The 58168-nt window shown below is 38.4% G+C and overlaps 1 protein-coding gene across 1 annotated transcript; it reads right to left on the bottom strand.

Moving 5' to 3' along the window:
• Positions 1-7257: 7257 nt before the first annotated feature.
• Positions 7258-51028, bottom strand: LOC118821739 (transmembrane protease serine 9-like). Its single transcript, XM_036590468.1, has 22 exons — positions 50957-51028; positions 50398-50418; positions 45546-45708; positions 43492-43760; positions 42201-42346; positions 41812-42103; positions 39169-39340; positions 38810-39063; positions 38603-38703; positions 37846-38140; positions 23039-23059; positions 21473-21635; positions 21101-21369; positions 19714-19859; positions 19325-19616; positions 16521-16692; positions 16162-16415; positions 15955-16055; positions 15293-15502; positions 9841-10062; positions 7889-8014; positions 7258-7653 (listed from the first exon to the last, which is right to left on the bottom strand). The coding sequence occupies exons 1-22, from the start codon at positions 51009-51011 to the stop codon at positions 7258-7260; spliced, it is 4140 nt and encodes a 1379-aa protein (XP_036446361.1). The 5' UTR covers positions 51012-51028.
• Between the last annotated feature and the right edge of the window lie 7140 nt (positions 51029-58168).

Genomic DNA, 58168 nt, shown 5'->3' with positions numbered 1-58168 from the left:
GTGGGATCAATGGCTATGAGAATTGAAGTTCGCAATCAATTCTGCATGGCAGGAGAGCACAGAATTTACCCCTGCAGAACTTGCTCTTGTAAGAAAGATCAAAGGACCTATGAAAAATCCTATCAAGCATGCTCCTGATCCCAAGCAGAGTGCTTATGACCAAATTCAGCACATGCAGAAAATGGTAAAGGACAATGTCCAACAGAGTCAGCTCAGGCAGGCCCCATATTACAATGCCAGTAACAGTGTGTAGTGTGTGTATTCATGTTCTGTTTGGTGTTTCTGGTGTTACTGATTTAACAGCTCGTGGGTAAAAAGTGTTATTGAATCTGGTGGTGTTGGGCCTTTTTGACAATGTGATGTGTCAAGTGACCAGGTGAGATCCTTGACTATGTGGACATTGAGGAACTTGAAGCTGGTCACCCTTTCCAGCTTCAAGAGCTTTACTTCCTCCTTATATGGTCCCTCAAACTGTTGTTGTTGTTGTTGTTGTTGTTGTTGTTGTTGTTGTTGTTGTTGTTGTTGTTGTTGACAAACCTGACGATGGTGTCTGAACTGTGTTTTGCAATGCAGTCAGGTGTACATTGTGTATAGCCTGGCTGAAAGGATGCAGTCTTGAGGGCATCCTGAGCTAAGTGTGAGGGAAGGGGGAGGTGTGGTCAACCCAGGGGTGTAGCAGCCATTTTAAAAGTGATGAGGACACAGTTGTCAGTTAGGTTGTAAATAGTATTTACTTTTATACCAGACCGCAGTCTAATTATTATTACCTTTGTCTTGCAATGGCACATCTAGAAAATTTTTACAAGGGCTTTGGCAGGCTGGCGTAGTAATATGGCACTTGAAGGGGAAGGAGAGGAAGAGAGGGCCTTTGCTACATGAGTATATGCCAGCAGCCCTATGTCTATGATAAATTTAATTCACAGGCCAATATCTTTTTACATGGTACAGACCTATTTAGCAGGATTTATGAACAAACTTATATACAATAATCAAGATGCTTATCTTTCTGTTTGAAAAATAATAACATTGTACAACATCAATTTCACTGCACTAAGTTTATAATGCAGTCATTCCGAAGTGTCTACTGTAATAAGACAGAAGTAGGCAACATTACATGTTTAACCAAAACAGTTTTATAGGCTGACCAAAAGCTGCAAATAGGTTGCAAATTGCAGTTAAAAGACTCATTAATTAAACTGCACAAACCTTATTCTCTGCTGTTATTGTTTGCTATCCATTGTCGACAAAAACTATGGGTTCCCCTTTTGAGTCTTTGTTCCTCTCAAGGTTTCTTCCTTTTGCTCTTACACTGTGAAAAATGGCTCGTGATATCTACCTAAAAAAATACTTCATTGGTAACAAGTAAATTAACTAGTTTTATTCAATCTAAATGAATACTTTGAATAAATGATTCTTTCAATCAGAGTCATTTTGTTAGTTGAATAAAACTAGTTAATTTGCTTTTTACCACATTAAGTAATTTTTAGGTAGTGTTTTTCCTTGCCACTGTCGCAATTGGCTTACTCATGGGGGCTTGGACCTGGATTTTTTTGTAAAGGCGATTTAATAGCTTGTGTGCACATTTGTGGACTACTTCTAAACTATATTCAAATATGTTATGGGTCTTAATCCAGTAAACCAGAGGTCCCTGAACTTTTTGGCTTGAGGACGCCAATGATGACAAACTGATACAGATACAAAACCTGCATAAAAGATCACTAAACTGAGTTTAGGAAATATTTCAGCTGTTTTTGTTTCACATATTTTGATCAGAGGAGGTGGGAATGTTTAGTAGGTGTATTGTAGAACTGACAGTGGCATGTAGTGCATTAGCATATTTATAATTATCGCATTATAAGCAGTAATGCTGACAAAGTTACTATTGTTAAAGGTGAGGGAGCTTCAGCTTGAGCTGCAAGCATTTAAAACAAGCAAATAAATTGCAGCTGTCACCATGACAACTCGGCTCTGATTTGTTAGTCTGCCTATTAATGCATCCACCAATCACAAATCAACTAAGCTTTGATTACACAGCATCAGTAAATCAGCTCCAGACTTCATATGAAAGGCAGTGTTAGCATATGTATATGTTCTCAAATCCTGACCTGCAATTTTACATCTGTAAAAACTAGACACTCTGTGAAAGGCCTTAAACTCACCACACATTTCACACTCATGCAAACACACTGCTACACATTCCCTATCATGTGGTACAAACGTGAAAAAATCACTCACTAAACACAGTTTAAGAATCACAGCGGTGAATATTAGTTTGTTGTTGTTTTTTTCACATGAAACGTATGAACACAGAAAGCCTTCTGTTTCTGTCTGCACTTACTCTCCTCCAGCAGCAGCTCTGCACTCTCTGTATGTTCACAGCAATTGGGTTGGCGGCTCATGCACACAGAGGAATGTCTGATGGGCTCAATGGGTAAATGAATAATATAGATTTATTTTTTATTTATTTATTTATTTATTTACAAAATTCTTGTCCTTGTCAATCGGTTCAAAGTAATCAGTACATGTAAAATGCTATCCATCTTAAAAGGGTGTTTTTCACCCAGTGATTTGTGCCGGGGTCATATCCCTTGCGTCCCCTCATGTCTCCTACGCCCTGTGGTCTGCAGGTGAGAAAGTCCATAATCCAGTTGCATAATGTGGGACTTTATTCCAAGAGTGTTTATTTTGGAGACCGGTCTGGACGGGATGATGGTATTAAAGGCAGAGCTGAAGTCAAACAGCATTCTGATATAGTTGCTTGTTCCGTCCAGGTGGGTGAGTGCAGTGTGCATCGCCAGAGAGACCACATCATCAGTAGATCCGTTTGCATGGTAGGATAAAATGGTGCTGATGGACCACACTGATCTTATGTGCTTGTGCTTTTATATAATGCTTGTACATCGTGGGAAGATTAGCAAGTTTCACATCAGCACAGAAACTCTTCTAACGAGAAAGAAAGAGGGTGGGGGGTGTGGGGTCTCAAGTAATGAGGACAGCATGTGGGGTTTGGAGTGTATATAAGGTTGGAATGTTGTACAACTGATTCATTCTGAGAGACAATGTTGAGTGTGGTGCTAATAACCGGCTTCCTAGCCAAAGGTAAGTCCATTAGCCATCTATATATATATATATATATATATATGTATGTGTGTGTGTGTGTGTGTGTGTGTGTGTGTGTGTGTGTGTGTGTGTGTGTGTGTGCTTTTCATGTGCTTCTGCTCATTTGCTTACAAAATGAAACAGAATTCTGTCATGGGTTTTATTTGAACAGAACTCACTCAATCAGTTCACCTACCGAGAAGGAAAACAGCTTAGAGTATTGTTAAGATTTAGTTAAATGGCATTTAATATTAATAATGATTTTTCATTAATTTGTTCCTTTGTCAAGTAGGAACCATAAAATGTAACTGTAGCCTGTATGTTACTACAGGTTAACTCTGTAATGCTGGGGTTATTTTATCCTATTAGCATCTAAGCTGTCTTTCTCCATAGAAAAATAGTGTTTTCCTAAATCACCACTATTGTACCCTGTGTTTGTCAGTCACAAGATTATTTTTATCTGATGAACTAACCCAACCACAAAGGAAGATAAAACACAAAAAAGAGAAAAGGAGAGTGCAAGGAACAAGTGTGTGTTTGAGATCCACTGACTAAAAGTTGACTGTTATGACTGTTAATCTATAGTTTTTCAAGCTTTAAATTGCTCAGGACTATATATTTATTATAGTTTATTGATTATGGTTATTGTTCATGCACATATCTGTATACACTGTCTATGTATCTGTTTGTGCTTTTGTCTACTGTCTTTGTTGTATTGTGTTTTATCTATTTTTTTTTAATCACTCCACAGAGTAGTCCATAAATAACAGTCCCAGTCGCCAGCTCTTCAACCTGCTGAAGTGAAAATGCCACTAAACAACCAGTTGAACCAGGATTCTAGATGTAGTGTCCCTACTAGTCTGGGTTCAGTCAAGTATTTGCAGCCATCACAGCACTCTCACCTCATTGATTTGATAGCGCTTGCCTATCTTGTCAGTTGTGTCTTTGCCAGCCACCCAGTTATAGCATTGTGGGACACAGGTGCGCAGGCCAGCATTGAGTGACACCAGGCGACAGCCACATCTTCCGCACACCATTGAACAGCCCAATGCAGATTTAATGAGAGGAGTGACACTCACTGGTCTCACTGCTAACAACACAGAAATTCCGTTTAAAGGCTGGATTGAAGTGAGTTTTAAGTTAGCTGGTGAACCCACATCAAGCTCAGAGCTAAAGGTGCCAATCTCCAATGACCCGACCATTGCTCAAGACCCAATTATAGGTTACAGTGTCATAGAAGAAGTAATCAGGGGGGCTGAGAGGAAACATGAAAGGAAGAGAGGAAAGATTACACACACTGTAAGCACAGCTTTCTCTATAACAGTCAAGCCTGGCCAAACGGAGGTAAAACTGTGTAACACAGACTTGAATATCAATGCGGGCATGGTTAGAACAGGAAGAAAGAGGGTGCTCTTACCAGCCAAACAAGTTAGCACAGTCTACATCCTTGGCCACTTAGGCTGTCAGTACCGGGGTTGTTTTCTTCTGATGAACTCAACCCAGTTCAGGAGGGTCTTGTCTTTAATGAAGTGCTGGTGAGGGTCCCAGACAGAAGGGTCACATATGTGCCTATTCCAGTAGTGAACACCCCAAAGCAAAATGTTTTCCTCGAACCACACACGAATGTGGGCTACTTGCAGGCCGTGAAAAGCAGCTATACGCCAGAGAGAGAAATAGGAGGCACTTTTTGCATTTCAAAGTTTTTGCTAATTAATTTTGACAGGTCGTAGCCCTGCCCCTTTGACTTTTATACTTTATAAAAGTATACTTTTGTACTCTTTGGTAGCAGTGGAAGCACTAAAACCAGAGAAGAGGAAGAAAAGTGAGAGGAAACCATGGACCACTGTAGTCGTGTCGTCATTTTGTAGTCGGCGCCATGCTCTTATGCCCATATTAGGAACTCCGGGTCTAAGCTTCATTTCTCTATGGGCAGAATGAATAGGGTTTTCAGAAAAATCGCCTCTATTGCACCCTGTGTTAAACAAACACGTTCAGAACCCGATACGTTTTGTCCTGTGAACATTCTTCTCTCGAATACCACTGGATCCTCTGAATCACGAGGTCGTTAAAGAGTTGAAATATGAATATTGCTATATGTAAGCTAAAGCTACTGTGCATTGAATTCACATCATTAGACTGGTAGCCTCCTTAAGCAGGTTATCACACGCTGATAAACTGATCTCGGCTATTGGAATATCCTCATAATTATTTTAATGCTGGTAACATTTTTCTGAGGACATTTTCTCAGTACACTCGCCAGCTTTTTATTCGACTTTTTCCGTTCCACCTTAAGTGGTGCAGCAGTCATGTTCTGAAATGCTGCGCCATTTAAGGTTGATCGGGGAATTACGAACAAGCAGCTGGTGAAAAAGAAGCTGACTTCAGCTTCATGGAGGGTTGAAAGGCATGATATGAGGAGGTTTCTTTATTTCCGCTTAACAGCTGAGTAACATTAACTTATTTTTGCTGTTTCACAGAACCGACAGGTCAGCATTTTGTCTCATTTGCTAATGTTTGTGACAGCTAGTCACAGCTGCTGTACCATTTAAGGTGGAGTGGGAACATTCAAACAAGAAGCTGCGAAAAAAGAAGCTAAATTCAGCCTTGTAGTTTTAATACGGGTGGTATTTTTGACAAGGAATTTTAGCCCATCAAAATATTCCACCCAGAGGTTTTATTTACGGGTAAATAAGCGCGACAGTAGAACATTTTGATAAGGCAGCACAGCTCATCAGAGCACAGCCACAGCCTGCCCTAGTTTCATGTAGCTCAGTGACATCAAATTGATGTGCAAATAGAATGATGCACGACTACAGTGGTCTATAACAAGACAAACTCAGCAGGGATGCCAGGAACTGTTATTTGGATAAATTATCATCTGTTAACAGCTTTGATCCAGACCACCTGACCGCAAAAAGTCAAAAAACCTGCACTGTCTACAGTGAAAACAGTTTGTTACCCCAGCAGCTGTGCAATGTAAAATAAGCTGAATGAGAGAACACATTATAGAGTGCCTGATAGGAAACATCACGGTGACACAGAGATGAATTAGTGTGGCTTCAGCACAACCCAAAGTTTCGTCAGGTTGGGGCATCGCCAGACAGGTTAGTCAATGCTATCCCAAGTGGCTCCTAGGGTGTTGATAGGCCATTGCTGTAGTATCCCAGGTGGTTGCTAAGGTGTTGCTGAGTAGTTGTTATGGAATCCCAAGTGGTTGCTAGGGTGCTGCTAAACCACTGCTGAGGTATTGGAGGTGGTTGCTAATGTATTACTAACCCGCTGTTATTTTATCCAAAGTGGCTGCTAAAGTTTTGCTAGGCCATTGCTACAGTATACCAGATGCTTGCTAAGGTGTTGGTAGACCATTGCTATGTTATCACAGGTGGTGTGACCTGTAAAAAAGGGTAGAATAAAAATTACAATAAGATAAAGATCAGTAAGCTGACTTTGTCAGGCCAATGTAACTAATTAACAGAGAGAAGATAGTAAGACCTGCTTGCCAATGTGTCTTCTTGCCTTAAAGGGCTTAGAGTGAGTTTTTATTTTCTTTTTTAAATTCTGTTTACTCTGAGAAGCAGCTAGTCATAAATCATGAACATGTGCAAGCTGTGATGCTATTACACCACAATGTTTCACTAAGAAACCTGGGAACTTCGTTTGTGATTCTGTAATATTTAAGCAGTAGAACTGGAAAGGGAGTGATTTGATCACATAGACTGACTTATCAAATATCGTATAATCAAATATCGTATAATCAAACTGTTAAGTCTATCAAATAAAATAAAAAAATACAATGATTTCAAATTTTTTTTTTTTGGAAAACGTTTGGAGGAATTACTTACCATGTATCTATTTGTCTAATAAAAATCAGTCTAATAGAAAAGGTTGTTGCTTTATTTTACGAATAGTGTATTCTTGCAAAATGTAACGCTGAACAAGCACAGAAAGATGCTCGCGGATCTTAAAAACAGTTGTTTTAATGAGAGAACCAAGTCAAGGCAAATCCAAAAACAGTATCCAAAAACAGGCAAAAGTCAAAAACCAGAAAATGCAAAAAACACAGGCAACCAGAGCAATAAGGGCAAATCCAAAAGAGAAACAATCGAGAAACAGGCAATGGGTTCAGTACACAGGTCATGGAATAGAAGGTGTGTTGAATTAGTATTCAGGTGACTGAGAACGAGGCAGAGGTCTGTGATTGGTGGAAGGGATGATGTCATGAGGATTGGGATTCTGGGAAATGGAGTTCTGGAGTGTGTTAGGCAGGGGAGGAGGACCCGGACCCGCACCCCCCCCAAAGAGTCCGAGAGCGGGGTGCGATGGATGACACTGATGGAACTCTAACACCAGGGCCGGATCCAACACATCCTCCGCCGGCACCCAACTCCTCTCTTCCAGTCCGAACCCCTCCCAGTCCACAAGGTACTGCAGGCCCCCTCTACGCCGAGAGTCCAGGAGCCGCCGGACAACGGAGACGGGTGCACCCTCCATGACCACAGGAGGCGGGGAACTGGCGTCGGGTGTGACTTCATCCAACGGACCAGAGACTACGGGCTTAAACAAAGATACATGGAAGGAGTTACATACTCAGTACTGAACAGGTAAGTCTAACTTGTAAGTAACACCGTTTATTTTATCTAGGATCTTGAATGGACCAATGTACTTGGGTAGAAGTTTTTTTTTACTTCCCTCAGAAATCTCTGGTCGACAGCCATACTCAGTCCCCTATGGAGTAGGAAGGGGTGTCACCACGTCCCCGATCAGCTTGGCGTTTCTGTCTCCGGAGTACCACTTCGATCTGCTGATGAGTCTCCTCCCATACCCGTTCACTGCGAGACATCCAGGAATCAACGGCAGGAACTTTGGAGGGAGTGGCTGTCCATGGCATAAGAGGGGGCTGATAACCGTACTTACACTGGAACGGAGTGAGATTAGTAGTGGAGCTAGTGAGAAAATTCTGAGCTATTTCTGCCCATGGTAAGTATCTGTGCCAGTCGTGTTGGTTGTTATGACAAAGTCTTAAAAATTTGCCTAGTTCCTGGTTTGCTCTCTCACATTGACCATTAGATTGGGGGTGGTAACCAGATGTCAGATTAACTGATTCCTAATCTTTCCATGAACGCTCTCCAAACTTCTGATGTGAACTGAGTACCTCTATCAGACACGATATCCTCTGGGATGCCAAACAGACGAAATACATGATTAAACAGACATTCAGCAGTTTCTAGAGCATCTGGGAGGTGAGAGAGGGGAATGAAGCATACACCTTTGGAAAATCGGTCAACCACAGTCAAAACAGTGTAACCTTCTGATATAGGCAAGTCAGTAAGTCAGTGACAAAATCTACGACGATATGAGACCAGGGGCGAGAAGGGATGGGTAATGGCATTGGTTTGCCAACAGGTAACGTGCGGGGGGTTTTACATTGGGAGCAGGTCGAACATGATGCTACAAACCCATGGATATCAGCGACCATGCTCTCCCACCAATATTTCGACGACAGCAACTGGTGAGTGCGGGTTTCTCCCGGGTGGCCCGAGGTAAGGGAAGAATGGGCCCAGGTAATGAGAGAGTTGCGAAATGCACTGGGTACGAATTTCTTGTCCCTGGGACATGAGGAGGGCGGCGTATTGCGATTATTATGTTAGTCGATTTCTGAATCTATTTTCCAACGAATAGGCGCGAGTAATAGTTCGGGTTCTAGGACTGTTTCTGGTGCACCAGACTCTATACTCTCACTGTCAAAGACTTGAAATAATGCATCAGCTTTTGTATTACGTGAACCTGGACGGTAAGTGATGGTAAACTGAAATCTCGAGAAGAACAGAGACCAATGAGCTTGTCGTGAGTTTAGTCGTTTTACAGAACGCAGATATTCAAGGTTTTTATGGTCAGTCAAAACCAGAAATGGATGTTGAGCACCTTCCAGCCAGTGCCGCCATTCTTCAAAGGCTAATTTCATAGCCAGCAATTCACGGTCTCCTATACCGTAATTCTGTTCTACTGGTGACAATTTGTGGGGAAAGAAAGCAACGGGATACAGTTTAGCAGGTTCACCATAGTGCTGAGACAGAACAGCCCCAACCCCCACATTAGAAGCATCAACTTCAACAATGAAAAGTTTAGATGGGTCAGGGTGCTTTAGCAGGGGAGCTGAGGTGAACGTGTCCTTAAGGCACTGAAAAGCAATCTCAGCTTGGTTATTCCACATCTTTTAGCCCCCCCTTCAACAAAGCAGTGAGAAGAGCTGCAACTGTGCTGTAGTCACGAATGAACCTGCGGTAAAAGTTAGCAAACCCAAGAAATCGTTGCAGCTCCTTCACAGTAGTAGGCACAGGCCAGTTAACCATTGCAGACACTTTATCATCCATGAAAACACCAACACTTATGACAGCCTAGAAAAGAGGTCGCAGACAAATGAAATTCGCATTTCTCCCCTTTCACATACAATTGGTTATCCAACAAACGGGACAGGACCTGATGAACCTGTTTAACATGGGTAGGAAGGTCAGGTGAGCAAATCAAAATGTCATCAATATAGGCGATTACAAATCTCCCCAACATATCTCGGAGCATATCATTAATTAATGACTGGAAAACTGAGGGAGCGTTTCGGAGCCCGAAAGGCATAACAAGGTACTCATAGTGCCCCCTAGTGGTGAGAAACGTAGACTTCCATTCGTCACCTTCTTTAATCCTAATCAAATTGTAGGCACTACGCAAGTCAAGTTTAGTGAACACCTTGGCCCCACGCAAATGCTCCAGAGCCACTGGCACTAAAGGAAGGAGGTAAGGATAAGCTTTGGTGATGTTGTTCAACCCCCTATAGTCTATGCATGGACGAAGTCCTCCATCTTTCTTCTGCACAAAGAAGAACGCTGCCGCTGCCAGAGATGTAGATGGACGAATTAATCCTTGATCCAAGGCCTCCTGCACGTACTCCTCCATGGCGACCTCCTCTGCCTGAGTGAGAGGATAAACACGAGACTTGGGAGGTAATTGGTTGTCTAGCAGTTCAATGGAACAGTCAAAATCTCTATGAGGGGGTAATTTAGTAGCATTAACTTTGTCAAAAGATCTCAGCCAGATCAGCATATTCAGGGGGAATATTAAACTGTGCATGCACAGCTGGACTCTCCACTGACATGGTTTTCAAAACAATACAGGGACCATGACAGGATCTCCTTATGGGACCAGGAGATTTTAGGATCATGTGTCTTCAGCCAGGGGAGACCTAAAATTACAGCATAGTTAGTGGTGTCAAGAAAAAAAATATCCTCAGCATGAAGAGCACTAATGTTTATTTTTACTGGACACGTCTTATGAATCATTCTCCCTAATCAAATGGGTCCTCCATCCATGGCTGACAGTCGCAAAGGTGTGGGCAGCGGTTCTCTCAATCCCCAACTGGTACATCAGATTAGCCTGGATGAAGTTGCCTTGGGCTCCTGAGTCGATTAGGTCTGAATCAGAAAGGATTTACTAATCATAGTATGTTGATGACCACTCACCACATTATTTCCACACGCTTTCCTGGGAGTGGCACTCCTCGTTGGGTAGATGGGAATTGTCCACCTGCGTGGGCTCAGCGACAGGGACATCAGGTTTCACTGGTTTGAGTCAAGAAAAGGTCCGCTGAGTAGTCTGGAGCATAGCGATGCAGTGTAGTTTTGGTTTGAAACTGTGCTTCAACTGATCCAGGCGAATAGTGAGGGTAATGAGATCATTCAAAGACAGTCCGTCATCCTTACAAGCAAGTTCAGACAGAATCAGCGTGTAGGCCATTACGAAAAGTCACTGCGAGTGCGGGTTCATTCCAACCACTTCCGGCTGCTAATGTCTGGAATTCCAGGGAGTAATCTACTACAGAACGTGTACCCTGGCGGATTTGTGATATTCACCTTGGGAGCATCCATCATTGGGGTGATCAAAAACAGCCCTAAAGCTCTGCAAAATTGGTCATATGTGCTCTGCTCTAGAGAAGGCCAAACAGCAGTGGCCCAGTCTAAAGCTTTACCTGTGAGTCTAGAAATCAAAAAGCAATATGTCGGTTGTCAGAACTAGCAGGGGAATTTGAAAAATACAATGAGCACTGTAACAAAAAGCCTTTACATAAATTGGGACTTCCATCATACTTATCAGGTTTGCTCACTGGAAAATGATCATCAGAACTGGGAGCTGGTGCAGGTGCTGTGCAGTTGACTACAGGAGTCGAAGAGATGGAGGGTTTAGGCACTAACTGACTTAACTGGGAGGAAAGAGATTTAATATCAGAGGAGATCTGCAGAAGCTGATTATGTTGTTCTAATTGCTGATGAGTGAGCTTACCCACAGTCCCGGACATCGACTCAAACAGCTGATTACGTTGTGCCAACAACTGGCCTTGATTGTTGATGGTGCTGTGGAGTTCTCTGTAATGCTGAACAAGCACAGAAAGACGCTCGCGGATCTTAAAAGCAACAGTTGGTTTAATGAGAGAACCAAGTCAGGGCAAATCCAAAAACAGTATCCAAAAACAGGCAAAAGTCAAAAACCAGAAAATACAAAGACACAGGCAAACAGAGCAGAAAGGGCAAATCCAAAAACAGGCAAAAGTCAAAAACCAGAAAATGCAAAAACACAGGCAACCAGAGCAATAAGGGCAAATCCAAAAGAGAAACAATCAAGAAACAGGCAATGAGTTCAGTACACAGATCATGGAAATGGAAGATAAACGCTCAGTAACCAGTAGCATGGCAATACCTCACAAATAGGAGAACAAACAAGGAACCTTTTAAGGTCTAAGGCAAACGGGTACAGGTGTGTTGAATCAGTATTCAGGTGACTGAGAACGAGGCAGATGTCTGTGATTGGTGGAAGGGATGATGTCATGAGGATTGGGATTCTGGGAAATGGAGTTCTGGAGCATGTTAGGCAAGGGAGGAGGACCTGGAAGCGTGACACAAAAACATATGGGGCAAAATTATTTGCACCCCTACAGAATATTTAAATGAAACCTTTAAAAGAAACTTGCATCATTGAAGAAAAAAAATCTTGCTTTTTACTGTCCCTTTTCTCCAGGAACTCATTTGAAGTCTATGACTATTTCCTGTTTTCCTGAAGTTACACATATGTAAAATCCCCTTGTCATCCATCAACATGAGTAAAACCAAAAGTGCTTTCAACTCAAATAAGAAGAAGGTTGAGGGGCTGCACAGATTATGACTTTTTTAACTATTAATGGTAACTTACTTAATTAACTAACTACTAAGTGCAATCAAGCCAATAACAAAAAAGTTTGAAAAAGCATGAAGAAGCATTTTCTACAAGCGAGCCACTAGAGGTTGTGCCTGAACTTTTTTAAATGTCATTTGAGGTATAAATGGAATGGAGTGATGGGGTCAGATGAGACAAAAATGAAAGGTTGTAGAAATGTTCTGCATAGAGGAGTAGTCCAAGAAGTCCTCAAGAAGTGTTCTTCCAACCTTGTTAGAGAAATCGTTGACAGAAAGCATTTCAGTCCTGTTATTTTTGTCTTTGTTTGTTCCAAAACAGTGTAAAAACTAGAAATATGCAGCATTTGTTTAAACACAAATTTCACTAATTGCTTATGTGTTTTATTTAATATACTGATTTTAGTTCATTTTCATGAAGGGTGTCAATAATTCTGGAGTTGACTCTTTTTGCATGTTTTTTTTCCCTCTAACCTGTATACTTCTAGCTGTCTAAGTACAGCCAAGGTCAGAAGCCTCCTAGTATTTGCACGAGAACAACTCCACTGCCACCTTCAGTACACTTAGAACGGAATGGAAAAGCAACTGAAATAATGAGCACTTACATTTTAATCAGGAAGCTGCTATTTTTTGCATTTATTTTGCCATCTGCTTTTCGATTGGTCACACCTGTGACTATTAAGATTTATTGTTTTATTTTAGACTAAAAGTACAACAAAAAGAGACCAACTGTGTGTGGTCCTTACAGTGATAGTTCCACTGCAGTTCTAGGAATCACTTCGCACTTCAGTAGTTTTTTGTATTTCAAGTCATGTTGTAGAAAGATAATTGTTTATTTTACATTACATTTTCATTTTTTCATTGAAGTAGTTTAACTTAGACTGTTTAGACTGTTCTACCTACCTCTGGTAGTGGAATACAGAAAATGACAACAATACAGCAAACTGTTCTCAAAACAGTTCTTTTATATTTGGGCCACTTTCCATAGCAATATGTGCTCTGTGAAATATCACTGCATAAATGTCAGTGTAGTTAAAAGTATACAGTTTCATTCAATATACATTCCTATGCAAACATATGAACACCCCCAGTCAAATTTCATGTATTATTGATTTTTTTCTCTACAGAGAACACACTTAAAAATGACCCTTTTCTACAAACTTTAAAGCAGTTTAACATATTGGGGGAAAAAAATAAAACACAATATAAAATGTGCCATAAAACCACATTTTATGTTTTATTTTTTTATCAATATGTTAAATTCAGCAAATAAATAGTAATTGTGCATTACAATGTGCAGAAGTGTGTGTTCCGTGGAGGATGTGTTCACTTATTTTCACTTAGAATATCAGCAACATGTCTTCAAGAGCACATCCTATCTTTACTCAAATGCAGTGTTGTATTCCTGAAAACAAAGTAAAAATGTTTTAATTTCAAAATCACTTTAAAATGTATTACCACCATTTTATAAATAAATGCCTCTGGACACACAGTTCCAGAAAGCCCTTTAAGTGGTATAGAACATTTTTGTGGGTTTGAGGTTCTTTAAATTTGTAAAGGTTTTTACAATTCACATATTATTTACAAAAGTGGTTCTTTAAAGAACCATCAATTTGAAAATTCTTTAGGGAACCAAAAATGCTTTGCTCCAAACAACCTGTTTTGACATCTTTATTTTTAAGAGTGCAATTTTTGTTTAGTTTCACCATATGAAACATTAGATAGTGGAGTGAGTAATGAAACCTGAATAATCTGCTTGGCATTAAAAGCAGACTTCAAGAACAAAATATGGGTCTTCACTTTTCTTTTGATAAGCTCATTTAAACTTTACCACCATTAAACCTAATTACCATCTGCAGAAAGCCTGATGAATGTCACTTCCACCATTTAACTAACATGTATACATCTTTAATGAAGGGCTCATGAAGGATTATGATAACTAGCTAATGATATGAGTTACACTGGAGAGCATGGACTGTAGAAGAGACTGGATTTCACACTCATCTACAATGGTGTGCTTCAAACTAGTGAAATTGCTTCAAGTGCCAATTTAGAGCCTCCTTAATTTATTTATTTTCCAGTCAAAACCGGACATTTAGTACAAGTTGTACATTTTTTAGGAGATACTTCTGATGAGATTAGTTATAAGTTAATCCACATGCACAAGGAAGGGGGAACACAAAGGAAAATAATTGAAAAAACAGGAGTTATTTAAAGGCTACAAAGAAAATGGGACTCTTAACAAACATGCAAAACCAGACAGGCCACCAAATTTGTTACCATCAGATAAACAGTACTTAAAGCGTTCATCTTTGAGAGGGAGGGGAAAATGAAGCTCCACTCTTACTTCAGATCTGAAAAAATCCACAGGTGTTTCTGTCCATCCTTCCACTGTGACAACACAATGAGTCTGAAAGGATGTGTAGCTGTCAAGAAGCTGTTGTGCAAATCAAACACAGAAGCTGCTGATGTTCTCAGAACAATGCAGTCCAGACAATATCATCACTGAAAGTGTTTGGGATTACTTGGATCATGAGGGACAAAAATGGCAACTAACTTCTAAGACTGAACTTCGGAGGTGTGGAAAAATATCCCTGCAGGTTTCTTTGAAAAACTGAAAGTAGGTCTTCCAAAAAGAATGGAAGCTGCAATAAAAGCAAAAGGAGGACACAATAAACTCTGAAAAAAAAAAAAAATTATATATATATATAATATTGTTAAATAAGTTTTCTGCTTTTTAAAATTGACACTGAAGATAAACGTTTTTTAAAGTCTATTTTGACTAGAAATTAAATAAATTACGGGTGGTTTCTGACTTCTGCACAGTACTGCACTCGTCCCTTGGGTTAGGGTTGATAGTTTATTTTTCTGAGTACTTTAGTGAGCTAACACGATCATTCTTAACTGAACATTTGAATGAGAGCAGAAAGCAGGAGCAGAAGGAGAGACATGACAGAGAAGAATGTAGATGACTCAGTTGCACTGGAGCTGACTGGACTGACGGTGGTAGATGTGGTGTTGGCTTTGGAAGGGAAGGTGCCCACTACCGTCAGCAGGAATTCTGAGAAGCCTGATGTTTTAGTGAAGACCTGAACATCTGAGGCACGAGACAGCTTGGTAGCCAGAGTCAAAACTGCAGGCTGGACCCATGACTGGTCAACCTTACACATCAGAGGACCTCCTATATTAGTCTGAGAGTGAGAGAGAAAGATTATGAGTCAGTATTTCAGAGACAGAGTTTCTTAACTCTGTTATCACATGAACTAGGACACTGTTGTGACTCTGTGTTGAGCTGCTAGTGAGAAGTTAGGGGTAAAAGAGGAGGGGTGAGAACCACCTGCTGTTTAAACTATTCACACCTCTCCACAAAGATGAGCGTGCTGAGATGAAATGCTCTGAAAATAACACTGCAGCTTTCTTCAGTTCTTAAAACTATCATGTACTGTAAATAAATAGGATTTAAACACAATAAAAAACATCTTTTTTTATATTTTGCCTTGCTTGCAAAGACAAAAAATCAATTTGGGTTTTCTTTGAACATTATTAAAGAAAAAAGTGCATAGTTCAACTGAGGATCTCATCCAAAACAGGTGGACTTTTTATACCATTTTATGCCTACTGTAAAAATAGATTAATTAGAGACCTGTTCTAAAGGCATGACTCCTGTGCAGATGCTACTGTTAGATGAGGATGTGCTCCCACAGTCCAGTATAGTAGTGTTGAACTGCTGAAGAGTTTGCTCAACTATAGCACAAAGAGAACAAACATGAGAGAGAAAATTGATGACATCCATTGGAATGATTTGAAAAGAGACATATTTCATATAGTGTTTCACACACAAATAACGTACCTCCTCCTCCTGAACCCCAGCCAGACGCCCAGCACTGAGTGTTGATAGGGAAACTGTTGCTCCCCAGGTCCACACATATGGGCTGAATATAGTCCGTAAGTGTTGGCTTGCGAGACAATTGCAGTACTGCTACGTTGTTCGCTGTACCAGTGCTCAGTGAGATTTTAATCACGTTGACAGAAACCTCGTTGGCGTTGGAGCCGTTCTGTTTGAGGCGGCCCAGAATTACAGTCCAGTCAGAAGCATTGGTGGAGCTGTGAGATACAGAACATCAAGTCTGACAACTAGCACTAATGTGTGTTGATTTGGTTTTGACCTAACTGACTCAATTTGTATATATCATGTTGCTGTGGCTTTACCTAGAGAAGCAATCAGCGGAGCTCAAGACAAACTGCTCAGCTACCAGTGTTCCTCCACAGGCATAAGTACCACTACGTTGCAGGCTGGCCATCCATGGCCACACACCTGCAGATGCCAAGGAGTTGCCCCCTCCTGTAACAGCATTTAGCTTGGCACTGCCACACACCACAGCTGGAGCAAGAGAGGAAATGAACAAAAAATTCTCAGCATTGAGACTAGTCTTGGGCTTTGTTCACACAGAAAAGCAAATCGGGTTTGATTACTGTATCTGACTTTTTTGACCAAATCTTTAAACCTCAGGATACAACTGACCAAATCTGATGTGTATGGTCAGACTGTAGTTGCATTTGCTCACATATCCACATTGGTTGAGACAGGCTTTAATACAAAGTAGGAAATGTTACCTAAACTACTTTTAAAAGCTTCTGTTCTCCATGTTTAAGCTATAATATGTGAACATGCACCACTGACTTTCATGTCACACGTTCTGACATTATGAACCACCCCTGAATGAAACACATGAAATCAGACCTGACCCGTCAAACTGAGTCACATATCTGGAAATCAGATTTGAATCCGATTCAAAACCACCTACAAATGTGGCTTGAATCTGATAGGAAAAAGTCAGATTTAGTGTGGCTTTTTTGCCATTTGGTCTGCAGAAATTTTTGCCTGGATATGCTGAAAAATCTGATTTGAGCTGTCTGTCTAAACAAGGCCTTGTGATCTTGTAAAGAATCTTTAGTGACAACCAGGGGAAATTATGGGAATGTAAACGTATTAAGGTGGAAACAAATGGAGTGTCAAGTTTCTAAACCAGTCCAACATCTCATTAAGGTGGTGCCTAAAACTGTCCAACTGACAACAGGCCTGTCGTTAGCCCATGGATGTAAAGTTAGCATGGCTGAAAAATCCCCCACTCCAATTAAACACACAGCCGTGTGATGAGTGTGAAGAGAACACATTACCTGTGGTAAAAATAAACAATATTTTTTGCACAGGAAGAACAGTTAGCTAATGATAGTGTTTTGCTAGCTCGCTGAGTTTGCTTGTGTTACTGATTGTACACTGGCTGTTAAAAGAGCATTGACTAGAAGAACTTGGGGTGGTTTTTAGAGTTTGTCTCCAGATGTGTCATTAAGAGATCACGCCTGGCCTCAAGAGTCTTGAACTTTACCCTTTGCCTGCCAATGAAGTTCTAGAAGGCTTCTCCGGGCACACTAGAGAGAAAATATGGATAATCTTACGTGAAGCAGTAGTTGTGGTGACAGTGGTGGTTGTAGTGGTAGGAGTTGTTGTAGTGGTATATGTGGTCATGGGGACAGCTGTGGTTGTAGTGGTAGAAGTTGTTGTAGTGATATATGTGGTCATGGGGACAGCTGTGGTTGGAGTGGTAGAAGTTGCTGTAGTGGTAGTTGTGGTCGTGGGGACAGCTGTGGTTGTAGTGGTAGAAGTTGCTGTAGTGGTAGTTGTGGTCGTGGGGACAGCTGTGGTTGTAGTGGTAGAAGTTGCTGTAGTGGTATTTGTGGTCATGGGGACAGCTGTGGTTGGAGTGGTAGAAGGGATGGTTGTAGTGACGGTTGGAGTGGTAGAAGGGATGGTTGTAGTGACAGTTGGGGTTCCAGAGTCACTGCTAGAAGACATGACTGTAGTTGATAAAGAGGCTGGATAAGCAGATGATGATGGATGTACACCGATAAAACATGGAAGGAGATATTGAAAGACATGCAGAACAAATGAGTGAAGGAAGTATGCATAGCAACAAAGAATATCAACAAATAAAAGAGCAAAAGACAAAGATATAGTTTGGGATTTGTTTAAATATTGTGCACTAGCTTAAACAGTCTATCACCAGCGTTAGGGGTAACATGGTCATTGTCATTACACCAGCTGTGGGTAATATGAGCTAGTCTGACTAAATAATAAGTAGTGTGACTTGGTTCGGAAGCTCGAATGAGTAGAATGAATAGCGGATGCTGAGCGGATTGTTCGGCTGAGACCAACATTATTAAGTTACTGGTTTTGCCATGTTATATATGCAGTAAGCTTGTTAACTTTAATTAGACAAAACAAGCAAATCAACCTCAAAACCGCCAGAGAAAACTGATGGCTTCAGCGTTGCACTGAGTGCCGTAGTATCCGGACAAATGTCTTTCCTTTTGCTATTATCAATGTATAGAAAGTCTGAATCAAGGGCTATTGCAAATATCTAGGTAGTTATATCAGTGATTGCGTCCTCCTGAAATGGCAGCATTACATTTTGGGATGCAGTATATCAACAGCTCTGGCTGTGTACTGGAATAAGTGTCCAGATTAATACGTCAGCCAGGTATGTTTGGCGTACTGAGGAAATACATGTTGGTCAAATACTGCATATCGCTTTCTACTTTTGGGCATAATCAGTATACGAGTAATATGTAGTAGAATATTTAGAACACAGCTCTTGTGTTTCAGTAGCGACATGAAAATGTGGGACAGCTTTGCTTTTTTAAATAAGGTTTTTTAATTAAAAAATTAAACTCATTATGATGTCAAACAAATCAAAAATAAATCAAAAAGATTAAAGAAAATGAGAAAAAAATGTAAGTACTATTTTCACAAGTTGAAATGTAGGGGTTAGGGTTTGGGACAGCCACCTCCCTGTAGAAAGTACTCTATAAATCATGATTTTGTATACTGTCACTCTCCAAAAAAAGGATTTCCATTTTTTGCGATTTTCAGTTTTCATGATCAATGGACCAACAGAGATGGTCCATATGAGTTTTAGTATTAAGTTATGTAACATAAATGCAAGCAATCTTACATGAAGCAGTAGTTGTGGGGACAGTGGTGGTTGTAGTGGTTGTGGTGGTTGTAGCAACAGCAGGCAGGCCGTCACAGGACACACTCAGGTCTCCATCAGTGCCTGTAGAAGTGAATGTGACAAAGCCTGGCTGGTTGCTGGTGATTTGCTGGTTGATCCAGCCTTGGTACTGAGACACTCTAGTATACACTCCAGGGTAATTTGGCAGAGCACAGCCTTCACCAAAGCTCACAATGCCTGCCTGGACCCACACACCACTCTGTTTGCTGACCAGTGGACCTCCAGAGTCTCCCTGTGCAGAACCAGATAGATATCTATGTGTATACAATAAGCATCTTTAAATGGAATAAGAGAGGATGCCAGCATTGGAGAGATTAGGAAGAGATTACCTGACAGGAGTCTTTGCCCCCTGCCAGCAATCCAGCACACATCATGTTGTCAGTGATAGTTCCAACTCCATATAAGCAGTTACATTTCCTGTTTCCAACAACTGGGACTTGTACTTCCTGCAGGGTCATTGGAGAGGCGAGACTTACTGAGGAAACACACATTGAACGTCATTTCAACTGTGTCATTTTACAATGTCATGAAATTTCATTGAGGTGTGAAAATGTGCTGTAATTGCAAATATTATAAAATCTACAAACCTTGGAGTAAAATTGTGTGTGAAATACCTAATTAAATTTGTGGTGTAATGATCACATCTCATTAAAGTAATTATATCATGCTCTTTGTTAAAGGGATGCCAGCTCTGCTCCTACAAATCCACCCTCTTAGAGAGATCAATTCTAATATAAATCTAATCTTCCTGAACCAGAAAGTCTTCAGAAAGGCCTTTATGTTTCTTTATGTTTCTAGTCTGTGGCCATACACACTAAATTAATTAGGTTTCCACCAAACTGTAAATGATGGATCAGCAAAGTGTGGCCAAGTTCCAGTCTATGTGTACTGTAAAAATCATAAGCAGATTTTATTAGCATCAAAAATGCAAAACGCCCTTCCCTTTCTCATGCATACAGTTGTATGCAAAAAAAACCCTCATAAAATGACGTGTTTTATTGATTTTCTTAATGAAGCGACACTTGAACATGGCATTTTTCTGCATATTATAGTAAACTCAATATGTTAAACAGCATTAAAATGTGTATACTCTGTAGATGATGTGTCAACAAAACATGCCAAGCGCTCAAATTTTTGCATACAACAATATGCATTTGAGCGACAGCCATGAAAACCATTGGAGGGCCTTGCAAAAAAGGTGGTTGGAGATATTACATGTGACTGATTGCATATTCTGCTCGATTTACTACAGTTCGAACAACTTGCGGCGGATGGTTTTTGCATCAATTAAAAAGATCAGAGACTATTTAACAATGGCAGCAGACATAGTGATAGATGGAGCTATGGAGCTACAGGGCTACGTACAGTTTGTGTGATAAGCTGCAGCTTTAGTAAATCAAACACTAATTTCAAGCACACTGGGGGCACCTATTAAGGTTGCATCAAAGCAAATTTTGCACTGCACTTGCGCTCGTACATACATCTGGCCCTTAGAACAGTGTAGGATTGCATATTAGCTGACCAGCAAATAACCTAACTTTAAAGTATTCTTTTAGTAAACTACCATAAGGGATTTATTTTGGGCACTTACACTATTTATGACAGTGTATGTTGTGAATCCACCATATGAGGTACATAGGATGTAGCCTCAATCGGATTCAGTTTGATAAAGTATATAAAGCTTAGCTCCCTCACAAATCTGTCCTCATTTCTCACCTCCACTGGAGGTGTCTCCCCAGCCAGTGACCCAGGTCAGAGTGCCATTGAAGAACGTGCTTCCGGCTGTAGCCAGGCAGACAGGCTTAATATAATTAGTGAAGGCGACACTAGAGCTCAGCTGCAGCAGGGCGATGTCGTTGTCATGCGTCTCTAGGTCATAGTTGTCATGTACGATGAGTTGCAGAACAGATCTGGACACTGAATTTGGGTTACTTGAGGACAGTGACTGCATACCCAGATACACGGTGACTTGTGAAGCAACATAACTGAAAAAAGATAAAAAGAGAGAAAGCCATTCTTATCACCATCTGATAAATGTTCTCGTCACAGTATTACAAGTGACTCCAGAATTTTTATTCAGTGTGAAACCTTGCAAAGCAGTGGGCCGCTGTTAGAACCCAGTCAGAGTTGATCAGGGATCCACCGCAGAAATGAAAACCATTATCCTGCAGACTAACTTGCCAAGGCCAAGAACCTGGAGAAGCATCCTGTCCTCCCACTATCCTGGTATTTAGAGGAGCTGCACCACACACTGACAAAGAGGGAAGAGCAACATTCTGATTAGATTCTAGTTAGGTGGGCAACTGAACAGGATGGTGTGGATTGCATCACACAGTGTAACGAAGAAAGACTGACTAAAGTAAAGCAGGACCGCTCATATTTCTTACTTTAATTGTCAAGGAAAAGTCTTCATCTTACACCATCTTTTTCTCTCTTAAACTAAGGCTGGCTTGACATGATGAAACCTTAATGCAATTAGTTGCATGCTGGGACTTCCCCATATAGTCTTCCATGAGTTATTTACCTGAAATATTGTTAACATTTTTCCAGCTGTTCTTGATGATATATTTGAAATGTTTTTAATCTTTTGCGAGTATGTCAAGATTCTGTTTTATTTTTTGATCTGGTGAAATCAGATATTTAAAAGAATGCTGTTCGACATGATCCTGTGATGCGTTACTGGTGTTCTGATTGGCTGTTTCATGAAATCTGTTTGACAAAGTTGCAGGACACTTTACATCATGCAACTTGAGTGCAATTTAGTTTCATTTAAGTTTCAAGGAACTAAAGTTGCATGAAAGTTTACATTGTTTAAAGCCAGCCTAAACACAGTTTAAAATGTTTCGATATTGACTAATAGGTTCAATGTTAGTCAATTTTTGTTTTGCATTTGACAAAAAGTAAGGGAAAAAATGAATTTGCTTCATACTCCACCCACTGTAACAAGCTTATCACTTATTATATTTATAATTTGTTATTTTATATTTTTGCTGTCTAAAAACACCTTGTTTCTTCAAAATGTAACTGTACAAGTGAAGGAAAAAACATTCTAAACTTTCAATGTAAGTTAATGTAACAAGATTTTGTCAGACTTCTTTTTTTCTGTTGGTCCATTTCTCACGAAATTTTAACACAATGTAATGGGAAGCTGGCCCTTAAAAAAAGAAAGGAAAAAAAAAAGAAAAACACCAAAAATGGAGATGCAACATTTTGTTAAGACAGTGAGAATGTATAATAAGTTGTTATACTATATAAATTAAAATCCTTTAAAAAGTATTTTTATATGTCTTATTCAATATTTCAAAGGCGTTGAGGTATTATATACTAAATTTACATACTGTAATCATCAATTTACAGTATTTTTGTCAAGTTGTCTGTCTCACGAGTTGATAATCACTTTTCAAATATGAGAACATGAGGCATTATGGATGTTTATTTTATTATAACTTCTTTCTCATTGTTCTACATCTTTCTCAGGTATTTTAGAATCATTCACAACTCTGTTCTTCATTCTGGACACATCTAACATTTCTTAATTTCTTTACAGCTTCCTACCAATTATTTCAAAGCTAAATTGGCTGTGTAGTTGAAAATTGATTATTGATTATTCAAACACTGTTTTAGATTATTAAATAAAAATAAGAAATAACTTACCATTCAACTGCGAGTGGCACCCTGAAACAAACAGAACAATGTCAATGCTCACTCATCAGTAACATTTACTGTGGATTAACTACAGTGGATTTTTTGCTCCAAGTTCAAGTAGATTAGTGAAAAGATGAGAAGTCAATGAAGCAAAACTCAAGAGTAGCATATTTATTGAATCTTTTATCTCTTCATCTTTTATCTGTTTTAGGACATTGTGTATTTCGGTGAATACTCTTCCCATTAACACTCAAGTTTACAGACTAACTTGCAAGAAAAAACTTGTTCAGGGATCACACTTATTCCAAGGGAATTCCTGTAGCCTCATAAATAGCTGAGGTTATGTTGTGTGTCTAATATATTGTTATTTTGCCACTGCCTTTTGTTGTTTCCTTTGTTTTTTCTTTCTTTGTAATGAGGTGTGATGAGAGCTCAGGATCAGACCAGATCTTTTGTTTGGGAAAAGTGAATGGCTACCTAAACTAAATACAGTGTCTCTTTTGATAATAGGACAGCGGACACACAATCGCAAAAGTTCGGGCAACGCTGGCTGAATGGTGAAAATAAGTGAACACATCCTCTACAGAGAACACGCTACTACACATTTTATTGCAAAAGTTATAGCACATTTAATATTTTGTCATAAATTATGCATGTAAACCTAGTACAAAATAAGTGCAGCCAAACCTTTGCATGACTGTGCATATATACAGCACCCTGGTCAAATTCCATGTTTTGTTTATTTTAGTGAAAGTAAGTTAGCACATTCTTTACGAAGAACAAATTTAAAAGTGAATTTTATTTATTCATGTTTGTGTACTAAGCTTATACACATAAAATATACAATATACAGAGAAAACTCTTCTGCACATTTTAATGCATAATTACTGTTTATTTGTTGAACTAAACATATTGGAAAAAGAAATATGACATAAAATGTGGCAGGTACAAAGATTATGGCACATTTAATATATGTTTTATTCTTTTCCAATATGTTAAACTCAGCATATAGATAGAAATTGTGCATATTTGAGTTTGCCCTCTGTAGAGGATATTTAAATTTATTTTTATGTTAGAAATAAAACTCGTCATTTAAAAATATTTACATTACTGTGTAAATGTTTATGCTGTAAAACTAAAATTTCACTTTTTTTTTTTTTTACTTATCTGTACTATTTCTTGTATAAAGCCTCAGTTACTGAAGTATAGCTAGTTAAGATCAATCAATTTGGACAAGTTCTACAGACTGAAGAGTCTTTTGCCCAAAAAGCTGCCCAGCATTCTTAGCAATTTTGTTGATTTCTGTTAATTAGTTATTATTTTTTTCTACCTTTTCATCACTTCTCTTTTCATAATAGTATTTTGTGTCGTAGCATATTGTCATGCTAAAACAATAACATCTAAACAATAGAAAGTAACTATGACTCCAGTATAAAGTTATTTAAGCTTGGACCTGTTAAGTAACTGTGCTTCATTTTTGTGAGGCAATGAATTAAGTTTACAGTGTAGGTGCCTCAGAAAATTATATTCACAAAGCTATTTAATTGGGTACTAAGCATTTATTTACTCAAAAAACACAAATATTAGAATACCCGCAAAGTTTGTTTAACCATTTTCAGAGCTTTCCTTATGGAAATCCAGTATTATTTGCAGTTCATTAAATTAAATCATATATTGTCACTGTCCAAAGAAAAACATGTTTCTCCACTTTTTTTGGCAACTGCTCTTTATGTTGTGTGGAAATTCTATGATGAATGGACTAATAGAAATGCTCCAAAACTGCTTGGAATAAAATCTCTTCACAATAACTTACACTGAAACTAAAGAATGTTTTTGCCTTCTGCTGTAAATTTTGGAAATACTTGTTTTTCTTTGGACAATGACAATTTGCTGCTGATGGAATTTAATAAATACATGTGATGGGTTGGGCTGGGACATTTTTCTGCACATTTCAGTGCTCAATTTCTACTTATTTGCTGAGTTGACATATTGGAAGATAATAAAACACAAAATGTAAAATGCACCATAACTTTTGCACAAGCCACATTTTCTGTTTTATTTTTCAGTATGTTAAATTCAGCAAATAAACAGCTATTTTAAACAGTTATAACAGAAGTGCGTTCTCTGTAGAGGAAGCGATAACTTATTTTCACTTGGAAAATTTACAAAACGTCATTCAAACTTTTGCATGACTGTATAATACATCTTTTCTTAAACTGTCATTAAAAAATATCAAAACTCATCAGAAATATGTGCATTTTCCAAATGTTAATGTAATGAAGGCTTAGGCTCCACTCACAATCAGCACTCACAATCACAGTCAGGTCATAACCGCTGAAAGACTACTTTTCTGTAGCACCTAACCAGAGTATCCAAATATGTCAATATACTTTGTACTAATGACAACATGCACACGAATGTTCCATGTTTTCTGAGATCTCACTGGACAATGCAGTTCTGAGGCCCATTCTAAAACCCATTTTCTAAAAACATAAGTTCTCTAATCACTAGAACACCTGCATTCATAAAATGTAGACGTTCATTTTTAACCATATTTTTATGGATATTGCAGAGGAATTTCTTAGTATGTTGTTCATAGCTGGATTTATTATAGAGTATATAGTACAAAATGTTTCTAACATCATTCAAAGGCTAGATTTGTGGATTTCATGCATGTTTTCATGCAAGTAGATAACAGCTAATTGTTTGTCTAAATGTCTAAACTTCCAATACAAAAGAAAATATCACTTATCAACTAGCAAAGATTTGTTGTGTTAAAATTGTGCATTGTGTATTCTTTAGTAAAAAAAATGGTTCTACAAAGAACCATTAACATTTAAAGAACCCTTTGCATGATTAAAGTGTTCTTTGCATTGTGACAGGGTTCTTCAGATTGGTGGAGAATGTGCTGTAGATTTTTGAAGAGGGTTCTAAATAGTGCCAAAAAGAGTTATTCCTCTTGTAACAAGCTTGACATCATAATAATAGAAGAACGCTTCTTGGTGCTATTATTATTATTATTATTATTATTATTATTATTATTAGTATTATTAGTATTATTATTATTATTTTGCAATCAAATTAAATTAATACATTAATGAATTATTGAATACATAGTAAAGAAACAATAAGAAGTACATAAAAAGATTCCCTGGCCCTGATGTTGAAAGACAGTGACATTATTTGCAAATTTGATTGCACCAACCTATTAAATGACTTCTCTGCAACAAAGACAAGAAAGAAAAAATTCTAAAGGTAGAAAGTTTGTTCCTTCTTATGTATTACCAGGAGAAGTAGTGGATAGATAGGATGTGTTTAGTGGGGGAGGCATTTAAAGTGTAGCCTAGGGCCATTGAACAACTTAACAACTCTGCCTCTGGTAGAAATATGCAATGACTGTGTATTTTTTTTTGTCTGAAACTGGTCTAAGTGCTTTTTAATTAGTCATTAATTGTAAACATGCTGTTTTTTCCTTGTATGCCTGAACTGGTTAAGTGAGTTCTGTTCTCAACTGGTCTGAAATAAAGACACATATCTGTATTCAGTAGGTAAATGAGCAGGAGCACATAAAAACACATGAACAAGCCAAATTAGGAACCTACCTTTGGCTAGGAAGCCGATTATGAGCGCCAAACTCAGCGTCAACATCATCGTCACTTAGAATGAAACCGTCTTACAACATTTCAGACTTTCATACATTTCCTCAGCACCTGAGACTGAGACACACCCACACCTCCCTCCCTTTCTCTCTCTCTCTCTCTGACACTTTATCTATTTTTCTCATTCACTCTTGTTAAAAGAACTGATCAGGCATAACATTATGACCACCTCCTTGTTTCTATGCTCATTGTCCATTTTATCAGCTCCACTTACTATATAAGTGCACTAGGTCTACAATTATCCCCCTTTTAACCTGTTCTTCAGTGGTCAGGAAACCCTATCGACCCTCACAGAGCGGGTGCTATTTGGGTGGTGGATCATTATCAGCACATTCTGCTGCACAGTTTGTGTTGGTCATCCTCTAGTCCTTCATCAGTGGTCACAGGACGCTGTCGGCTGGATAATTTTGGTTGGTGGACTATTCTCAGTCCAGCAGTGACACTGAGGTGTTTAAAAACTCCAGCAGTGCTGCTGTGTCTGATCCACTTGTACCAGTGCAACACACACCAACACACCACCACCACCACATCAGTGTTTCTGCAGTGCTGAGAATGATCCACCACCCAAATAGTACCTGCTCTGTGAGGGTCCATGGGGGTCCTGACTACTGAAGAACAGGGTAAAAGGGGGATAACAAAGTATGCAGAGAAAGAGATGGACTACAGTCTGTAATTGTAGAACTACAAAGTGCACCTATATAGTAAGTGGATCTGATAAAATGGACAATAAGCACACAAACAAGGAGGTGGTCATAATGTTATGCCTGATCGGTGTATATATGTTTCTAAAAGTTTCTTGGTTTTGGATATAAGAGTACATAAGAATCATCAAATTGAAAGGTTCTCTAACTAAACATGGTTCTTATGGCATCGCTCCAAAGGAAATTTGAAACGTGTCTTGAGCGTAAATATAGGTATTTACATCCTGAAATACATGCCCCCAGGTACTTGGCTGTACCATAGCAAGACTCATTAAGGCATTAAGGCGTCTATTATCTGCAGATTTCCTGTTAAACAAGAACAAAAGGCAGTGATGGTAATGGCTGGACAAGTTGTCCTTCATTCCATTTTTTTTTTTTTCAGCTCAACTCGTTTGAGGAGAACTCAGACAACTTTTCCAAGAAATACATTCCTTTGCTGTCAGCTCGCAGTTCATTGAAGTACATCATTACATTGTACATTTAGGTGCTTAGTTTCCTGCTTCCATGTCACTGGTGTAATTTCTTTTTTTGCACATCAGTTCAATTTTTTTAGGTTAAACAGTTTTTGGTAATGCTTTCTTTTACAATCCCTTAAAGAGGAATTCTGTGATTTTTAAATTTCTGCATAATTAAATGGTAAAGACGTAAACAGAATCAATCAGAGTGGTTTGATGTGAAATGCTTCGTTCTAGAGAAGCTTACCAAGTAAGAATCGTTGACAGTGGTGGTGATAGGAGCCAGACGTCTGAAGAGTTTAATGCCTCTAAAAGCTACTTCACGGGTAGTTGTTACATAAACTGGTTCTGAATACATTGCTGGTGCCTGAGACATTGTTTTGTAATAATTCTGACATAAGCTTTTAGTCTAAAATGCAAAACTGAGAAATGCATTTTCAAAAATAGATTTATGTTGGAGAGATACATTGTAAGGTAGGGGTGTCCAATCTTATCCGTAAAGGGTTGGTGTGGCTGCAGGTTTTCACTCCAAACAAGCTGAAGCACACCTGATTCTAATTGTTTAATCAGTTGGTCTTAGTCTTCAAACCTTCAATCAGGTGACCTCCTGCAGCCACACCAGCCCTCTGCGGATAAGACACCCCTTGGACGCCCCTATTGTAAGGCATAATGGGAGTGGGAGTGGTGTAAAGCCTGCTGCTGCTGAACTCTGGAGCAGTGGAAACACTAATCACGCTTTTCTATCTGATGGTCTGATGGACGAGTTTGAGTTTGGCAAATGGCAGAAGAACATTACCTGCCTGACTGCATTGTGGCAACTGTAAAGTTTGGTGGAGAAGGGATAATGCTGTGGGGTTGTTTTTCAGGGGTTGGCCTAGACCCCTTAGTTCCAGTGAAGGGAAATCTTAGTGCTTCAGAAAACCAAGGCATTTTGGACAATTGTATGCTCCTGACTTTGTGGGAACAGTTTGGGGAAGAACCTTCTCTGTTCAGCATGACTGAGCCCCAGTGCACAAAGCAAGCTCCATAACGGCATGGCTGGGTGAGTTTGGTGTGGAAGAACTTGACTGGCCTGCACAGAGCCCTGACCTCAACCCCATCAAACACCTTTGGAATGAACTAGAACAGAGACTGCAAGCCAGGCCCTCTCGTTCAACATCAGTGCCTGACGTCACAAATGCTCTTCTGGATAAATTCCCACAGACACACTCCAAAATCTTGTAGAAAGCTTCCCAGAAGAGTAGAAGCTGTTATAGCTGCAAACCAACTCCATATTAATGCCTATGGATTTAGAATGGGGGGATGTCATGAAAGCTCCTGTGGGTGTAATGTGTAGGTGTCCCAATACTTTTGTCCATATAGTGTATGTGTTTTCAGTGCATTGTGTTGGGGGCTTACATATAATGTCATTCTTATTAACATGGTGCACACACTCCTTTACCTTAGTAACCCCATAATAACTACTAACTACGCCATTGTTATCGTTGTACACTAGAATGAATGCGCCTGTGTGAAAATGTCTGAACATGCCAGCTCAACCCAGGCCTACGCTCCTGTCTTCAGGTTCATTACTCTCTAAGCTGCAAGGTCATGCTAGTGTTTTTTCCCCAGACATGATGGTGCTGTCAAACAAAGCTATGTAGGAATGATGTGGACAGGTCAAACAGGTTTGGTTTGTGCATATACTGGAAATGAAGTAAGTAGTTGAGGCAGTTCATAATTATCTAACAAACATGCTTAAGCATCACACAGATAACACAGAAACCTTACGGGTCTAGTTAGGAAGCCTATTCTATGACAAGTGCTCTTTGTAATGAACAACATAAATGTCCTAATCACCTAAAAGACAGAGCCTCCAGGCAAACATTCTCACATGCTTCAATCTTGACAGACTAGACTGCAGTGACTTCACAGGTCACTGTTAAAAAAATCCTTGTATCTGTGAAGCAGTAACTGTATTAGTGAAGGAGAAATGCTCTTTAAAAGGCTTATAGCCTGCAGTTTTTTGCTTTTTTTTCTGATAAGGTCCATTTATGAATGGTTTTATGTGCCTAAAACAGGACCATATAGACTGGGAAGTAAATTGTATGTTTTGAAAGTTTAATGTTTACATATTACATCCAACAAAAATTACATTTTTATTTTATAAAAGCAAGGAACATTCGGTTTTCCTTGATATGGGCACTTTAATGTTGTTTTGTAATGTAAGTTTTTCATTACAAATGATCAGCATTACAGTTTGATTGAAAAGTGGAAATTATTGAAATATTTACATAAATTACAGAATTTGTTAGTATGTATGTCCCCCTTTTGCTTTAATGACACTCCAGCACTTGAGCTGAAAATGGACACCACAAGTTTGTGCAAAAGCTTCTGATGAGTAGATCAAATCCACCTGAACACAAACTTCAGTGAAAACGATAAAACTCCAAACTTTACTTTGTTTAAAACTTTTTTGCTGTTTTTTTTTTCCAGGTGTAAATGAAAATCATCCTAGTATTTCAATGTGGTCCCAGACTTTTGGAGCACATTGTATGGTGATGTAACAAGATCTTATTTCAAGTAATTTAGGACCACAAATTGCCCAATTCTGGTCCTGGAAATCTACCACCCTGCAGAGTTCAGCACACCTGATTAAGGTAATGAAGGTCTTTAGGAGCGTCTGAATATCAGAGCCAGGTGTGTTGGATCTGTGCTCTCCTGGTAGATCTCCAGGACAACGATTGAGCAGCCCTTGAACAGAAGAACAATTTTGGGTTCCCTAAAGCAGGGATTCCCAATCCCAGTCCCGGTGACCCAACACTATGCACATTTTTGTGCTTTGTCTCATTGAGCTCACCTGGTTCAACTAATGAACAAGCTCCTCGTGGGCTGGGTCAGATGTCTAGAGTATTGAGAGTAATGGAATTGAGAACCCCTGCTCTGAAGAACCTTTCAGTGGATGGTTCTTCATAGAACCATTTTTGTAAATGAGATGTGTGAGTTTGAAGAACCTATTTAAAGTTCTTAGATTCTGGTCAAGAACGATGTGAATGTTCTTCATACCTGCACATGTGATTTACAAAGCTGGTTCTTTAGAGAACTATAATGGTTCTTCTATGGCATCACTCAAAGAAGCTGTTGTGACATGCTTTCATTATGGCATTTCCCACCAGTGTTTAAATTAGAAACTACAAAAAAAATTATAGTTGCAATGTTTCAAAATGACAGTAATGATATCATCTGTGTCCTCTTTCCAGTATAGTAACTTGGCTAGAAAAGGCAAAAAGTTCTTAACATTAATTCATGTTAATATAATGAGGTTTTAAGTATGGATAATTTCTATTGGTCCATTCATTATCAAATGATCACACACTGTGAAGGACATCTAATAGAGTTAAGAGGTTTTCACATGTCAGTAATAATACAATCCTATGAAAGGTGAGTAGATGAGATGTACAGCTGTCTTACTCCATTAACGTGACACTTTCTCCAAGTACGCTGTTATAACACATACTGAACAATGCTTGCCAAACCAGTTCTCCACATTGTTCAGTACAACATACAGCAAGTAACTATACGGTAAGGAAATCTTGTAGAGCATGACAGCAACTTCCTCACAGTTTATAAATAACTGTGTGGTGTAGTTATGTCTTGTATGTTTTGTGCTATGTTGGGTGAATTTGTGTGGTAGAGGTCCATGGATGTGTGTTCAACATGTATGCATTTACTGTATGTTCAATATGCTTTCAGTGGGACATGCTCTTAAAATAAAGGTGCCAAATTGAACTAATAAGGGTCTTTAGGAGCAATACCAGAACCATAGATCCACAGATTTTGGTTCCCTAATGAGCCATTTAGTGGATTATTCTTTAAAGATCCATTTTTGTAAACAAGTTGTGCAAAAGTAAAGAAACGTTTTTAAATTTTAAAATAATGTAAACCAAATAAGGAGTTGTTCCTATAGCCATACGTCTACGCCAAGAACCATTTAGAATTGTTACAGTTCCCCCCTCATGGTGATCAGCAGTCGACCAATCCATTGTGGATTGATCCTCTATAGGCCTTTAGAACTTGTTCCTAAACATTGTTCTCACATGTGACTCGTTTCCCTGCTCATTGCTGCGCTGCTTATAATCCATTGCCTCTGAGACTCTAGTTGCGAAGCCTTTCACCTTCATGTGTCTCTTACCTTGCCAGTCTCCTTCTTTAGTTGTATAGCTTGTCTTGAGCTAGCCTTAGCTTCTTTTCCTGCCTTTTCATAGCATCTTGTCCTGCCTAGCCTAGGCCTATCATCCTGCAAAGGCTTAGCTTCCTAATTCTTCCCATATGCCTGCGATTGTCTTTGTTTATATGCCTGTATGTTAAGCTTTTTTCATGTTTTGCCTTGTTGTGCCACTAGCCTAGTCCTTAGCATTAACTTCCTGTTTATCTCACTAGTATCAGTCTTTGTCAGTCACAGGTGTTTAGTGTCTATGACGTCACCAAGGCTCCATTTTGGAGGTATTGTTTTAGTGAGTGATACAGTGATAGTAGCAGCAAAGAACTAGCATTACTTTTATACTCTTTGGTAGCAGTGAAAGCACTAAAACCAGAGAAGAAGAAGAAAAGTGAGAGGAAACCATGGACCACTGTAGTCGGCGCCATGCTCTTTTGCCCATATCAGGAACTCCGGGTCTAAGCTTCATTTCTCTATGGCCAGAATGAGTAGGGTTTTCTAAAAATCGCCTCTATTGCACCCTGTGTTAAACAAACACGTTCAGAACCCGATACGTTTTGTCCTGTGAACATTCTTCTCTCGAATACCACTGGATCCTCTGAATCACGAGGTCGTTAAAGAGTTGAAATATAAATATTGCTACATGTGAGCTAAAGCTACTGCGCACTGAATTCCTTAAGCCTCCTTAAGCAGGTTATCACGCGCTGATAAACTGATCTCGGCTATTGGAATATCCTCATAATTATTTAATGCTGGTAACATTTTTCTGAGGACATTTTCTCAGGACATTAGCCAGCTTTTTATTCAACTTTTTCCGTTCCACCTTAAGTGGTGCAGCAATCACGTTCTAAAATGCTGCGCCATTTAAGGTGGAACGGGGAAATTCCAATAAGCAGCCGACGAAAAAGAAGCTGACTTCAGCTTCATGGAGGGTTGAAAGGCATGATATGAGGAGGTTTCTTTATTTCCGCTTAACAGCTGAGTAACATGAACTTATTTTTGCTGTTTCACAGAACCGACAGGTCAGCATTTTGTCTCATTTGCTAATGTTTGTGACAGCTAGTCACAGCTGCTGCACCATTTAAGGTGGAACAGGAACATTCAAATAAGAAGCTGTGAAAAAAGAAGCTAAATTAAGCCTCGTTGTTTTAACACGGGTGGTATTTTTGACAAAGAATTTTAGCCCATCAAAATATTCCACCCAGAGGTTTTATTTACGGGTATACCGATAAATAAGCGCGACAGTAGAACATTTTGATAAGGTAGCACAGCTCGTCAGAGCATCGCCACAGCCCGCCCTTGTTTCGTGTAGCTCAGTGACATCACATTGAAGCGCAGTAGCTTTAGCTCGCATGTAGCAATTTTAGTATTATAGCTCTTTAACGACCTCGTAATTCGGAGGATCCGGTGGTATTCAGGAGAAAAATGTACACAGGACAAAACGTATCGGGTTCCGAACATGTTTGTTTAACACAGGGTGCGATAGAGGCGATTTTTCTACAACCGTATTCATTCCGGCCATAGAGAAATGGAGCTTAGACCCGTAGTTCCTAATATGGGCATAACGAGGACTACGGAATGACGCACGACTACAGTGGTCTATAACGAGACAAACTCAGCAGGGAGGCCGGGGACCGTTATTTGGATAAATTATCATCTGTTAACAGCTTTGATCCAGACGACCTGACCGCAAAAAGTCAAAAAACCTGCACTGTCTACAGTGAAAACAGTTTGTTACCCCAGCAGCTGTGCTATAAACCAATGCACTGCTACTGCATGGGCAATGTAAAATAAGCCGAATGAGAGAACACATTATAGAGTGCATGATAAGAAACATCACAGTGACACAGATGAATTAGTGTGACTTCAACACATCCCAAAGTTTCGTCAGGTTGGGGCATCGCCAGACATGTTAGTCAATGCTATCCCAAGTGGCTCCTAGGGTGTTGATAGGCCATTGCTGTAGTATCCCAGGGGGTTGCTAAGGTGTTGCTGAGTAGTTGTTATGGTATCCAAAGTGGTTGCTAGGGTGCTGCCAATCCATAGATATGGTATCCCAAGTGGTTGCTATGGTGTTGCTAAGCCACTGCTGAGGTATTGGAGGTGGTTGCTAATGTATTACTAACCTGCTGTTATTTTATCCAAGGTGGCTGCTAAAGTTTTGCTAGGCCATTGCTACAGTATACCATATGCTTGCTAAGGTGTTGCTAGACCATTGCTATGTTATCAAAGGTGGTGTGACCTGTAAAAAAGAGTAGAATAAAAATTACAATAAGAAGAAGATAACAAAGATCAGTAAGCTGGTTATGTCAGGCCAATGTAACTAATTAACAGAGAGAAGATAGTAAGACCTGCTTGCCAATGTGTCTTCTTGCCATAAAGGGCTTAGAGTATGTTTTTATTTTCTTTTTCTTTTTTAAATTCTGTTTACTCTGAGAAGCAGCTAGTCATAAATCATGAACATGTGCAAGCTGTGATGCTATTACACTACAATGTTTCACTAAGAAACCTGGGAACTCGTTTGTGATTCTGTAATATTTAAGCAGTAGAACTGGAAAGGGAGTGATTTGATCACATAGATAGACTTAACAGTTTTCGATTCTAAGATATATTTGATTATAAGTCAATCAAATAAAATAAAAAATACACATAATGATTCAAATGTTGTAAAACGTTTAGAGGAATTACTTAGCATGTATCTATTTGTCTAATAAAAATCAGTCTAATAGAAATCAAGGTTGTTGCTTTATTTTACGAATAGTGTATTCTTGCAAAAACATATGGGGCAAAATTATTGGCACCCCTAAAGAATATTTTAAATAAAACTTTTAAAAGAAACTGGCAACATTGAACAAAAAAATATTTCTTTTTATTGTCCCTTTTCTCCAGGAACTCATTTGAAGTCTATGACTATAAAATCTCCTTGTCATCCATCAACATGAGTAAAACCAAAAGCGCTGTCAACTCAAATAAGACAGAAGGTTGTGGAGCTGCACAGATTATGACTTTTTTAACAATTAGTAGTTAGTTGAAATTACTATTAAGTGCAATCAAGCCAATAACAAAAAAGTTTGAAAAAGCAGAAGAAGCATTTCCTACAAGCGAGCCACTAGAGGTTGTGCCCGAACTTTTTTAAATGTCATTGGAGGTATAAATGGAATGGAGTGATGGGGTGAGATGAGACAAAAATGAAAGGTTGTAGAAATGTTCTGCATAGAGGAGTAGTCCAAGACCCCTCAAGAAGTGTTCTTCCAACCTTGTTAGAGAAATCGTTGACAGAAAGCATTTCAGTCCTGTTATTTTTGTCTTTGTTTGTTCCAAAACACAGTGTAAAAACTAGAAATATGCAGCATTTGTTTATACACAAATTTCACTAATTGCTTATGTGTTTTATTTAATATACTGATTTTAGTTCATTTTCATGAAGGGTGTCAATAATTCTGGAGTTGACTCTTTTTGCATGTTTTTGCATGTTTTTGCATGTCCCTCTAACATGTATACTTCTAGCTGTCTAAGTACAGCCAAGGTCAGAAGCCTCCTAGTATTTGCATGAGAACAACTCTACTGCCACCTTCAGTACACTTAGAATGGAATGGAAAAGCAACTGAAATAATGAGCACTTACATTTTAATCAGGAAGCTGCTATTTTTTGCATTTATTTTGCCATCTGCTTTTCGATTGGTCACACCTGTGACTATTAAGATTTATTGTTTTATTTTAGACTAAAAGTACAACAAAAAGAGACCAACTATGTGTGGTCCTTACAGTGATAGTTCCACTGCAGTTCTAGAAATCACTTAGTACTTCAGTAGTTTTTGTACTTCAAGTCATGTCATGGAAAGATAATTTTACATTTTTTATTTTACATTTTTTACATTTTCGTTTTTTCATTGAAGTAGTTTAACTCAGACTGTTTAGACTGTTCTACCTACCTCTGGTAGTGGAATACAGAAAATAACAATACAGCAAACTGTTCTCAAAACAGTTCTTTTATATTTGGGCCACTTTCCATAGCAATATGTGCTCTGTGAAATATCACTGCATAAATGTCAGTGTAGTTAAAAGTATACAGTTTCATTCAATATACATTCCTATGCAAACATATGAACACCCCCAGTCAAATTTCATGTATTATTGATTTTTTTCTCTACAGAGAACACACTTAAAAATGACCCTTTTCTACAAACTTTAAAGCAGTTTAACATATTGGGGAAAAAAATAAAACACAATATAAAATGTGCCATAAAACCACATTTTATGTTTTATTTTTTTGATCAATATATTAAATTCAGCAAATAAATAGTAATTGTGCATTAAAATGTGCAGAAGTGTGTTTTCCGTGGAGGATGTGTTCACTTATTTCCACTTAGAATATCAGCAACATGTCTTCAAGAGCACATCCTATCTTTACTCAAATGCAGTGTTGTATTCCTGAAAACAAAGTAAAAATGTTTTAATTTCAAAATCACTTTAAAATGTATTACCACCATTTTATAAATAAATGCCTCTGGACACACAGTTCCAGAAAAGCCCTTTAAGTGGTATAGAACATTTTGTGGGTTTGAGGTTCTTTAAATTTTTAAATGTTTTTACAATACATCAATTTGAAAATTCTTTAGGGAACCAAAAATGCTTTGCTCCAAATAACCTGTTTTGACATCTTTATTTTTAAGAGTGCAATTTTTGTTTAGTTTCACCATATGAAACATTAGACAGTGGAGTGAGTAATGAAACCTGAATAATCTGCTTGGCATTAAAACCAGACTTCAAGGACAAAATATGGGTCTTCACTTTTCTTTTGATAAGCTCACTTAAACTTTACCACCATTAGACCTAATTACCATCTGCAGAAAGCCTGATGAATGTTACTTCCACCATTTAACTAACATGTATACATCTTTAATGAAGGGCTCATGAAGGATTATGATAACTAGCTAATGATGTGAGTTACACTGGAGAGCATGGACTGTAGAAGAGACCAAGTGCCAATTTAGAGCCTCCTTCATTTATTTATTTTCCAGTCAAAACCGGACATTTAGTACAAGTTGTACATTTTTCAGGAGATATTTCTGATGAGATTAGTTATAAGATGATCCACATGCACAAGGAAGGGGGAACACAAAGGAAAATAATTGAAAAAACAGGAGTTATTTAAAGGTTATAAAGAAACAGGCCACCAAATTTGTTACCATCAGATAAACAGTACTTAAAGCATTCATCTTTGAGAGGGAGGGGAAAATGAAGCTCCACTCTTACTTCAGATCTGAAAAAATCCACAGGTGTTTCTGTCCATCCTTCCACTGTGACAACACAATGAGTCTGAAAGGATGTGTAGCTGTCAAGAAGCTGTTGTGCAAATCAAACACAGAAGCTGCTGATGTTCTCAGAACAATGCAGTCCAGACAATATCATCACTGAAAGTGTTTGGGATTACTTGGATCATGAGGGACAAAAATGGCAACTAACTTCTAAGACTGAACTTTGGAGGTGTGGAAAAATATCCCTGCAGATTTCTTTGAAAAACTGAAAGTAGGTCTTCCAAAAAGAATGGATGCTGCAATAAAAGCAAAAGGAGGACAGACTAAACTCTGAAAAAAAATATATAAAATATTGTTTAATAAGTTTTTTCTGCCTTTTAAAATTGACACTGAAGAAAAAGGTTTTTTAAAGTCTATTTTGACTAGAAATTAAATAAATTACGGGTGGTTTCTGACTTCTGCACAGTACTGCACTCGTCCCTTGGGTTAGGGTTGATAGTTTATTTTCCTGAGTACTTTAGTGAGCTAACACGATCATTCTTAACTGAACATTTGAATGAGAGCAGAAAGCAGGAGCAGAAGGAGAGACATGACAGAGAAGAATGTAGATGACTCAGTTGCACTGGAGCTGACTGGACTGACGGTGGTGGTGTTGGTAGATGTGGTGTTGGCTTTGGAAGGGAAGGTGCCCACTACTGTCAGCAGGAATTCTGAGAAGCTTGATGTTTTAGTGAAGACCTGAACATCTGAGGCACGAGACAGCTTGGTAGCCAGAGTCAAAACTGCAGGCTGGACCCATGATTGGTCAACCTTACACATCAGAGGACCTCCTATATTAGTCTGAGAGTGAGAGAGAAAGATTATGAGTCTATTTCAGAGACAGAGTTTCTTAACTCTGTTATCAGATGAACTAGGACACTGTTGTGACTCTGTGTTGAGCTGCTAGTGAGAAGTTAGGGGTAAAAGAGGAGGGGTGAGAACCACCTGCTGTTTAAACTATTCACACCTCTCCACAAAGACGAGCGTGCTGAGAAAAATAACACTGCAGCTTTCTTCAGTTCTTAAAACTATCATGTACTGTAAAGAAATAGGATTTAAACACAATAAAAAAATCTTTTTTTATATTTTGCCTTGCTTGCAAAGACGAAAAATCAATTTGGGTTTTTAAATCATTCACCAAAATATATATTCTTTGAACATTATTAAAGAAAAAAGTGCATAGTTCAACTGAGGATCTCATCCAAAACAGGTGGACTTTTTATACCATTTTATGCCTACTGTAAAAATAGATTAATTAGAGACCTGTTCTAAAGGCATGACTCCTGTGCAGATGCTACTGTTAGATGAGGATGCGCTCCCGCAGTCCAGTATAGTAGTGTTGAACTGCTGAAGAGTTTGCTCAACTATAGCACAAAGAGAACAAACATGAGAGAGAAAATTGATGACATCCATTGGAATGATTTGAAAAGAGACATATTTCATATAGTGTTTCACACACAAATAACATACCTCCACCTCCTGAACCCCAGCCAGACGCCCAGCACTGAGTGTTGATAGGGAAACTGTTGCTCCCCAGGTCCACACATATGGGCTGAATATAGTCTGTAAGTGTTGGCTTGCGAGACAATTGCAGTACTGCTACGTTGTTCGCTGTACCAGTGCTCAGTGAGATTTTAATCACGTTGACAGAAACCTCGTTGGCATTGGAGCCGTTCTGTTTGAGGCGGCCCAGAATTACTGTCCAGTCAGAAGCATTGGTGGAGCTGTGAGATACAGAACATCAAGTCTGACAACTAGCACTAATGTGTGTTGATTTGGTTTTGACCTAACTGACTCAATTTGTATATATCATGTTGCTGTGGCTTTACCTAGAGAAGCAATCAGCGGAGCTCAAGACAAACTGCTCAGCTACCAGTGTTCCTCCACAGGCATAAGTACCACTACGTTGCAGGCTGGCCATCCATGGCCACACACCTGCAGATGCCAAGGAGTTTCCCCCTCCTGTAACGGCATTTAGCTTGGCACTGCCACACACCACAGCTGGAGCAAGAGAGGAAATGAACAAAAAATTCTCAGCATTGAGACTAGTCTTGGGCTTTGTTCACACAGAAAAGCAAATCGGGTTTGATTACTGTATCTGACTTTTTTGACCAACTCTTTAAACCTCAGGATACAACTGACCAAATCTGATTTGTATGGTCAGACTGTAGTTGCATTTGCTCACATATCCACATTGGTTGAGACAGGCTTTAATACAAAGTAGGAAATGTTACCTAAAAGACTTTTAAAAGCTTCTGTTCTCCATGTTTAAGCTATAATATGTGAACATGCACCACTGACTTTCATGTCACACGTTCTGACATTATGAACCACCCCTGAACAAAACACATGAAATCAGACCTGACCCGTCAAACTGAGTCACATATCTGTAAATCAGATTTGAATCCGATTCAAAACCACCTACAAATGTGGCTTGAATCTGATTGGAAAAAGTCAGATTTAGTGTGGCTTTTTTGCCATTTGGTCTGCAGAAAATTTTGCCTGGATATGCTGAAAAATCTGATTTGAGCTGTCTGTCTAAACAAGGCCTTGTGATCTTGTAAAGAATCTTTAGTGACAACCAGGGGAAATTATGGGAGTGTACACGTATTAAGGTGGAAACAAATGGAGTGTCAAGTTTCTAAACCAGTCCAACGTCTTATTAAGGTGGTGCCTAAAGTAGAGGGCAACGGTCAAAACTGTCCAACCGATAACAGGCCTGTCGTTAGCCCATGGATGTAAAGTAAGCATGGCTGAAAAATCCCCCACTCCAATTAAACACGTAGCCATGTGATGAGTGTGAAGAGAACACATTACCTGTGGTAAAAATAAACAATATTTTTTGCACAGGAAGAACAGTTAGCTAATGATAGTGTTTTGCTAGCTCGCTGAGTTTGCTTGTGTTACTGATTGTACACTGGCTGTTAAAAGAGCATTGACTAGAAGAACTTGGGGTGGTTTTTAGAGTTTGTCTCCAGATGTGTCATTAAGAGATCACGCCTGGCCTCAAGAGTCTTGAACTTTACCCTTTGCCTGCCAATGAAGTTCTAGAAGGCTTCTCCGGGCACACTAGAGAGAAAATATGGATAATCTTACGTGAAGCAGTAGTTGTGGTGACAGTGGTGGTTGTAGTGGTATTTGTGGTCATGGGGACAGCTGTGGTTGTAGTGGTGGTCGTGGGGACAGCTGTGATTGTAGTGGTAGAAGTTGCTGTAGTGGTAGTTGTGGTCGTGGGGACAGCTGTGGTTGGAGTGGTAGAAGGGATGGTTGTAGTGACAGTTGGGGTTCCAGAGTCACTGCTAGAAGACATGACTGTAGTTGATAAAGAGGCTGGATAAGCAGATGATGATGGATGTACACTGATAAAAACATGGAAGGAGATATTGAAAGACATGCAGAACAAATGAGTGAAGGGAGTATGCATAGCAACAAAGAATATCAACAAATAAAAGAGCAAAAGACAAAGATATATTTTGGGATTTGTTTAAATATTGTGCACTAGCTTAAACAGTCTATCACCAGCGTTAGGGGTAACATGGTCATTGTCATTACACCAGCTGTGGGTAATATGAGCTAGTCTGACTAAATAATAAGTAGTGTGACTTCGTTCAGGAGCTCGAATGAGTAGAATGAATAGCGGATGCTGAGCGGATTGTTCGGCTGAGACCAACATTATTAAGTTACTGTTTTTGCCATGTTATATATGCAGTAAGCTTGTTAACTTTAATTAGACAAAACAAGCAAATCAACCTCAAAACCGCCAGAGAAAACTGATGGCTTCAGCGTTGCACTGAGTGCTGCAGTATCCGGACAAATGTCTTTCCTTTTGCTATTATCAATGTATAGAAAGTCTGAATCAAGGGCTATTGCAAATATCTAGGTAGTTATATCAGTGGTTGCGTCCTCCTGAAATGGCAGCATTACATTTTGGGATGCAGTATATCAACAGCTCTGGCTGTGTACTGGAATAAGTGTCCAGATTAATACGTCAGCCAGGTATGTTTGGCGTACTGAGGAAATACATGTTGGTCAAATACTGCATATCGCTTTCTACTTTTGGGCATAATCAGTATACGAGTAATATGTAGTAGAATATTTAGAACACAGCTCTTGTGTTTCAGTAGCGACATGAAAATGTGGGACAGCTTTGCTTTTTTAAGTAAGGTTTTTTAATTAAAAAAATTAAACTCATTATGATGTCAAACAAATCAAAAACAAATCAAAAAGATAAAAGAAAATTTGAGAAAAAATGTAAGTACTATTTTCACAAGTTGAAATGTAGGGGTTAGGGTTTGGGACAGCCACCTCCCTGTAGAAAGTACTCTATAAATCATGATTTTGTATACTGTCACTCTCCAAAAAAAGGATTTCCATTTTTTGCGATTTTCAGTTTTCATGATCAATGGACCAACAGAGATGGTCCATATGAGTTTTAGTATTAAATTATGTAACATAAATGCAAGCAATCTTACATGAAGCAGTAGTTGTGGGGACAGTGGTGGTTGTAGTTGTTGTGGTGGCTGTAGCAACAGCAGGCAGGCCATCACAGGACACACTCAGGTCCCCATCAGCGCCTGTAGAAGTGAATGTGACAAAGCCTGGCTGGTTGCTGGTAATGTGCTGGTTGATCCAATCTTGGTACTGAGACACTCTAGTATACACTCCAGGATAATTTGGCTGAGCACAGCCTTCACCAAAGCTCACAATGCCTGCCTGGACCCACACACTGTTCTGTTTGCTGACGAGTGGTCCTCCAGAGTCTCCCTGCACAAGACCAAATAGATAACCATGTGTATACAATGAATATCTTTAGATGCAATACGAGAGAATACAAGCAGTGAAGAGATTAGGAAGACATTACCTGACAGGAGTCTTTGCCCCCTGCCAACAAACCAGCACACATCATGTTGTCTGTGATCTGTCCAACTCCATGTAAGCAGTTACATTTCCTGTTTCCAACAACTGGAATTTGTACTTCCTGCAGGGTCCAGGGAGATGAAAGACTTACTGAGGAAACACACATTGAACATCATTTTAACTCAGTAAAATATTGTGAAATGTGAAGAAGTGTGCAAATGTACTGTAATTACTAATACGGTAAACTTTGCTAACTTGGAGGATAGAGTTATAGTAACTAATTAGATTTGTGGCATAACTCCAATAATCATGGCCTACTTTTCATTGCAGGGTCAAATAAAGTGTAAAACGAACCTTCAGCTTTCATCAATGAAAATTCTTCAAATAAAATTGGTTTTGAATAGTTTAATTCCTGCAACCTCAAAAGTGATAAGGTCCAGTAATTTGTCTTTTATGAGCAAGACTGCATTACTGCAATACATTAATTTAACACCAACATCCAAGGACTCAAAACAGTCTAAACAAAATTATTATAAAAATAAAAGTACAAGTGCTGAAAGCCTCTTTGCTCAGCTGAGGCAGGCTTACTGCAAATGCCTAGAATCATTTACAGCTCAGTTCAGAGAAAATCGTTCTTATAAAGCTCCTAAATTCTGGAATAGCTTTCCAGAGAATATGGAAGGGCAAACAAGCATCTCAAAAACAGTAACTTTACCAGAGAGGGCAAAAACATTCTTATTTTATTATTATTTCTTATATTTGATGTAAGTTCATGTAAAAAAGATTAAATTATTATTTTTATAATAATTTTGTTTAGACTGTTTTGAGTCTTTGGATGTTGGTGTTAAATTAATGTATTGCAGTAATGCAGTCTTGCTCATAAAAGACAAATGACTGGACCTTATCACTTTTGAGGTTGCAGGAATTAAACTATTCAAAACCAATTTTAAATGAAGAATTTTCATTGATAAATAATAATAATAATAATAATAATAAGGATCCACATTTGCTTAGGATTTCAACAAAGAGCATGTAGGTCTACTGATCAACAGCCTTACCTTGCTTAGCTTTGGCGTGGTATACATGATCATTTTTTAACTGTTTATTTTATTGTTTTATCATTTTTATTTCTCTACATCATCTGTACATTTCAGCAGTCCTTTGTATTGTGTGAACATCTCAAAGCATTTTTTTGCGTTCTGCTGTAAAGTTACCATTTTGAAGATGCATGGTTTCTTTTTTAACAGCAGCGATCTGGACCTTAGCTTCCTAATAAACACTTCATCATTTCTCACCATTACTGGCAATGTCTCCCCAGCCAGTGACCCAGGTCAGAGTGCCATTGAAGAATGTGCTTCCGGCTGCAGCCAGGCAGACAGGCGTAATATAATTAGTGAAGGTCACACTAGAGCTCAGCTGCAGCAGAGCGATGTCGTTGTCTTTAGTGTCTGAATTGTAGCTGGGATGTACGATGACTTGAGAAACAGATCTGGATGTTACATTTGGGTTACTTATGCCCAGTGACTGCTCACCCAGATGCACGGTCACAGTTGCAGAACTATTACTGGAAAAAAAAACAGAAAGCCATTTTTTTCCATCATCTATTTTTTTTTTAATTTCTTATCATAGTACTGTGAGCTGCACTTTGTAATTTTATTAGTGTTTGAGCTGTTCCCCTATTTCAGACTGTTGGTTGTACTGGGGAGAAGAGGGCCACAGTCCAACCTTTGCTCCAGTGGCAGCTCTATTGCAAACCTGCCTCTCATGCTCCTACTTTGCATAGTTCTCATGTGTTTCATTGCATATTATTTAGCTGAAGAGCAACACCAACAGCCTTTTAGCTAGAGGTGGGGGAAAAAATCGATTCTTAGATGCATCGCGATGCGGACGTGGATGATGCTGAATCAAATGGTACTTTTCTCTTTGAACTTACTGTCTGCAACATCCGCTCATCATGGCAACTGACATAAACCTACATGAACATTTATAAAAATCTAGTCTGTCATACACGTTGGTTTTGATGTAGGATAACACCGATTTTTTCAGACATTGTGTTGTGAAACTTTTTTGGGTGAAATGATGGGGTTAGTCCCTACTATAGGTGTTAAAGCTATAACAGCTATAATGGCCTCCACTATTTTGGGAAGGCTTTCCACGAGTTTTTTGAGTCTATCTGTCGGAAACTGTGCTCGTTTCAGTCAAAAAAAGATTTGAGAGGTCAGGCACTGACGTTGGACAAGAAGGCCTGGCTCGCAATTGACATTCCAATTCATCCCAAAGGTGTTAAGTGCGGTCAGGGCTCTGTGTGTAGCCTAGGGGGTTCTTAGAAGAAATTTGATGGAGACAGGGTCATGGTCCATAACTCCATAGCCTTAATACCAGGTTTTTGGGAACAGCACAAAACAGAAAAAAAGATGAGCACAGTCACTCTTAGCTAATAGCCAAAAACAAACACAGCCCTCTGTCTCTAAAGAAAAATGCTCGTATTCAGACTCTTCAGTCTAAAAGTGCTTATAAAAGAGAAATTAACGCAGCCAAAATACTTTATACTACTTTTTGAATTACTTTAAAAGTGGCATATCCAACACCACAGTATATACAAATACACATATTTTTAGAAAATATGGAAATGTTTCCTTTGCATATGGGATGATAGTTGTTAAATGAAAATATACAAACATTTGTATATGTAGTGTATGCATATAATACATAGTAATATATATATATATATATATATATATATATATATATATATATATATATATATATATATATATATAGTAATAATATGTAGTATATAATATTTGTGTTCATGTCCACCTACCATCCACGCAGTCATTATGTTTGTCTAAGTTTACATTAGGTTAAAATCAGTGTGTGAAATACCCTCTTTTTATTCAGGGGGTAATAGGTTGGCATCCAGTGTTGGCAATTTGCTACAGCACCACCTTGGGGCAAGCTAGTGCTACATCACTAGTTGATTAACAATATGAAAAACAGAAGCTTGCCATTTTATGGGTGAAGCAGGCTAAACAGTGACCTTTGCCTGAATTTGTATTTTACGGACAGCATAACATCATAAGTTTATTTTCAGGGACCTACCCAGAATTTTGGTTTTAAAACATTCAGGGGGTCCAAAACACCCTGTATTTCGCACCTTGGTTAAAATGGACATCAAATAAACACCAGAGTTTGAAACCTAAACAGCAAGTGATTTTTTTTAAAACTAGATGTTCTCTTAACACTGATGCTTATTTGATGTTGCAGCCAAACCTACAGCTCATCTAAACTCCAGGACACATTTAAAAAGCATGACAGAAGATGGCTTAAAACCTAAAGAGTGTGACACCTGTCAATGCAGTGAGCTGCTGATAAAACCCAGTTAGAGTTGATGAGGGATCCACCACAGAAATGGGCACCATCAGTCTGCAGGCTAGCTTGCCAAGGCCAAGAACCTGGAGAAGCATCCTGTCCTCCCACTATCTTGGTATTTAGAGAAGCCACACCGCACACTGGCAAAGAGAGAAGAAATTTCTAATTAGGTGGAAGACTCCCTCTCTGTACTTATGTGTTTGTGATTGTCTTGCACTGTCTTGTCTTGTAAATTATACAATGCTGTCTTATACTGTCTTGCTTAAATTGCACTAAATATTGATGTGTTAGTATATATTTAATATATTTAGCCTTTAATGTATAATGTCTATGCATCAAAGGTCTGGAGAGTGTCATTTAGTCTCCACTCTGTACTGTAGCTGTATATAGTGAAAGATGACAATGAAGTTCAACTTAACATAATTTGCATAACATTGCATGGCTGTACTGGTTTTTTTTTTGGGAAGGCAAAAAGCTCAGGCTTTTTGCACAATGTTTATAGAGAGAGAGAGACTTTCTTAATGTCAGTGGAAATGCAGAATTGCAGCAATGGCTGAATAATTTGGCTGATTTTTATGAACCTTTTTTTAACCTAAAGCTCATACTGTCTGGGCTAAATGAAAACATGAAACATTTACAGTACAAATTGTAATTCAAATAACATTATTTTAAAAGGTATGTTTTAAAAATGAAAATTTTTGTTTTGTTTTTGTTTGTTGCCTGTGTAAATAAGTTGAATCAAATAAAGTGCTATGTTGAAAGTAAAAGGCAACTGGCTATTGAACACAATGATTCATACAAAATTATGCTATGCTGACATTTTTGGACAGGTGTAGCAGCAGCATTCAAATACAGTATCAGTGCACTTACCTGACTCACATTTTTTATATCAAAATAAAAAAAAATAATAAAATCAAGATTATAAATTAGCCAATTCCTGACCGAAAATCAACTGATTTCCATCCCTATATATACACTTGGATGTCAGCAAAGTTATTTACTTAGCCGTCTAACCACAGCATATTGGAGTTGAAATTAAATAATGATTATGAGCTCAAAGTTCAGACTTCCAGCTTTATTTTGGGGACATTTATGTCCAAATCAGGTGAAGGGTGTAAGAATGACAATCATTTTCATACATAGCCCCCTATTTTTAGGGACCATTGGCAGCTCAGCTGTTTCATGGCAACATGTGTGTTATTTTCTCATTTCACTTACAAGTAAGCAGACAGTGGTGGACAGTAATGAAGTAAATTCAATTGTAAATGTAAATGTGTAGTTTTTTCATGTATCTGTACTTTACTAAAGTATTTTCATTTTGGGTGACTTTTTACTTTCACTCCACTACATTTCAAAGTCTAATATCTTACATTTCACTCCACTACATTGCAAAGTCTAATATCTTACATTTCACTCCACTACATTTCAAAGTCTAATATCTTACATTTCACTCCACTACATTTGGAGAAATCTGTTGTTCCTTTTGTGTAATATGTGCATAAAAACGCAACATGTCAAAACATACAGCGCGCACTTTGTTTTGAGCTTGTTTTGACCTGTTGGACCTGTTGTTCCTACATAAATGATGGAAGAAACTCCTGACTCTAACCAAACTTTGTGTAAATAGACCACAACATAGAAATATGTACACATATGCAGTTGTGACTGGCATGTTTCTTTTTTCTGAATTCATACAAACACTTTCATTTTATAGTAAATTTGTTTTTGCTAGTTTATCTTTAGAAACAGAGACTGCTTTTATTAAATTTAAACATGTTAAAATTTAAACTAATTTTTACTTAAACTAAGTTGCAAATAAATCTTAAACTGAAACGTTGCTTCTTTGCAAAAAGTTATTTCAGAGCCATTGGGTTCTACCCAGTGGAAATTGTTTGCCTTCAGTGTTTTGTGTTTATGATCATTTTAATAGACATCAGTGTCAGACTAATTAATGACATTCTATTAAAATATTGGTGTTACAAGAGTGACAGAGCATTTTCACCTAAAATGAGTTGATAAAGCAAGAGTCTTGTTACAAAAATGATAATAGGACATTAGACCCAATAATAAAGACCTCTGATAGTTAAGTACATTTAAAGGAAAATTCTTTTGTAATTTCACTCAAGTGGGGGTCTAAAGGGAGGACTTCTACTTTTACTGGAGTAATATTTTACCTTGGGCATCTCTACTTTAACTCAAGTACATGGTTTGTGTACTTTATCCACCACTGTAAGCAGATAAAAGTTCTCGAGCTGATTTCAAGTGTGTCATTTGCATTTGAAATCTGTTGCTGTTAAATATATGAAGTCCAAAGAGCTTTACTGCCATTGAAGCATGCCATCATTAGGCTAAAAAAATCAAATAAACCGAATAGGGAGATAGAAAAAGCATTAGGTGTGGCCAAACCAACTATTTGGTACATTCTTAAAGATCATATTGGTGAAATCAGAAACATGTTATTGTGTAGGTATGTATTGCTGTCAATGGAACTATTAATGATGTGTCTTCTGAAAAACACAGCAGGATGAATTCTGAGGTGTACACGGCTGCTTAGATTCAGGCAAATTCTTCAACGGCACTTCGCAGTGCAGATGGATAATGACTTGAATGGTCAAGTCAATTACCTGAGTTTAATCCAATCGAGAACGCATTTCACTTACTGAAGGTAAAATGGCCCAAGAACAAGCAGGAACTGAAGCCCTGCTGTAAAGACCTGGCAGGGCATCATCAGGGAGGAAATCCATGACTGGTGATGTCTACGGGTCCTAGACTTCAGCCAGTCATTGATTGCAAAGGATTTGCCACTGAATATTAAAAATGACAATTTATGATTTTCAGTTTGTCCAATTGCTTTGAGTCACTTCAAATGAGGGGGCTATGAAATTTGTAATAATTCATATACTGTTCACCCAATTTGAATGTAAATATGCTCAGATTAAAGCTGAAAGTGTGCACTTTGAGCTTGTTCATTATTTTATTTTGATTCCAGTATGCTCTGTGAACCACCTAAAATAATAATAACTTGGTCAGTATCTATCTATCTATCTATCTATCTATCTGTCTAACAACACTCTGCATGCATTTGGGAACTGAGGACACCAATTGCTGTAGTTTTGAAAGTAACATGTTTTTCCATTCATACTTGATATAAGATTTCAGCTGATCAACTGTTCAGGTCATGTTGTCATATTTTTGTTTCATAATGCGCCAGATGTTTTCAGTGGGTGACAGGTCTAGTCTGCAGACAGGTCAGTTTAGCACCTGGACTCTTTTACTACAGAGCCATGTTGTTGTAATATGTAGAGAATGTGGTTTGGCATTGTCTTGCTGAAATAAGCAAGGCCTTCCGTGAAAAAGACGTCATCTGGATGGCAGCATATGTTGCTCCAAAACATGTATATATCGTTCAGCATGAATGGAGCTTTCACAATTATGCAAGTCACCCATGCCATGTGCACTAATGCACCCCTATACCATCACAGATGCTGGCTTCTAAACTGTGCGCTAATAGCAAGCTGGATTGACCCTCTCCTCTCTAGCATGGAGGATGCAACATTCCTGATTTCCAATAAAAATGTAAAATTTTGATTCGCTGGACCACAGGACACTTTTCCACTTCGGCTTAGTCTGTCTTACATGAGCTCAGGCCCAGAGGAGGTTGCAGCTTTTCTGGATCCTGTTTACTCTGTTTTTTCTTTGTATAGTAGAGTTTCAGCTTGGATTTGTGAATGCAGTGATGAACTGTGTTCACAGACAGTGGTTTTTTGGAAGTGTTCCTGAGCCCATGCAGTGATTTCCACAACAGAATCATGTCTGTTTTTAACTCAGTGCTGTCTGAGAGCCCAAAGATCTTGGCCATCCAGTATTGGTTTTCGGCCTTGTCCCTTGCATACAGAGATTTCTCTGGATTCTCTGAATCTTTTAATGATATTATGTACTGTAGATGATAAAAGTTCTTGAATTTCAGTCTTTCACAGAGTGGTGAACCCGTTTACTTCTGAAAGACTCAGCCTCTCTGAGATGCTCTTTTTGCCAATCATGTTACTGACCTGTTGCCAATTAACCTAATCAGTTGTGAGATCTTCCACCAGGTGTTTTTATAGCCTTACACAATTTTACCAGTCTTTTGTTGGCCCTGTCCCAACGTTTTAAACGTGCTGCTGGCATCAAATGCAAAATGGGCATATATTTTTCAAAACACACACAAAAAATTTCTCACTTTCAACATTTGATATGTTTTATTTGAATGATTTCTAATTAAATATTGGTAGTAAATAATTTGCACATCATTGCATTCTGTTATTGTTTACATTTTGCACAGCATCCTGACTTTTTTGGAAACTGGCTTGTATATATAATGATAAATAAATTATATTATATATTATTATATAACTTTACAGAGTCCAGCTACTGTCACGCTACATTTTTCTGTGACTGAGTCTCTACTGTAGCCGTCTTGTTCAAATACAGCTTTTAAATGGCAAGATTCATTAATGCCTGCCTTGATAAAGAAAGTTATTTCCAGCCAGTTACAGTGAACGAGCTTATCACTGAATCTTTAGTAAGCAAAACATACCACTGGCGGCAGTGATATCAGTTATATCAGTAACTACAGCACGCAGGGACACCTTCCACAGATGTGCTTTTGTTGAACCACATCAGTATAACTGTGGCTTTAGAGGACCAGTAGTAACACAACATTTCTCTCTCAACATATGTTCTTGCGATTCTTATTTTATTGCATGTAGCACAGAGTATGACATATTAATTGCTGCACTTTTATTCATTTATGTATCCATATCATTTCATAATAATAAGAAATAACTTACCACCCAACTGTGAGTGGCACACTGAAACAGAAAGAACAAAGTTAGTGTTAGTTACTCATTCAGTAACATTTTCATGGCACAGTGGATTTTTTGCTGTAGATTCAAAGAGATTAATGAAAAAATGGGATCCAGAATTAAGAATAACAGAATCTTTTATATCTGGGTAATGCTTTTTGTTTTGTACTGGTCGGGAAGGTATAGCACTTTTTGCAGTTCTGTCCCCATATCTTTTGTCTCCCTGAACAAAATAAGTGATCATGATTTCTTAAATGTGTGTGTGTGTGTGTGTGTGTGTGTGTATATATATATATATATATTATATATACTCATTGATCATCATCTTAATAATTTAATGTTGCAGAAATTTTTAAAAATAGGTGGAGTTTCCCTTTAACGTACTACTAGAGGTTCAGTGAACTCAGCATTCTAAGGAAACAGGCCTATTTGCTTTTTTTAGACTGAAATGCCAGGTTTTTACAGTGCAAGAATCTGTTTTATTCACAAAGATCAAAAGAGGATATAATTACAGTCGAAAATGTACTGCAGTTGATGAACTTACCTTTTGCTAAGAAGCTGATGACGAGCACCACACTTAGTGTCCTTGACATCACCATCGTCACTCACATTGAAACTGTCTTACAACATTTCAGTCTTATATATACCTTGTGAGCATCTGGGACACACCCACACTCACCAACTCTCTCTCTCTCTCTCTCTCTCTCTCTCTCTCTCTCTCCCTCTCTCTCTCTGTCTCAGTGGAAGAACATCTGTATCAATGTGAAACATGTTTGTCTGCCCATAATATAAATAAATACACAAAACTGATGTAAGTGTAAAATGTCCTTTAGCACTGTTCCACTTTGCTGCCATTACTGGAAATGAGTGTTATAGAACCAGTTTTATTGTCTTTCTGTTTTAGTATTTTGATAAAGACATACAGCAAGATCAGTAATGAGTATGTACAGTAATGAGAATGACTCCACAAGAAATATAACATTTCTAAGATCACATGCTGTAACATAGACAGACATTCTGTGATTTAAGTGGGTGCTAGGTCATTTAGAGTCTTAAAAACTAGTAGCAGAACTTTAAAATCCTAAAAGTTACAGGCAGGCCTGTGGAGTTCTTTCAAAACAGGGAACATATAAGCTCTTTTTTTGGTTTTGTTAGGATCTGTCTTTACAAGAAATGTAACATTTCTTGTGGAGTCCCACAAGTTTCAGTTTTAGGGCTTTTGCTTTTCTCTTAGTACATGATAACTCTAAGCAGTGCCATTAGAAAACAATCATCAATTTTCATAGCTACATAGCTACTAAAATTAAAAACCTTAAAAAAAACTATGTCAGGCAGATGGATGTATAATAACAAAGATGTCTGACAAAGATCTCTACAGCTAATTTGATAATATTTCGGGACATTCTGATCATTGCATTTACTTTATTTCATAAAAATTCAGAAAAAGTTCAGAGACCACCCTTCATTTATTTAATTTCCCGTTAAAATAGCCATTCCTCATTATCAGGAACAAAAAGCAGAAAACATATTTACAGAAAATTAGCCTTAACAACCGAATGCAGTACCAAATTTTTCAGTATTCAGTGTGTCCATCCTTTGCCTTTATTATGGCTTCCATTCTTTTTGGCAGACTTGCTTTATGATTTTTTCAAAGAAAAATATCTGCAAGGATGTTTTTCTACAATATCAAAGTTCAGTCTTAGAAGTTGGTTGTATTTTCTGCTTCTCATGATCCATTAAATCCCAAACACATTCAGTGATGTTGTGTTCTGGACTCTGGGGTGGCCACTCCACTCTTCTGAGGACACTAGCAGCTTCTTTGTTTGATTTGCATGTTTCTCTTTTTTGTCTGTTTCCGACAGCTACACATCCTTTCAGAGGCATAGCACTGAGTTGTCTTCTCAGAGGAAGGATGGACAGAAACACCTGTGGATGTTTTCAGATCTGAAGCAGCTTGATTTTCTCCTCTCTCACAAAGATGAAAGCTTTAAGTGCTGGTGTACTTGGTCTTGTATGCTTTCCAAATTCTCTGTATCCAGTTTTGGAAACTTTCCCTTTATTTAGCTTTGACTTTCCTCTTCCTTATGCAAGTGGATTATCTTGTATCTAATCTCCTCAAAACTATCTCTGGAAAAATGAATAACTTTTCCATTTAATGGCCATTTTGATTGGAAATTAAATAAATGAAAGTGGTTTCTGACTTTTAGCACATTAGTGCATATCCTTTAACTGCTGAAATGAAATCTTATGTCTTTGTGTGATTGGTGTCACAATTTGCAGTTGATGTTATTGCTGGGAAGAGTAAATTCAATTCTATTTCAAGTGAATGTTTTTTTAATTAGCATTCTGCTCCTTCCAGTAGTTTATTCTATTAAGTAGATAGCCTTTGTCATAAGAAAATGCTTAATTGAGTTTCTTCCTCATACCATCTCTAGCATTTTTTCCAGTCATGGCTACCTGTAGTACCACTGGAGGTCACATTTAGGCTTCCATAAAGGTGCTTTAGATCAGTATCTGTTTTAAGCAGCGCTTTACAAATAAAATGAATTAAATAAAATCCTGCTCATGTTCATCTCACACACACAAAACAAGGGCAGCCAGACCACTAAACTGTGAATGTTCTGTCAATATACTTTTTTGTGTAATGTGCACTGTTGCTAAGATATGGTGAGTCTTTTCACAAAAAAATTAGCTGTGAAAGTATATAGAAGGAAACTGATTTGGGAAATGATTTGCAAAACCGGTTTTGATTGCAGAGAGATTGGAAAACTAGTCTATTAATTATACACAGTAAACTTGTTAATACATAATCTTTCAAAAATCACTAATGACAGACTGAACATACTGAAGGACCACAAAGAGCAACAGAGACCCCAGATACAGTTTATACCATAAGGCCATCAGCTAATGGCAGATGTTTATATGTATATATGTAAAACATAAAACTGACACATCAAACCACTGAGGCACATCGTCCTGCTCTCTCCTTCGGGACAGACTTTATGAAAATGAACTGAGCAGTGACCAAGCAGATTATTAATATGTGGTGCGTAACCCATTGTGTCATGGCCACAGTCACCTGGTGGGATTTAACACAAATGCACACTGAGCAGGAGATGTGACAGTTGATGAAAAACTTGATTATGTTGCATGATTTAAAAAACAATGGGCCTCATTCACCAACCATTCTTAAGAAGAAATTTCTTCTTAAAATCCACGTACACAGTTTTCACAAAGATTCTAACATGTTACTTATTTGGGATTTGTAGGAACAGAATCTAAACACACTTAAGAGCATAAGGTGAGAACAGTAGTGTAAAAAAATATTTTAAATAATTTTTGCATCATGAAGCCCTTTCTGCTGGGCTTAATTAGTGTAATGAACATGTTAATGTAAAATGACTTATTTAACATGTTTGCAACCCCCTACATGTTTATATTACACACATAATGTTTGGGTCAGTTTGACCCAGCAGTGAGAATGGAGGATACAAAGGGTAAAAATATCAAATTTAGGCCAAAACTGATTTGTTTCTTTTGATGGTGTGGTCACACACACACCATTCTGGTGAACTGTGGGGCAATTACATAGACTTCCATTCATTTCCTGGAGACTTACGCAAACCTTACCCAGAACTACCCTAACCCTAACCTTATCCTTACCCTCACCTTAAAATTTATTTATTTCCACAAGGAAGCAAGGTCCCCACAATATGAGTACATAAACAGGTTATGGTCCCCATAATGTGGCATAAACCTGGTCCACACATACATACACCAAATTTTCTTTCTTTCTTGCTTAGGTTTCTTAAAAATTGTTTAAAAAATATATATATATATATAGTTTTAAAATAACGCTTATGGCTCATTTTGTGTGATTTGAATTGAAAGGGTCAATTTCACCCAGAACAGAAGAGATGTTTTGTTCGTATTAATCCACATGCTCCCATGTCAAAATGCATAAACAGTCAAACACAAAAGACGAACAAATAAAACAAATTTGTTGAATGTCTAATTTTTGTCAATTTACAGAAAAAATAATAATAATAATTTGCAAAGAAAAACGAGTGAATTATTATAAGAAAACCATGATCTGTTAGGGGTGAAAAATTTCATTAATATGAATGAAATGTTTATGAAGAAAAATATATCTGTAACTACTTTTGGATGGTTAAACATGCATTGGGGTCAAATTGACCCTGGAACATTATTGCTGTTCCTAACAGTTGAATGTAACAGGAGGGTTAAACAGTGCATTTACAGCATTTGGCAGACACTCTTATCTAGAGTGACTTACAATTTGATCATTTTTTACAGAGGTAAGCAAAGGCAGTGTTAGGAGTCTTGCCTATGGACTTATTGGTATAGTGTAGGGTGCTTGCCTGGATGGGGGATTGAACCCCAGTCTACAGCACAGAAGACAAAGGTGTTACCCACTACACTATACCAATCACAGCTACTATGCTCAAATTAGTACGAAATTAAGATAATTTTATTATAATTTTTAGCAGTTGCAATCCTGAAATATGGGGGTGCTACACTTCCTGTGTCCCAGCAGGGTGTGTCACGTGCAACCAACATTTAGTAAACTGAATAGTTCTCCCCTACATAACACAATCCTAAAGAGGAAGTAGTGGTCATTTCAGTTCGAGTTACAAAGCAGATGTGATGTGCCGTACAGCGCAGGTTTTATCTAGGTATCTTATTTGTGAGGTATGTGTGCCGTGTGCCACTGCGTCACACACAGTACAATACATGCCAAACCAGTTTTCCACATAGTTCAGCGCAACATAAAACTCAATTAAAGGAATCTCATTGAGATTTCTTGTTTATAATGGCAAAAGTATGTGGACACCTGACCATCACACCTGTATGACCTTGTTGGACACATTCCAAAACCCTGGATCTCCATAATTGTGGAGTTTTGGTATGAGGTCAGTGCTCTGTGCAGGCCACTGAAGTTTCTTCACCCCAAACTGATCAGACCATGTCTTATAGGCACTGGGGCTCACTCATGCTGGACCAAGAAAGGGCCTTCCTCCAACCGTTGCTGCAAAGTTGGATGCATATAATTGTCTAAAATGTCTTTGTCTGTTGGATCATAAACATTGCTGTTCACTGGAACTCAGGGGCCTAAACCCTGAAAAGCAGCCCCAGACCATTATCCCTTTTCTACCAAACTTTGCTCTTGGTACTATGCATTCCAGTAGGTAGCATTTTCCTGGCACCCACCAAACCCAGACTCATCCATCAGATTGCCTGATAGTAAAGCATTATTCATATCTCCAGAGAATGTTTTCACTGTTCCACAGTCCAGCGGTGGCGTGATTTACACCACTCCAGCTGACGCCTGGCATTGAACATAGTGATCTTAGACTTGTATGCATCTCCTTGGCCGTGGAAACAAATTTCATGAAGCTCCCAGCACACAGTTCTTGTACAGAAAGATGCAGTTTTAACTCTGCAGTGAGTTTGCCTTCCACTTGTATATCTTGTATTTCTTCTGTGAAGCACAATGTTGGGTGGATTTGTGTGGTAAAGGGCTGAGTGCACATATATTCAACATGTTTTTAGTGGAACTCATGATGGTTTACAGGCTTGACTCTGCCATGATAAAAAAAAGTCTCACTATATACATGCTACATGTTGCCTATGATGAAAAATGGTCTCACTACATGTATGCTTCATGTTGGCCATAAAACAAAGGCCTCACTATATACATTCTTGCCCCTCCGCAACATTTAGCAATTGTTCTGCAATTTATGGTTAAGCATTTATTGGGTGATAAACTAAAGATCTCGTTAGAGATCTTCGTTTTTATTTTATGATTATTATGTTATAGTGGGAGCTCATTTTAATTTCTGCTCTGCTGCAACTCATCTGCTCAATCTGTTTAAACATAGAAGGCTGTATTGCCCATTCGCAGCTGGGGGAAGGGTCGGGGTTTGGAAACCAAGAGGTGAGGGGGTGTTTACAATTTGCATAACTGTGCATAGTTGTAAATCTTTAGGTTCTTAATGAGTGTTAAAGTTTGAGGATTCTCTGTTGCCAGTTGTAGTAGTTTCTCGGGCATAGCAATAATACATAAAAATATTTAACAATTTATTGCTCAACATAGATTTTTTGGTTTACTGGTGTCATCTGGGCCAACATGCAGTGCTGTCAAAGGCTGCTCTGAGATCCTCTCCGGAGCAACAGGTGAAAGTGCATTTACATGCACTTAATAATCTGACCATAATTGCATTTCTGCAGTTATCTGATTATTCAAATGGTGATGTAAACAGCATACTTTAATCTAGAAATCCGATTAAGAAATCCAATAAAGAGAGCTGGATTTTAGCTCAATAATCAGATTTCTCAGTGCATGTAAGCTCTTATTTAGATTTCTTTTGGATTTCTCAGTCTGCGTTTGTGTGAAAACAGACCACGGTACTGGAAATAAGCAAGCAGCGTCGCCAGTAAATGGCAGCAAATACTTTTGGAGCATCACTGAAACCAATTACATGCTTGACGAAATGAGGGATTTAAATATTCTTCATCTTCTAGATGGTGTTTGTTCATATTTTTTAGGTAAGGGGGTGCAATGTTTTTTTTAAAAAGCCGCGGCATAAAGTTTGAGTTTACCTTACATTTACTTCACATCTTCTTCTGTGAGTTTATTGGCTGGTTGCAAAGCAGAAATCTGATCACTACCTGACTCATGTAGACCCGGAGTTTTCACATCATGGGATTACTCAAGAGCATGTAAACGCGTTAGTTGGATTACTGACAAAATCTGATTTTCTGCAGTTATTGGATTATTAAGTGCGTGTAAACACACTCGCTGTTAACAGATGTGGCGGCTCACTGGCGTCCTGTTTAGCACCAAGCAGCGCTGTCAATGCAGGCTGCTCCAAGGTGTACGCCTGGACACCAGAAGGCACTGTTCACAGAGACACTGGTTCTTCTGCTTCCTCACGCTTGACCATTTCTGCATTTTATTTTCTATGCTTTTTGAACTGACATACATATAACACATCAATATAAAAAATTAGTTTGCAAGTTCAAACCATGCTTTCAACAGGGTGGTCGTATGAGGGAGGACTGATCGAGGGAGGTGGGAGAACTCTGAGAACCCTTTGTCACGGGAACAGAAGGTGAGGATGTAAATTTATAGGGCATTAGATTGGAAGAAGGAGGGGTTTCAGGAATGTTCCTCCCCCAAACTTCAGTTAGTACATAACTACATTAAATACAATGCTGCTGCAGAAGATATAATAAATATAAAAATAGTCTGATTTCCTGTCTACATGACAACATTGAAAACTGAGTTTCTGAATATCTTCACCCTGGAAGGAGTTTTGCACAAGGTCGTTTTCAGTGACCTAAAGAGCAGCTTACATGTGGACGAGCGGCTAAAACGTATAGAAAGGCTACTTTTTGAAAAATACCCATGTGTGTGTGGACAAGGCCTACAGTAGTCATTTGTTTACTGTAGTTACCTATGGCTAAGTTCAGACTGCATGAGAAAAGGCTTTGTTTATTTTTACATGTCTGTCCCAAAGACTATCACTAAATATAGAAATGTAATTATTAAACAAGCTCTGTTATGAAACAATTGGCAGTATGACAGCAAAAACAACTGAATCTGAATTGTCCATTTCTGTTTATATTCCTGTACATTTTAGTGCTCAGTTTTCTCTTTATGTGCTATGTTTCTGTTAAGGACTGTTTGATGATTCTTTAACCCAGGAGCGTCGCCTGGCCTGGGCTTCCG

Source organism: Colossoma macropomum, unplaced genomic scaffold (genome assembly GCF_904425465.1).
Source record: "Colossoma macropomum unplaced genomic scaffold, Colossoma_macropomum, whole genome shotgun sequence".
NCBI lineage: Eukaryota > Metazoa > Chordata > Actinopteri > Characiformes > Serrasalmidae > Colossoma > Colossoma macropomum.
The sequence above is the reverse complement of the archived record's forward strand: the minus strand, read 5'-3'. Positions and strand labels throughout refer to the sequence as shown.

Coding starts and splice junctions, on each gene's coding strand:
- LOC118821739 (XM_036590468.1), bottom strand. CDS start 51,011: ATGGTGATGTCAAGGACACTAAGTGTGGTGCTCGTCATCAGCTTCTTA. Junction 39,064..39,168: donor TCCGCTGATTGCTTCTCTAG/GTAAAGCCACAG, acceptor TGTATCTCACAG/CTCCACCAATGCTTCTGACT. Junction 16,056..16,161: donor CTGGGGTTCAGGAGGAGGAG/GTACGTTATTTG, acceptor TTTGTGCTATAG/TTGAGCAAACTCTTCAGCAG.